Source organism: Sphaerodactylus townsendi, linkage group LG06 (assembly GCF_021028975.2).
Source record: "Sphaerodactylus townsendi isolate TG3544 linkage group LG06, MPM_Stown_v2.3, whole genome shotgun sequence".
Lineage (NCBI taxonomy): Eukaryota > Metazoa > Chordata > Lepidosauria > Squamata > Sphaerodactylidae > Sphaerodactylus > Sphaerodactylus townsendi.
The window spans coordinates 127,110,514-127,181,088 of record NC_059430.1 but is presented as its reverse complement, the minus strand read 5'-3'; the positions used below and the strand labels follow the sequence as shown (position 1 = coordinate 127,181,088).

At 50.2% G+C, this 70,575-nt stretch overlaps 2 protein-coding genes across 3 annotated transcripts; both read left to right on the top strand.

Annotated features, from left to right (window-relative positions):
* The first annotated feature begins 18,590 nt into the window (after positions 1-18,590).
* On the top strand, positions 18,591-27,324 carry B9D2 (B9 domain containing 2). 2 transcript variants are annotated; one of them, XM_048499263.1, is made up of 4 exons: positions 18,591-18,825; positions 22,256-22,347; positions 23,795-23,920; positions 26,466-27,324. In XM_048499263.1, the coding sequence occupies exons 2-4, from the start codon at positions 22,260-22,262 to the stop codon at positions 26,777-26,779; spliced, it is 528 nt and encodes a 175-aa protein (XP_048355220.1). In that variant the 5' UTR covers positions 18,591-18,825; positions 22,256-22,259; the 3' UTR covers positions 26,780-27,324. The 2 variants fall into 2 exon arrangements, with proteins under 2 accessions (XP_048355220.1, XP_048355221.1); XM_048499264.1 differs by having other exon boundaries at positions 22,251-22,347.
* An 11,668-nt stretch (positions 27,325-38,992) lies between these two features.
* On the top strand, positions 38,993-68,989 carry TGFB1 (transforming growth factor beta 1). The gene is given in 8 exon segments (XM_048499172.1): positions 38,993-39,814; positions 55,034-55,209; positions 56,440-56,621; positions 62,401-62,421; positions 62,904-62,917; positions 62,952-63,102; positions 64,239-64,392; positions 67,635-68,989. Coding segments are annotated over 8 exon segments (1,263 nt in total). The 5' UTR covers positions 38,993-39,408; the 3' UTR covers positions 67,794-68,989.
* Positions 68,990-70,575: the final 1,586 nt, after the last annotated feature.

The window sequence follows — 70,575 nt, the reverse complement described above, 5'->3', positions numbered from 1 at the left end:
GTCCAGATGGCTTCATCCTCAGCCCTCAGTACCGCACCCCTTAACATTACGATGGCTCATGGCGACCATTGTTTTGGTGCTGGTCTCCGCTGGGAAATTTCAGCCCACGGAACGCCACCGAAGAGCTTAGCTGCAGCCTGTAATTGGCAGAGAAACAGAGAGAGCGAGGCGCATCCAAGTGCAGTGACACAGAAAGCTCTGAGCCCAAATAGGGGAACTTGCTTTGGCAATCAGAGTGGGGCTTTCTGCACGTGCCCAGAGGCATTTCCCCTGCAAACCTAGAGGGGGGGGGAATGCCCCTGCAAAGGAATGGAAGGGTGGGTGGGTGAAATGCCAATTATATGGGCTCAGAAACAGTGGCTTTTCTAGTTCTGTGGCCAAGGACAGGGTTATTCCCCTGACACACACTCCTGTAACTCAATAGCGTTGCCAACTGTGGTTGGGACATTTCTGGAGATTTGGCGGTAGAGCCTGAGGGAGGGGAGGAACCCCCTATAGAAGCCGTTTTCTCCTAGGGCTACGGTGGCGAATCTATGGCACTCCAGATGTTAATGGACTACAATTCCCATCAGCCCCTGCCAGCATGGCCAATTGGCAGGGGCTGATGGGAACTGTAGTCCACGAACATCTGGAGTGCCATAGGTTCGCCACCACGGTCCTAGGGAACGGATCTCTGTCATTTGCAGATCCGTTGCAATTCCAGCTGCTCACCGGGTCCCACCTTGAAATTGGCAACCCCCTCCTGACGGTTGGCCGCTTTCAACAAATGGCTGTTCACACAGGGCCTGCCATTTAGCTATTGTTCTTGAGGGTGCGGCGGGAAAAGGAAAGGTCTTTCCAGGCCTCCGTGTCAAACAATGCGACCGCGAAAGTAAAATGGACTCTCCGACGTTGCCGTCTTTCCTCCTTCCCTGACAAACACCGCTGCGAAGTGGCTTGAGGTACTCTGAGGGCGGGAAAGCAGCCAAAAGTGATGTTCTGTCCTTGACACACACACCCCACACACACAAAAAACCCCTTCCAAGATTTCCAATATTTCAGAAATGCCAACATACTTCCCCCCCGGTGGCAGCCACGTGTAAGAGCAGGCCGTTCCCACAAGCAGTCAAAAAAGTGGCATTTAGAAATGTGATTTTATTTGTTTGTTTTTTTAAACGGAGCCGGTCTGAATGTGCTGGCGCAGCGATCTGGCTTCTGCAGCTGCGGCAGCCGGGCCAGCAAAGTCCGCATTTGGGGAGTTTGTCATCCAGAAAACTGTGGAGTCATCACAACTCCGGGGCAGTTAATGATTTTTAGTAACTGTAAAGAGACACGGGGATAGTGGTGTTATAGTAGCCCTGAAGAATTAAGAGGCGCTGAGCAAATCAAAGAATCCCTCAGCTGGAGTGAGAGTGTTTTGAATGCTCCAAGCAAGCTTTTGGGTCACAAGGGATTTGGGGTTGCCAACTCCAGCGGGGGAAATTCCTGGAGATGTGGGGGAGGAGCATGCGGAGGGGAGGGAATAATATCATGTAGTTCATCCTCCAAAGCAGCCATTTTCTCCAGGGAAATTGATCTCTGTTGTCGGGAAATCAGCTGTAATTCCCAGATACGTATGTCTGAACATGTCCAGGGCATATGCGTCCACACCCTCAATTACTCTAAGCCAACCTCCAGGTGACGGCTGGAGATCTCCCGGAATTACAACGGATCTCCAAACTACAGAGATTAGTTCCCCTGGAAACAGGGGTGTGCAGCCTGCGGCTCTCCAGATGTTCATGGACTACAATTCCCATCAGGCCCTGCCACTGATGGGAATTGTAGTCCGTGAACATCTGGAGAGCCGCTGATGGGGGCTTGATAGTAGCTGGGAGGGGGGACCTTTGTGGAAGAGGGGAAGACATGGACCCCTGGAAAGGTTGTTAATGGAACCAAGCATGGGAAAAGGTCCAATTAGAAATTACATATCCACTGTATTGTCGAAGGCTTTCATGGCCGGGTTCAACTGGTTGTTGTGGGTTTTCCAGGCTGTGTGGCTGTGGTCTGGTAGATCTTGTTCCTAACGTTTCGCCTGCCATCTGTGGCTGCCATCTTCAGAGGTATATCACAGAGAAAAGTCTGTGGGTTTTCCAGGCTGTGTGGCCCTGGTCTGGTAGATCTTGTTCCTAACGTTTTGCCTGCATCTGTGGCTGGCATCGTCAGAGGTGTATCACAGAGGGAAGTCTGTTACACACTGTGTCCAGTGAGAAGGGAAGGTTTTAGTGGGGTATATATTGTCCATGTCCCAGGGTGGGAAACCAATCAGTAAGTGTCCTAGGAAACGGATCTATGCAAAGGTGTGATTCACATTTGAATTCCCTGCAGCAGCAACGGTCTTAGTGAATGCAAACCTTGTGTCTGGGTGGAGTCCATTGTCCATGAACTTAGCATGCCCTTGGCCTTTGATTCTGGTGTTTGTAATTACTGGTAGCCAAGTTTTGTTAATTTTGAAAGCTACAACAGCAGCTGTCTAATGAGCTGATAAGGCATAGCCTGAGAAGCAGAGTGGAAAAACACAAGCCCTGCAGGGAGGGGGAATGAGATGAGACAGGTTCCCACATCCCGGGCAGGAAACAGGAGACATGTCTGAATCAAACAGGGGCTCATCATGGCAGTGGGACAGTCAGAAGGGCCTCTTCCTGCGACCTCAGTTCCTTGGCAGGAACGTGTGGGAAACAGTGGTTGTACAGATAACCCGGCCCAAGCCATGCAGGGCTTTAAAGGCCAATAACAACACAGTGAACTGGGCTCAGGAGTGATTCAGTAGCCAGGATATTATTTGAGAACAAGATACCTTTGGTGCGAGTCAACTTGGATTTGTGTGGACATAGAAACAGAGGAGAGGGGTTTCAGGAGAAACCCACCTACTCAAGTGCTGCTGGTCAGCACTAAGGTCAGTGGTTCTCAACCTGGGGGTTGGGACCAGAGGTGGGATCCAGCAGGTTCTCACAGGTTCCCGAGAGTAGGTTACTAATAATTTGTGTGTGTCGAGAGGGGGTTACTAATTGGTGATTTTGCCACGTGATTTTTGCCTTAGTTACGCCCCTCCTCTCAGCAGTAGCACGCAGAACTTGAAGCAGTCTAGCAGGAGGTGCACCGGCGTGCGTGGCAGCCTGCGCCTGCGTGCATTCGTTTCCCGCCCAAGGACCGGCGCAGCGGCTGCGTCCTTGCCACAGCCCTGCCCAGGAATGCCCCGCCCCAGGAATGCCCGGCCACGCCCCCGTCGTGCCCCGCCCAGCCCCATTGGCGCTACGCCACAGTTTGAATCCCACCACCATGGGAACCTGTTACTAAAATGTTTGGATCCCACCACTGGTTGGGACCCCTTTGGGGGTCGGACGACCCTTTCACAGGGGTCGCCTAAGACTCTCTGCATCAGTGTTCTCCATCTGTAAAATGGATAAATGTTACGGTTGGGGGTCACCACAACATGAGGAACTACAGTTAAAGGGTCGTGACATTAGGATGGTTGAGAACCACTGACTTAGGTGCTTTGGACAGTGTTTACCCTAGATCGGGGTGGCCACCCTATGGTGCTCCAGATGTTCATGGAAGAAGAAGAAGAAGAAGAAGAAGAAGAAGAAGAAGAAGAAGAAGAAGAAGAAGGAGGAGGAGGAGGAGGAGGAGGAGGAGGAGGAGGAGGAGGAGGAAGGTGGGGCTGAGAGAGCTCTGAGAAGCTGTGACTAGCCCAAGGTCACCCAGTTGGCATGTGTGGGAGTGTACAGGCTAATCTGAATTCCCCAGATAAGCCTCCACAGCTCAGGTGGCAGAGCTGGGAATCAAACCCGGTTCCTCCAGATTAGATATATGAGCTCTTAACCTCCTACGCCACTGCTGCTCCTGGAGTGCGAATTGGGATTGGCCATCCTGGCAGGGGTTGATGGGAATTGTAGTCCATGAACATCTGGAGCACCATAGGGTGGCCACCCCTACTCTAGATAGTATTATAGGCCTGCTTTGGGGATCATCCAAGTCAGCCAAGGAGCAAAACCCCCATTGGTCCAGTCAGGGTTTGCCTGAGATATTGTAATGCTCCAGGGCTCTTCTGATGATAAAACCCCCTGGTACCCTCTGCTCCGAAACAACCTCTCCCACTGACGGTCTCTCTTGGCAGAATTATTCCATCCTTACCAAATGTTTCCACAGAAACAGGGGGAAGAAAAGCCCCCCTCCCGGCCGCTGCTCCCCCTCCTTTTGTCCTGGCTGTTATGACGGCCTCTGCGGGAAAGCGCCCCAGGCAACATTTTAGCAGGAGACGAGGATGACTCTTAAAAAGCCATTTATCAAAGCTCCCAGCAGCCCACGGCTTCCAGACAGGTGGGGAGAGCTGGAAATCTACAGCAGGAGAGAAAGTTTAATCAACACCAGGGGGCTTTTAATGCAGACGACAATGAGGCCTGTTTGCCTTTCTTCCTCTCCATTATTACCCGTTTAAGTCGACGCCACTCTTCCCAAAATGGTCAGAGCTGGAAAAGAGGGTTGCATGTAAGGTTAGCTGGCACCTTCCACAATGGGCGACAGAGAAACCGAACAGTAGGTATGACGATTCTCCTCTAAATGTGCTTTTAGACTGCGCTGCTTTGGGGAAGCAGTGTTGTTGTTTTTTAAATCGGAACGACCAGGTGCATTAGAGTTTTGCAAAAGCAAGGCTAGTAGGTTGTAGGGACACAGAACCACTTTGTTGCCAGAGCAGGAAAGGATTGATAGGCACAGGGCAAGGAAGGCCACTGTCCCACCAGAACAAAGCTCCTGACGGTTTACAAAATAATATGCATCCAAAAGCTTCTTCGAGGTGTTCCAGAGAAGTTTATTGTTTTTCTTTCAATTGTCGCCCAGAAGGGGGAACTCTCCTCTATTGCTTAGCAACAGGGAGAGAGAGTTCAAGAAGGGGCTGTTGCTTGCGTAAACATAATTTACTTATACCCTCTTACAAACATCCCTCCTTGTCTTCCACGGCCATTGGTTTGGAGTCAAGAAGACGTACAGACCTGGTCATCTCATCCCACCTTTTACCACACCTTGCCCATTCCCATATTTGGGTGAAACTTAGAAGTCCAAAAACACCTTGCGTAAAAGGTTTCTATAACAACTACTGGTTTCTATTTTACCTTTATCTGTATTTGTGAGCTTCTGCTCATTCCCTATCTCCTTGGTGGGGCCCTGTTTCCCCAAACCACCTGAAAAACTCAGTGTCAGGCTGCCCCATGAGTTTCGTTTCTTCCAACTAAAGTAAACTTCTGAAGTGCTTGGTGCCCAGTGAATTACACTCATATAACTTGTATGATTAAATACAACGGCTTAAAACATCATAAACTATATGTCCATATCAGGATCTTTAGTGACCACATAACTTTGGACTCCCTGAACCAAACCTCACCAAACTTGGTGGGGTAGCATAAGGACAGTCTCCTGATGATACGCTGAAATTTTGGCGCCGCTAGCCTAAAACCTGCGTCCCCTACAGGCCAAAAGTGGAAAACCACTAAAAATACCCAAAAACGAACCCAGCATTTTGATGCCCCCCACAAGGTGATGCCCTGGGCAGCTGCCCACCTTGCCCAATGGGCATTACGCCAGTGACTGCAGGCCGACACTACCACTGGTGTCCAGTACACTTCCCTGCAGATTGTAAACAAGAACATTTATCCTTTATCATCCAGCAATACCCGAAGGACTGCTATTTCTTTACCCTGCCCAACCACTCCAGTCATCTTTGCACTGCTGCCACTTTCTGAATCCAGCAGAGGGGCTTCTCAGTAGTGGCCCCAAAATTCTGGCTTTTCGCTAGTGGCCCCAAAACTCCGGCACTCTCTCCCCAGAGAGATTTTTTGTTCTTCTTCTGTTGCCACCTTCTGCCGGCAGGCCAAGACTTTCCCCGTTTTGCCTGACGTTTCCTCGGTGATCTGTCCTTCCTGCCCAACGCGTTGACTGTCGTTCGCATGTTTTTCTAGGTATTTTAGCTCTGGTTTTTAGTGATGGGTTGAGTTTGGATTCCCCCCCCCCCCCAGTCGGTTTTAAAATGTGATTTTATTAGGTGTGTTTTAATTGGTTAGTCCCTTCAGTGGCACTTTTGAAGGCAGAAAGGTGTCGTCGAAATGTTGTACAATAAATTATAAAAATTGCATCCAGACAAATAACGGCTGCATGGACTTCCTTGAAATCACCACTTGGGTCAGACGAGGCTGCATTCTGTCTCCACTTCTCTTCCTGGACGCCCTTGACTACAGCCGAATTCCCACTGAAAATTTAATTTCGACACAACCAAGTTTCAAAAGTATCGGCACCTTTTCAACCAGGTTCCAATATCCTCACTGCAGCATGTTTCTAGTGAAGACGTCTAGGCCTGCCCCTTGGGGGCTGGGGGGGGGCCCTGCTGTCAGGGGTGCAATTGTTTAAAAAAGTTATGAGTTGAATCAGTGCTTCAGTGTTTCAAAGCTTCGGGCTGAGATTCTCATAGTTATCATAGCTCATATACTTGATGCTTCAAAGCTAGAATGCATTATCCTAGGGAGGGAGCCAGAGGCCAGGCAGAAGCTTGATCCAGGCACCTTGCGTTAAGCCTGGGAGTCACATGGAGAGGTGCATGAATGCGCTTAGCCCATGGAGATACCAGCCCACTGCAGCTGTGGCCCTGGAGTGAGGTATTATGTGGACAAGTTAAGCTTAGGAACACAGTTGAGAGCTGTCCCAGGGAAGTGCTGCCGGGGCTAGGAGGGGAAGGGGGCACCGCCCTCTGGCAGGACTGCAAGACGGAATGTGGACAAAGTTGTGGGGGGGGGATGCAGTGTCCTGGGTGAGCCCCAGGTGCTGTTTTAGGGCACTATGTCACTGCTTCAAAGCTTTACCCCCCTCCCTATTAAAAAAGCACACAGGAATGATTAAACAGGTGAGGGGAAATGGAGTGAGCTCAGAAAATGGCACCAAGGAGGACAGCAGAGAGGTGTGGAAAATGGCTTAAAGAGATCGCACAGCAAGCGAATCTGTTTTGAAAATGTTTCAGCTTAAAGAATCATCTTTAAAGGGGATTCACTGAAAATGTTTTGAGGCCGGAAATACGTTTTCAGAACTAAAGTGGGGGGGAGGGGGAAACAATTTGAAACTCCACGGAGGAAACATTTTATTTCCCAACCCAAAGTGTTTTAAAAGGTTTGTGTGGAAAGGGTCCAACATTGGGGCAGCAGGAGGCACTGCAAATTATACCAGCTACATCGGGAAGAAAATGATCTCGCCTTCCGGGGTCCAGATTCATCAGCTGTGCTATTTTAATCACTCCCGGGATTGGCTTCTTTCAGGCCACTTCCTGAATCCTCTGGCCACCCCTCAACCTGAACCTCTGCATTTGATACTTCCGGGTCCTGGCCCATCAGAAGTTGCTGTTGGTCAGGATAAGAGGTTACCAGTCAGAAGTTTCAGTTTCAGACAGGATCTGGGTTAGATCCCAAATAAGTTCACTCCCTCTCTCAACCTTCCTGCAAAGGCAGTAGCTCCTAGTGGGATGTTCTAATCCATTTATTTCAGGAATTTGGCTTTGTTGCTCTCAAAGACCTGACCCAGCCATTCAGGTGATAGCAACGCCAAGTTGTAGCCTCTGAACCAGAACTCCAAACACAAAATACCCTGTTTCCCCGAATATAAGACATCCCCAGAAAATAAGACGTAATAGAGGTTTTGCTGAAGTGCGAAATATAAGGCATCCCCCGAAAGTAACAAAGGCCCCTTCCGCACACGCAAAATAATGCATTTTCAAACCACTTTCACAACTGTTTGCAAAGTTGAAGATTTTGCTATTCGCACTTTTGGCAGCTTCAAAGCAGCAATTTGAAAGCAGTTTGAGAGAAGGTGCATTATTGTCTGCGTAATGTCTTGGAATGAGCCAAAGGTTTTTTGTTTGGAAGCATGCTTGACATTGAACAAGAACCACAGAGAAAAATAAAGACATGTCCCTATGAAAGAAAATATAAGACATAAGCGTAGCATCTTTGGGAGCAAAATGAGATATAAGACACTGTCTCTATTTATTTTTTAGGGAGAAAACCTTTCTGATTATATATATTTTATAATTTTGTTAAAGAATGTAAAACATAGGTTTAAAAACAGAACAGTGAACACAAAATCAAGGTGCAATTCAGTTACACAAATAAAACAACACAAGGTAAAGTCTACAAACCAGAAGGAAATACTTGCATGCAAAAGGTACTAGATATCTTCAGTACATGTGCAATATTCCAACAATTTTTCAGGCAGAGTGGACGGCACAGCATAGAACAAAGAAAGGGAAAGTAACTGGTAACACTGATAGAACTAATTTATGGTTTGGGCGACCAAGGCAAGTGATCATCGATTAACCAATCAGAATGTTTCCGGATGATGAGTAGATCTATCTTTCCCTTCTAAAGGGAAACCTTTCCAATTAGTCTCTAACTGACTGATTCCGGCTGGTTAGAATGAATGAAGATGATCTCATACCTCTTAAGAAGCACTACAACCTTCGAAAGAGAGTGCACTCATTCCCAATTAAAGAGATCTATCTTCTGAACCCACTGAGCTCATGAGGAAGGCAAAACGGATTTTACCAGGTGTCAAGGAAGACTCCACAGTCCCCTTCTACTTGAATTGCTTATTGATTCAATACACTCATAGAAACTTCTTCTTTTTTGTAGTTTATTACATATAACAGGCAAGCTTACAAGTTGCTCCTAGCAGTGTTAACCTAAAGAAACACAGGAAAAAAAAAAAGCGAACTGGGCGCTTCAGCCTTCAGTTAAACCCTCACTCCCTATGCTGCCCTTCCTGTGGGTACCTGAGCCACATCCTCCAACTGACACTTTCAGAATGTTCCTAGACTCTTCACATTACCCCTTTTCAGCTGAAATTTAGGGCTAAATGTCATTTCAGTTGGTCCAATCTATCCTTACAGACAATTATATAATTGTATTACCCTGGCTGACTTGGTGCATCGGCAATAATATTGTCGCACTTACCAGCATGTGAATCTCAAATTCATAATCTTGTAGAGACTGGGGGGGACCATCTCAAAATCTGAGCATTGCTTGTTTCATCTTGCTTATCAAAAGGCCAAAGGATTATGGTCAGAGATCTTACAATAAACTTAGACCCTATTAGAGTAAGGATAGCCAATTTTTTTTGATTGCCCTACAAAATGGGCGAGCATTCCTTCGATCGTTAGTGCACATTCTCTCTGGTAACAGCTTTCTACTAAAGGAAAACTATTGGATGCATCAATTGGTCGCCGTAACTTTCTGAACTAATGTAGCACCTAAGCCGTTCGAAGCATCAGTATACACTTCAAATGGTTTGTTAAAATCCAGAGACAACTAATACTGGAGCATTTACAGCGCTTTTACCCACGTCAAAGCAGTTTGACATCTACTCGCTCCAAACAGCTTTTAAATGGGCTAAAACACATAAGTCTGATAATGGTGTAGCTAGTTCACTTAGTTGAGGTGCGAACTTTCTATAAAACCCAACTAATCCTAAAAGGACTGAATATCCTTTGCCTTTTTTATTGGTTGGAATAGGCCAATTCTTAATACTGGCAACCTTAGCTTCAGAGGCTTAAATTTGACGTTGCCGACACAGTGACCAAGGTATATCACCTCCTTCCATCAAATTGACACTTATCAGGTCTCAAAGTTAACCCAGCTTCCTGAACCTTCTGCAAAACCATTCGTATATGTTTCAAATGGGTCTCCCAGGAAGCAGACATGATGGCTATATCATCCTGATAACCAAAGGCATAATCTAATAGCCAGTAGAACCTTATCAATCAACCTCTGGAAGGTTTGGGTATCCGTTCCCAACCCAAAAGGCATTCTCTTAAATTGAAAATGCCAGGCCCGCTATACAAAAGGCTGTTTTCTCAGAGGCTTCTTTAGTTAGAATTTGCCCGTACCCTTACAGAACAGTCCAAAGGTGTATAAACTTAGCACTAAGCTAATCTTTTCCACCAATTCCTCAAGCGAGAGGGTGTGGGATAAGGATCAAGAGTTGTCATTAGATTAGCCTTTTTAGAAGTCACACAGTCTGAATTCAGGAGGTCACTCTCAGACACTTGCTTTTCTTCACACTAAGTATATAGGTGCTCCCCATGCACTGACACCAAGAAGCTCAATAATATCCACTTCAACATTTGTTTAACCTCCTTCTCCCACAACTTCTTTCATCACGATTGTTAATAGGGTATGGTGTAGCGGTTTTAATAGGTAGAAACGCTTCCAGTGTCAATGTGGTGAAATCGGGTGGTCGAAACAGGGCTGTTCGGTAACCAACGAAATTCAAAGTCCTTTAACAAATGTCTAACTTGCTTACATTGCCTTCCTGATAAACCTCTGAAATTGAACTTCTCATCAGAACTGCTCCTCAAAATTCCATTCCACAGGCACCATCTCGTTAGTGTCAGCAGCACTGGAAAAGTCATTACCCGATCTCCTCACAATACGGTTCAACCTATTAAATGCACAGTTCTCACTTATTCATCTTCTTGAATTACACCAATTGTCATTGGGTAAAACCTGTATCACGCAAGGTCCGCTTCAAGCCACATCCAGCTTAACAGGCTTATCCACTGTGATATCAAACTTTGTACCCGCAAAGCTGCGTGGTCTAGCCTTAACATCAAAGTAGGTCTTTGCTTTCGCGCAGAGCCTGCTTCAAATTCTCTGCTGCAGCTGTCATACCTTCCTGCAGAGTTCTTTGCAGCTCACAGAATATGCATTTACATCCCTTGGGACAAGAGTTGTCAGTAAAGAAAGCCTTTAATTTTGCTCAGCTAAGCCCAAAGGACCCTCTGATATCTCTGCCGGCAATAACTTCAGTTGGACTTCAAATCTGGAAGCTTTCTTGGATGAATCACGCGGAGGCAAGCATTCAAATATGGTACCCGCTTGATCCCATGAATTCCAGATGTTTTGGGTACATAGACTTTAACTTAATTGTCCGTAGTTCAGATAGCGGCCTCTCCACTAAACCGAACGACTTTAGGAGGGTTATCGCCACTGGGGGCATGCTGGACATAAACCAACTCGCAATTTTCATCACCTGTGACATGGAATTAGGATGATCAGTCATTGAACTCATACCACTTCGTGAGCCACAAATTTCCATTAAGGCCTTAATACACTGACACAGATGTAATGTTTCTCCCTTTACAAAAGGCCACAAAGAAATCACGGTTTGCATGGTCAGCTATAACTACAATATACTGTTTTCCCGAACTACTTTTTTGGTAAGGACCTAAAATGTCCAAACTGACCCTTACCAAGGGTTCATCAATTACTAGGTAGGTCGTGAAAACCACTGGATTTCTATCAATGCGTGCCCAGCCGTTGACATACATCACATGTCTTGCAAAATCGCCGCTGCTTTTCGGTCTGCGGCCTAGCCGAAAACGCATTTGAATTCTTTCCGCGTTAACCCTGGAGTCATGCAGCCAATAGGACACTATAGACCAGTTCTAAAATTTCTTCCCTGGCGCTTTCTTGATTACCAGCTTCTTGGGTTACTTTTCCCCTTCTCAGAAAAAACCCTGCCTTGACAATAAGCCAGATTGCCATGCTCAAATCTCTGAGTTTTCTTTGGTCTCCGAAGCAACTCTGCCTTTTCACATAACTCTTTTTTAAAGTATTACATGATCTTTGTTTTAGTTTTATTTGCCAGACCTTCCATGACATACATTTCCACTGTCTTTCTCAAAATGGAAAGTTTCAACTTCCATAGCTGGACTAAGGTGCTTAATGACTCATCTTTCTTTCCCTCAATTGTAACAGATTAGCTCAGCTTTGCTGTCAACTCCACTTCCACCGCTTTTTCTTTTTTTTTATACCTATAATTTTGACTTAAGTTTTTTCCAGCTTTGGAATCCCTGGTTGGAAACTTTTCATGTATCTTCTAATTCCCCCTTTGGTGACTTCTGTTTCTCCTCTTTTCTGTTGTATTTTAGCCTTTGACCTAGTAATACTGCGTTCATTTATTCTAGATTGGTACAACGCATCTGCTCCAGTAAAAGAGCATATCAGAAACATCGCCTTGCAATGGCATATATGTCCTTTTCAATTCCGGGAGTCTGGATATGAATCAATTGTTACTAAATCTAAGTACATAGAGTTGCTTCGATGGGAATTGCCTGCATCCTTCCCATGACTGATGACTTGACACAGCTTTTAACAAGCTTTCTGTTGATAGAACTTACTCCATCTACGCCCCTATTGTCATAGGGCAGCCCTTTACAACTTCCCCAAGTAACACTTTAAGCCCCTGAGATCTCAACCACTGTCTCTGTTCCTCCAGTTATCCTCTTTACATCAACCAGCTGTAACTCCTCCCATTCTCCTCTTGGTTCTTGTTCCAGTGGATTTAACAAGTTCCTCATCACCAACATATCTCTTAGTTGTCAGCATGAGTTTCTCCGAGACTCTGCAGAGTTCTTCATCACCGGTGACTAGCTCTTCTCCTTCACTGGAACAACAGAGACCTACCTGGTGAATCGTTAATCTCCTCCCAATCTTCAGAACTTTGCACAAAACTGATTAGTACCAACATGTTGCACTCTTGTTTCTCTCTATTTCTTTTGTGATTTGAGTGACCTCTCCACACAAAAAGCAGATTATATTCTTGGTGTATAGATCTCCAAGCCGGTTTACTAGACCTTGGAAAGAGATCCTTTCTCTGAAGCCGAAACTTTTTTCTCCATCTTTACCACATGAAACTCAATATTTCGGGGTTGGTTTTTTAAACAATTCTCTTCTCTGATACAAAGCGTGCTGGTTTTTCTTTTCCTTGCTTTTGTGACCATCTGGTCTCTTGAAAGCAGCTAAGTCAGATAAATCTAAGTTCTCTTTAGCAGACAAGGCTGAGATTTCTTAGGGAGATGTGTGAAAAAATTGCTCTCTTGCTATCAGTTGCCAAAAGTCTTCTATGGACTGAACCTTTGCAGCTCTATACCATTGCTGAACTATAAGTTTCAATGAGCCATAAAAGCAACATGGCTCTGTCCTTCCTCTTAAGGAAAGCTCCCCTCAGTTCTTCTCTCAACTGGATCTCGGATTTTCCAAATCTGGCTGCAGGGGCCTGCCTTTTAAAATTCTCATAGGTGGCTTCTTCCCAGTATGCAAAGTTCACCTAATAACTGAGCCTAAATCTCCAGCAAGCGCGGGCCATGGCCTCACTTCTCTCTTCACAGGAACTTCATTTTTCTCTCAAGGCAGCTTCAAACAAGCTAAACTTTCCCGCCAGCTCACCTGGAAGTACCTGGGGGAGCTGTCTCTTCTGCCGACTGCAGTGCGACTCCCTCTGTCTATCCTGCATCAGCAAGTTCATGGTGGTTTCTTGTCGTGCATAAGCGTTTGCAGCATCCCTCATCCATCCCTCAGTGCTACCGGGTACTGAGGAGTCGTCTCTATTATCTATATCCCGTCTGGTTGCATTAACTCTGGGGTAGTCCTCTGGGGTGTACTACAGACCTTTCTTCATTCTATCCATGTCTCTCAACTCCGCATTCCAACTGACTGTCACGTGGCTCCCAGCTCTTGAGCTACCACTTCTGCCAGCGATTCTGGCTCAAGCTGAAGAAAAAAAATGGTGAAATTGCATAATCCTGGAGCTCTTTGGTGTGACCTGCACTTCATTCACCTTTTTAGATCGAGGAGTTTCACTGCGTTCGTCCATCTGCACATTCAACTGAAATCTGTGGTTTGTACTAGAGCAAATTTACACTCTTTGCTTGCCAACAAAATGCTCTCACTGAGTGTATTTCAAAATCCCTCAGCACCCACCATGTCAAGGAGAACTCCCCAGTCCCCTTCCTGCTTGAATTGCGTGATTCAATGCCTCCATAGAAACTTCTTCTTTTGTAGTTTATTACATATAACAGGCAGCTTTACAAGTTGCTCTAACAGAATTAACCTAAACTTCAGGAAAAAAAAAAACAGACGCTGGAGAAAGCACCATCTTCGGTTAGGCCTCACTCACTAACTGCCCTTCCTGTGTTCTGAGCCACATCCTCCAACTGACACTTTCAGAATGTTCCTGAACTCTTCACACCAGGCCTTCTAGCAAATAAAAGGGATTTTTCCTTGACAGTTGGCCTCTCCCCAAAAAGTGTAGATAAAGAATTCTTTCCCCTGACAAGAGACCCTTTGCAGAAATGAAGGTAGACATAAACTAGACCAGTGGTTCTCAACCTTCCTAATGCCGCGACCCTTTAATACAGTTCCTCATGTTGTGGTGACCCCCAACCCTAACATTTATCCAGTTTACAGATGGAGAACACTGATGCAGAGAGTCTTAGGCAGCCCCTGTGAAATTTCTTGAGAAGTTACCCCAAAGGGGTTGCGACCCACAGGTTGAGAACCGCTGAACTAGACTCTTGAACAATTTAGTAAAGACTGTAGTGTACTTACTTCGGGTGGTGCAGCCACCGGCAAGGGGGGGGGGGCTGGGGGAGGTAGGGTTGCCAGATCTAGGTTGGGAAATTCCTGGAGATTTGGGGTTGGAACTTGGGGAGAACAGAAACCTCAGCAGAGTACAAAGTCCACCCTCCTAAGCACCCATTTTCTGCACGGGAACTGAGATTTGTAATCCGGGATGAGCTGCAATTCTAAGGGATTCCCCAGGTCCCACCTGGAGACTGGCATTCATAAAATCACCACCCCTGTCTCCCAATACTTCCTCAACCTGTAGATCTCTTGCTGTTACAACTGGTCTCCAGCTGTAGATCTCTTGCTGTTACAGCTTCTTGGAAAGCGTCTATTACAGGGGTAGGGAACCTGCGGCTCTCCAGATGTTCAGGAACTACAATTCCCATCAGCCTCTGTCAGCATGGCCAATTGGCCATGCACTGGTGAGCCACTGTCTGCTCTATAGAACACCTCAGGAGCAGCAGTGGCATTAGGAGTTAAAGAGTTGATGTGTAGCTAATCTGGAGGAACGGTTGAGTCCCAGCTCCTGGGCTGTGGGGGGGGGGGGCTATCTGGGGAATTCAGATTAGCCCTATACACTACTCCCACAAGGCCAACTGGGTGACCTTATGGGCTAGTCTGGCTTCTCAGACTCTCTTAGCCCTCACCTCACAGGGTGTTTGTTGTGAGGGAAGAACAAGGTGTAGCCCCAGGTCTCCTGCAGGAGAGGGGATATAAATCCAAACTCTCTTCTTCTTCTTCTTCTTCTTCTTCTTCTTCTTCTTCTTCTTCTTCTTCTTCTTCTTCTTCTTCTTCTTCTTCTTCTTCTTCTTCTTCTTCTTCTTCTTCTTCTTCTTCTTCTTCTTCTTCATATGCAAATATGAATGATTGGCCTGAAATTGGTACTGATAGAGAGCATTTGCGAAGGCATGAATTTACGTTCACATGTCGATGCACGTTCATGCAATGAATTGAAGACTGCAATATGTTATGGAATAGAACTTTTGTGCATCAACTGCAAGAACCTGGAATTTGAATAGATATGTGGAAACACCTTTGAAGGGACTGTTTACGTTTAGATTATTGTATAGAAAAAGAGAAAAATAATTCATGTGATGATACAACAGTGAATGAGGAAATTTGTTGATATGAGATAGATATATGATTACAATTGTATGTGATGAGCATTGTTCCTTAATATATAAGAAATACCAAACCTAAATTGGCTGCCTAGTGGGCGACGTGTTTAATGTGTTAGTGCTTATTTAGACGTTACCTACATCTTTGTTACCTTTACAGCTGGTCTCCAGCCAACGCCCCTGGAGAAAAGGGCTGCTTCGGAAGGTGGATGATATGGGATTATACCCCATCAAAGTCCCTCCCCTCCCTCAAACCCACCTCCCTCGGTCTTGTTGAGTCTTCTTCTTCTTGGGCTGTATTCCCCTTGAGGGGGTTAGCACTGACATTTTCTTTGCCATGTGGGGCCAGGACCGCGTCTCTGGTCCTACACAGCTGAATTAGTTTAAGACTAAGTTAGAAAACACCCAAGAAGCAGGTTTGAAGCAGAAGATATAGAGGATTTACTGGACAGAGCATAGAGTGTATCTGACCAGGGTGTCCCCGTAAGTAAGAGAGCACACCCACCATAGGAAAGACCTGTAGTCTTTATATATAGATACAAAAGAAATACATCACGTCATTACAATCGTATCCCCTTATTCACGTGCTATAGATAAGCACATGAACCTTAGAAATCCCATTTGGATGAGTTCTAGTCTCCTTGTCACATTAGGAATGAAAAGCCTCTATTTCCTACGATGTCACATTCGTTCTGTTATTCAAACGCTGCATGCTGTTTCTCACGTCCCTCTGCCCATATGCAAACGGCTGCAATAAAACTAACCTGTTGTCTTTCTTGTTTCCAAGAAAAACCTGTTTTCTAAGTTTGCTCCTTCAGAGAGATATTTCCTCAGGGTATGCAGGTTTGAATCTACATTCTTTGAGATCATAAAACTTCCCTTTTCCCAGTTTGAAATGATTTTAACTTTAAAAGATTATTCAAAAATTGATTCTAACAATTATTCCCTCGATTCCAATACAGTAGAATTATAGTGAAATACCAGTAAATATGAATCTCTCATTATCATTTCTGTGTTCATTTAACAATATATAGAAAAACACTTTTTCCATTTAACTAATCACCTTCATGTCTAACCCAAAAACAAAGTTATAAAGTATATGTGTTCTGTTATGTATCAACCTTTAGTGACAAGATCTTAAAGATGTTTATCTTTGCTTGCCTGCAGAATCACTGACAAGCTTCTAACATGCCTTTTGACCTGCTGCTTACATGCAGACCTGCTAGTCACTATATACAGAAACCCCATTTTGATTCTTAGAAATCTTTGGTTCATACAACATCCATATTTCTTAATCAAATAGAATTTGTAGACATTCTGGTCCATCTCCACAGCCAAATAGCTCCATTTTGGGCACTGTATATATTAGCAGAGTAGAACAGAAGAGACAGATTCTCAGTTGCTTTTTACAAATGAGTTTGCTAACCATAAGGGAGGGTCACAGGGAGATAAAATAAGAAGTCCTTTCTTTCCTGTTACACATCTACACTACTGGTTACATCTTGCTACCTATCTGCTGTCTCACGTGATGTTGTCGACTCGTGCCTCCTCTCTGGTGTCGTGTCTGCTCAAACAAAGAAACAAGAGTTAACATTAGAAGTGCAGATATACATGCTCGCTAACGTGTAAGCAATGACTATCTGACTGACCAATAGCTAAACAACGGATCAGGTCATAAACAGCGACTTCAGCAACTTGTTTACATACAAACAGTTCACCCTTTTATAACTGAGTTGTGACAGACACTTCCAAAATCCCAACAAGTCTCCATCCCTCCCCAAAATCTCCAGGTCGTGAGCGGGAGGAACAGGCAGGTGAGAGGGATCGCTGGGTCCCACCTGCAGGCTGGCATTGCTATGCTGGGAGAGGGTAAAATAGAGCCTACTCCCTGCCATTTCCCCCTGGCACAGGGGTCTGCAACCTGCGGCTCTCTCAATTGGCCATTGTGGCAGGGGCTGATCGGAATTGTAGTCCATGAACATCTGGAGAGCTGCAGGTTGCAGACCCCTGCCCCAGGGGAACTGATTCCTGCAGGCTGGACATTCGTTGTCAGCGCAATCCGAGGAGAACTCCAGGTTCCATCTGGGGGTTGCCAACTCTGGGTGATATGCACTGTAGAGCATAGGTGTCAAACCCGCGGCCCTCCAGATGTTATGGACTACAGTTCCCATCATCCCCTGCCAGCATGATGATGGCAGGGGGTGATGGGAAGTGTAGTCCATAACATCTGGAGGGCCGCGAGTTTGACACCTAGAGCAATGGGAAGCTTCCAGCTTTTGCTGCTGGGAAGAGAAGGAGGAATGGAGGGTTTAAGGCAGCATCAGGAAGAGAAGCTCTCCCAAGCAACATGCACCAAAAGCTGCAAGTTGCAACCCTTGCATTTGCCGCTCCTGGTGGTAGTGCAACAGGCCACAAGCTTTCCTGCGCCGGTTTTGCAAAAGGCAGTCGGGGCCTGACGGGCTGCAAACTTGCATTGGACCCCAGGGCTGGCTCGGTTGCCTTGGCAACACCCTGCGGCGGCGCCTCACAAAGCGGCCGCTCAGGAAGGTCAGAGACCTCACCAAGATGGCGGTCGGAGTGTGGCGCGTGGGTCCGTCACGTTTGCCACATTCAATATGGTCTCTCTCTCTCTCTCTCTCTCTCTCTCTCTCTCTCACACACACACACACACACACATATAGAGATGAAAAACTTCCGGTAAAAATCGGAAAACTGTAGTTTAAAAAACAACAACCAAAAAGAACAAAAGATTACTACAAAGAGAACAAGCTTTCTAATCCAAATCTGCATCACTATTTAACCCAAATATGAAGATTTGGATTAGAGCGTTTGTTCTCTTTGTAGTTAGCTTCTTTTCCAACCCCAGAATTGCTTTTTTGCCTCACCCAACATGGCGGCCTTAGCGTTCCTCTGTTTCCCAGACGCCTTTTCGCGAGCGGGAGGAACGGGGGGAGGGCTCTCCCTCGGCCCAACCAATCGGCTTCTCGCGCTGGGCGCGGCTTTCCGGTTACCGCGGCAACTGGGCCTGGGAAGCGCGCGGGGACAGCGAAGAGAGGGTTCGGAAGGTTCCATGTCGCGAGGCCGGGGCGGGGGGGAGTTGAAGGAATACTAGCGGGACCCCTGGTGCGCGTGTGCGGCAGCAGGTCGCCGTGCCCGGGTTGCACGTGTGAACGGAGCGCTTCCTTCTCCTCCGAATTCTTGCAAAGCCACCCGTGAGGGAGGTTGAGGACGCATGGAATAAGCCTGCAGCGAGGGTGAGTTTTTTGCATTCCTAGGACAACGAAATGGAGCCTCCACGTCCACGAGCAGCCTACCTGTGGGTTTGAACACCTTTTCTTTGGCTGGCCACTGCTAGAAACAGAATGGTGGGGGGGCTCCCAGTCTTGACGTTTTATACAGCCAGGACCTGCCTTCAGTGTGGATCTCGCAGCCAGACCTCAAACAGGCCATGCATGGTTCCCCTTCTTGGCTTTGCATGGATGCATGGGGCAGGAGAGCTGAGTTCTGGTGCCCTCCACGGTAGGAAAGCAAGAGACTGGAATCAGCAGCTGAGAGGGATCCGCACCCAAGTCGACTGCAACAGGACACTCGGCTCTTCTTGGCCTTCTGCCTTCCCTTTATAGGGTTGCCCCTCCGTACATATGTCCCTGCTCCACTGTCTAGCCTGCCTCTGCAGTTCTGGGCGATGCAGCGAGAAAAGCAAACATTTGCCACGGCAGAGCAGGAGAGAATTCGGACAGATGCAGCGAGAAAAGCTGCATCTGTCTGAATTCTCTCCTGCTCTGCCGTGGCAAACATTTGCGGGCAGGCCTGCCTACCTCTGCGTTTGGCTATCGGATCAAACCGTTGGTTTGCCAAGGTCAGTATTGCCTGCTGAGACTGGCAGCAGCTCTCAGACAGAGGTCTTTCTCACATCACCTGCATCCTGGTCCTTTTAAATGGGGATGCCGGGGTTGGAACCTGGGACCTTTTGAGTTCCAAGCCAAGATTCTGTCTGAGCCGCAGCCCCTCCCACGCTTTTTGATTCCTTCATTTATAACCCACCTGCCTCAATGAGACGCCAGGCAGAGGACAAGTATAAAAACCCCATCGTGATGCAAGATGTTCTTGAAAGCTCTGCGCTGTGAGGATGTGATGCTGGAAATCATGTGGTGGGCTGAGAGAGCTCCGAAAAGCTGTGACTAGCCCAAGGTCACCCAGCTGGTGTGTGTGGGAGTGTACAGGCTAATCTGAATTCCCCAGATAAGCCTCCACAGCTCAAGTGGCAGAGCTGGGAATCAAACCTGGTTCCTCCAGATCAGAGTGCACCTGCTCTTAGCCACTACGCCACTGCTGCTCCTCTGAATGCCCTCAGTTGTAAATTCATCAACTCTGCCTAAAACCGACTCTCCCTGGCTCTAACTCATTCAAACCATTTTCCACTGTATTGTTCTCTCTTGAGAATGGAACTCTGTTTTGTCCGAAGATCGCCTCTTTTAACATGTCTGTCCCTCCCATTGGCAGGGCAATAAACTAAATTCCGTCTTTTTGGTTTTCAATCCAGATAACCAGTTCCCTTTCACAGGGTGAAAGATTTCACATACATTTATTTGTATAGAGGCCAAAATAACATCTTTAGATCTCTCCTTAGAAACCTTTTTTATGCAATCTGCAAACTAAATTTGGCTGTCCCTAAAAAGAAGGCTACTGGACCAGGAGTACCAGTTGCTGTTGAGTGCAGCCAGGACATCTTGCTCTCCCTTGCACTTTGGAATCTATCCTGAAATTAGCTTCACAGCTAAATATCTATCCCAACTGTCAGAGCCCAGGCAGAGATGGATCATCACTCGAGCTAGATGTGACGCAGTCCCCTCTGCCATTCTTAAGGGCCGACAGTTGAATATTCCGCTTCAAGATAGAACATGTGCAGATTGTCAGGATACTGTGGAGACCCTCGAGCATATTATGTTTTCTTGCCCGAGGTATGCGTTACTAGACTCTCCCTACTTGTGCCGGCTCTAGACAATAAAAAAAAGTTGTTTGGAGCATACGAAGACTAATCACCTGCTGAATAATAGCAACGGCAGGATAACTAGAAAAACCGCTGAATTTTTATTAGAAGTGCTCAAGTCAAAGACATAATGGAAGCTTGATCACTTCTTCTGTACCAACCTTACGTGCTTTGTCCTATTTTAACACTTACTCTGTCCTCTATTCTGTTTTATTGATATGCCTAATAAAGATCAGTTGAAGCTGACATATATTTATTTACTTTAAAAGATTAAAAATGATTTTGACAAATATACCATGTGATTCTAGTAGAATAGACTTATAGTAGAATACAAGTAGGTATAAATCTCTCATTATCATGTCAGTGTTCATTAAAATAAAGAAAAACACATTTTCAGTTCTCTAATCAAATTCTGTTCTATTCTAACATTTGATTTCTTTATTGCTATGTTTATTTCACGTAGGCATCCCATATAGCTAGTTTTGACAAACAAGTCTTCTGTCACGTCTTGGCCAGTAGTGATATCTTTCTTATAGATATAATATTTTTTGTCTGCATTACTGCTACCCTGTTTCCCCGAATATAAGACATCCTCTGAAAATAAGCCGTAGTAGAGGTTTTGCTGAAGTGCGAAATATAAGTCATCCCCCGAAAGTAAGACGTAGCAAAGTTTTTGTTTGGAAGCATGCCTGACGAACAGAACACAGAAAAATGAGACATCCCCTGAAAATAAGACATAGCACATCTTTGGGAGCAAAAATTAATATAAGACACTGTCTTATTTTCGGGGAAACATGGTACATGACTGCTGACAAGCTTGGCCTAGAGTGAAAACCCTTTTTGAATCCTTTGGTTCTTTTAATCCATCTTTCTTTAATATCAAATACAATTTTTAGGCCTATGGCCCATCCTCACACTACAATTGAAGAATGGTGGGTCTTGGGGCTGGTGGAGAAGGCCAAACTTACGTTGTTTCTTAAAGAAAAGAACTTAGCTAAATTTTTGGACAATTGGAAACGCTTGATGAATTATTTTGATAAAACAGAAAAAATTAATTGATGGTTAGTGGTTTTGAAGTTTAGGGATTGTTAAAATGAGATCTGAAAGAGAAAAATGTGACTTTTATTAGTAGTATCTTATTTTACCTCTGTTTTTGAAGAAGAAGAAGAAGAGGAGGAGGAGGAGGAGGAAGAGGAGGAGGAGGAGTTGGATTTATATCCCCCCTTTCTCTCCTGCAGGAGACTCAAAGGGGCTGACAATCTCCTTGCCCTTCCCCCCTCACAACAAACACCCTGTGAGGTGGGTGGGGCTGAGAGAGCTCCGAGAAGCTGTGACTAGCCCAAGGTCACCCAGCTGGCGTGTGTGGGAGTTCACAGGCTAATCTGAATTCCCCAGATAAGCCTCCACAACTCAAGCGGCAGAGCTGGAAATCAAACCCGGTTCCTCCAGATCAGAGTGCACCTGCTCTTAGCCACTACGCCACTGCTGCAGTGTTAATGGTTTATTTTAGTTTTAATACTCGTCACAGACAAAACTGGGAGTCCTTATGGAAAATATCCTTTTTTTGCGTGATTCTTTGTGTGTGTGTGTGTGTGTGTGTGTGTGTGTGTGTGTGTCCCCTTTGTGATATAAAGCTGTTTAAGTATCAATAAAATATTTAACTAACAGGAAAAAACATTCCTGTCCCACTACAGGTCAATGGCTGAAGTGCATGTGATTGGTCAGATCGTGGGAGCCAGTGGATTCCCTGGCAGCAGCCTCTTTTGCAAGTGGGGGATCCACACAGGTTGGTGCAGCTTTACACTTTTGTAACTTAGACTCCCTTTCCTCTTGGGCAATTCTGATAATGAAACTTGTGAATTGGTAGCATGTTTATTATTGGAGGTGATGCATAACCAATAGTTTATATTTTATCTCACGCTTTTGTACCTGTATACTCCTTTAACACAGTTTTTGTATTGTCATGATTTTATTGTATTATGCCAAATAAAGGCTTATTAATTATAATTAATTACTTTTGGAACTGCTGTATGGAAAAAGGGTTGCGTTCCGTCCTGGTGCCAGAAGGGGGAGTTTGATTTCTTGGATTCAGCCCGGACCAGTCAGCCAAATCCCAAGAGATCCCAGAATGGACCCCTAGTGCAGGGGTCTGCAACCTGCTGCTCTCTAGATGTCCATGGACTACAATTCCCATCAGCCCCTGCCAGCATGGCCAATTGCCCATGCTGGCAAGGGCTGATGGGATTTGTAGTCCATGGAGAGCCGCAGGTTGCAGACCCCTGCCCTAGTGAAAAGGATCTTGGCCAGGAAGGCTGAGAACTTCCGTGCCTGGAGACAATAATGTGATCACAGCAAGTCCGTTAAAGGCTGGATGGAATCCAGTGTTTGAGCAGGCAGTTAAATCTGCATGCAGTTAAATCTTCCAGTTCTTAGGGAGCGGGGCTGTGAGTACTATCCAATCTGAGACAGATCCTGCATATCTGAATGGTTCCGCAGGGCCTGCAAGACGGAGTTCTTCCGCCGGGCTTTTGGGGAGGTCGGCTGTTGAAGGGGCCGTCCCCCCCCACCCCATAGTCCACCTTGGGGGCTCGCCCACATTATGCTGCCTGCCCGATGAGTCCATTGGTTATGTTGTCATTATCTGATTTTAGGATGGCGGTTGGAGCTGGTTGTTATTTACGTTTTAACTGGCATTTTAAAATGTTTGTTTTACTGATCATGATTTAATGTGATTGTTTTATTGGTTGTACACTGCCCAGAGCCCTTTGGGGATTAAATCTTTATCTGTCTGTCATCTATCTCCCGTCTGTCTGTCATCTGTCTGTCTGTCTGTCTGTCATCTATCTCCTGTCTGTCTGTCATCTATCTCCCGTCTGTCTGTCTCCTGTCTGTCTGTCTGTCTGTCTGTCTGTCTGTCTGTCTGTCTGTCTGTCTGTCTGTCTGTCATCTATCTATCTCCCGTCTGTCTGTCTGTCTGTCTGTCTGTCTGTCTGTCTGTCTGTCTGTCTGTCTGTCTGTCTGTCTGTCTGTCTGTCTGTCATCTATCTATCTATCTCCCGTCTCTTTGTCTGTCTGTCTGTCTGTCATCTATCTATCTCCCGTCTGTCTGTCTGTCTGTCTGTCTGTCTGTCTATCATCTGTCTGTCTGTCTGTCTGTCTGTTTGCTCCCCAATACCCCTTCCTTGTTCTTTCCTCCTTCTAAATCCATCGCCCTTTCCTTCCCCCTTTTCCAGGGGGTGCCTGGAAACTCCTGTCAGGGCTCCGGGAGGGGCAGACTCAAGTCGACCACCCGCAGTTTGATGACGTGGCCTATTGGTCCCACCCCATCGACGTCCACTTTGCCACCAAAGGCTTACAAGGTAAGGTTTGGTCCCTTGGCAAAACTGGCCCATCTCTGCTTCCTCTGCCCTTCCTGCCTTTCCAGTGTGTTATAATCTTGAGGTTCTTCTGGTGGTCACTTTTATAGCCATGCACAGTGTGGCCGGAGTTTCTGTGCCTGCCTGGTCCAGTTTCCAGCAGTTGTGGGCCAGAGGACCTTGACCCCCAGAGTGCTGGGAGCCAGTGATGTCTCCTGGAGTCAAGAGACGGTCTTGCCCAGTGGTGGGATTCAAACATTTCAACAACAGGTTCCGATGGCAGTGGGATTCAAATAATGGCTGTTAAAAAGTATTTAAAATATTTTTAGTAGCACTTTTTTATTTTAAGTATTAAAAATATTAATACTTAATAAAAAAATATTTTAAGTATTTAAAAAGTGATATTTTAAATTTTAACAACAGGTTCTACAGAACCTTCGGAACCTCCTGAATCCCACCTCTGGTCTTGCCCTTTTTTATTAATTAATTAATTAAACTAACTTATAGGTCGCCTCATCCCTGAAGGGCTCGAGGCGGCTCACAGTACGGCTGTTCTAACGAACAGCAAATCAACAACATAAAAACTTAAACCCCTTAAAACCTATGCATCAATAAATTAAAACAACAAAAGTTTTTAGAACAAAAGTTGTTTAAAACAGGCGCCCAAACTAAGGCCAAAAGGAGGGAGGGAGTAGGCAGGGCCCGCGATGGCATCAGTAGATCAGGCCCAGCCAGAATAGAAAGATGAACACAGGCAGCCTCAGATTCGGTGGGGGGCAGTAGGGCCACAGCTGGCCCCTCCAAAAGCCCGATGGAATAGCTCCGTCTTACAGGCCCTGCGGAACTCACTAAGGTCCTGCAGGGCCCGGACAGCTGGAGGTAGAGCATTCCACCAGGCAGGGGCCAGAGCCTAGTTCTGGAGTCCCAGCCGCGGAGAAATAATGCATTTGGGATTCTGTTTCCTCATCCCAACCCTGTGTAATTGGCTGTCTGAGACGGAATGAATCCATATTTGCTGCACACTCCATCAGACAAAGAGCTTCAAGGAGGATTAATTGCCAGACGCGGCTCTCTTTTGTGCGTGGCTAAGTGCCCGCTACTTCTCAGAGCTTTGCTTCAGCTAAGCTGAGCTGGAGTAAAGCTGTGGGGCAAAGGAGGGGGCAGACTGATATGGGACGAAGGCTGCTGCTGGCCTCCCGCTGCCTCTCGTTCTTCCTTCCTTCCCGGCAGATGAGGGTCAACATAATTAATAAATTCTGTTTTCCCGGTCCTCTTTTTCGTGGGGATGAAAGCACTCAGGCGAGAGAGGGGAAGCAAGAATGAAATAGCAGCTTCTGAATTGGAGGGGGAGCGGGTGGCGGGAGTAGACCTGGGTCGACAGGGTGAGATATCTGAGGGAGGAAGACGGGGAAGGGTTTGGAGATCAGGAGCAGGACAAGTGTTAGTAGAGCAGCAGTGGCGTAGGAGGTTAAGAGCTCGTGTATCTAATCTGGAGGATCCGGGCTTGATTCCCAGCTCTGCCGCCTGAGCTGTGGAGGCTTATCTGGGGAATTCAGATTAGCCTGGGCACTCCCACACACGCCAGCTGGGTGACCTTGGGCTAGTCACAGCTTCTCGGAGCTCTCTCAGCCCCACCTACCTCACAGGGTGCTTGTTGTGAGCAGAGGGGGGAAGGGGCAAAGAGGATTGTAAGCCTTTGCACAGGTCTCTCCTAAAGGAGAGAAAGGGGGGATATAAATCCAAACTCTTCTTCTTCTTCTAGTAAATACATTGTGCATTTTGACAGTAACTGCATCGTGTGTTTGATTGTTTTGAGCACTGGGCTGGACTTCCTGTTCCGTTCGTGCTTACAATAACCCCGCAGAGTAGTCTGCTGCTGTCCCCGCTCGTATCTGTCGAGGCTGACGGCAGCAGAACCTGGGACTTCTCTGGCTGTCACCTTAAGCAGTGGCGTAGTGGGAGCAGCAGTGGCGTAGTGGTTAAGAGCAGGTGTACTGTAATCTGGAGGAACTGGGTTTTGATTCCCCGCTCTTCCGCTTGAGCAGTGGAGGCTTATCTGGGGAATTCAGATTAGGCTGTGCACTCCCACACACAACAGCTGGGTGACCTTGGGCTAGTTACAGCATCTCGGAGCTCTCTCAGCCCCACCTACCTCACAGGGTGTTTGTTGTGAGTGGGGAAGGGCAAGGAGATTGTGAGCCCCTTTGAGTCTCCTGCAGGAGAGAAAGGGGGGGATATAAATCCAAACTCTTCTTCTTCTAGGCTGTATACTCCAACACATGCCAGCTGGGTGGCCTTGGGCTAGTCACAGTTCTTCGGAGCTCTCTCAGCCCAACCTACCTCAGGGTGTTTGTTGTGAGGGGGGAAGGGCAAGGAGATTGTCAGCCCCTTTGAGTCTCCTTACAGGAGAGAAAGGGAGGATATAAATCCAACTCTTCTTCTCCTTCTTCTTCTTGGTCTGTCTTCTAAATTGCAAGGTCAGAATTGTGTCAAGTGCTTCAGAAGGCCCACGAATCACTCTGTGCTGCTCTCTCTTTTCCCGTGGCAGGCTGGCCCAAGCTCCACGTCCAGGTGTGGCACCAAGACTCCTTCGGGCGCTGCGAGCTGTACGGCTACGGCTTCTGCCACGTGCCCTCAAGTCCCGGCTTCCACCAGCTGGACTGTGTGACGTGGCGCCCCCTGGGCTCGTGGCAGGAGCAGCTTTCCCAGCGCTTCGTGGGCGGGGGGCCCCAGCTGCTCAACAGTGACTTGATCTACACGGGGGCCGACCGCTACCGGCTGCAGACTTGCGCTATGGGCACTGTCCACTTGCAGCTGGCTGTCCTCCTGCGGAACTTTGACCGCTATGGCGTTGAGGCCTGAGCCTCGTTGGGGGCAGGACTTTGGCTCCCCGCTTTCTCCCAAAGGTCATCGGCGCACCTTCGTTGTCATTTTGGGAAAGGAAGACTTGTTGTGCCAGAGCACCTGGACAAAGATGGGTTGATTGGCAGGCCTACGGGCCAATTGCTTCCGCCCCAGGATACGGGAACTTCCTTCTGTTAGCTGTTAAGTTTCAGAAATTCTGGGTTCTGCTCCGTACGACGAGGCAGAAAATGGGTGTCTAATGCATGGCTCTGGATCAGGGAGGGCTAGGGTTCCTGGCTTCTCTTCTTGACCGCATAAGCAGCGTTCATCCTTCAGACATCCATCTTTTTGTGCCTTTTTGGGGCCCAAAGGAATTCGTTCCAGGTGAGCTTATAGTTTCACAGAACAAAGTTTGATTGGATGTTCAGCTCCAAGGAACGGAGAGAAAATCTGCAGTCTTTTGATGTGGTTCTGTCTGCCCCAAGTTTGTTACTCCTGTTCCTTCAAAGTTGTCCCTAAATCATTATTTTCTGTATTGTGAATTAAATGGGTTTTCTCCAAAAGGCTCTCTGTGGTGCTTGTGGGGAGAGGGAATCCCCCCTCCCGAACACTCTAGGCCCAGAAAACAGCGGGAGGCCATTAGTTTAATCCAGTCCATCCCGTAGTTGCCAGTGGCAAGTGAAGATCACCTGGTGGCAACTAAACAGAGAAGCTGGAAAAAGCTGGCAGTCCCAGAGCAATTAAACCAGGCAGGTGGGCTTGTAACAACGTTCTGGGGGCTAGTGATGGTTGCGGAACTTTGCGGGGGTGGCTGCCTGTAAAAATGCCCGCCTGCGGTGAAATGGGATGTTTTGCCTGCCGCTTTTATTCCGGGCCTCTGCTGGAGATCTGGCTGCAGACGGCCCCTGAAAACCCCAGCCAAACAGGAAGGATTAATTCCACCTGCACACGAGCAGCTGGGATTGGTTGTTTTCCCTCTGCCAGACTGTGGGTCGTTTCCCCGCTTACCGGTGGAGCTGTCTGCTCCACCTTGCCTGATGGTGGGCGGGGGAATAGAAGTTGGCAATGTGATTTCCTCTATGACTGTGGTGGCGAACCTTTGGCACTCCAGATGTTATGGACTACAATTCCCATCAGCCCCTGCCAGCATGACCAATTGGCAGGGGCTGATGGGAATTGTAGTCCATAATCTAGGAATAAAAGAACTCAACCTACTCTCAAACAAAACCCCTCCAGCTTCTCCTTTTGCTTGAAGTCATAGGCTTCCAAGCCACGTTTCCTGCCAGGGGGGATCCTATCTCTCGTGGGAAGGGAAAACGGTCTCTCTCTCTCTCCTCTTTCACCTGTGCTTGTCGCCAGCTTTTATCAATCTGCTTGCTTATTTATTTCCTCTATTTATAGGCCTCCTTTTTCAGTGACACTCCAAAATTAGAAAACAGTACACACAAAAAAAAGAACTGAAATACATGCATAAGAATACTGTGAAGTGAAAACAAGATAATACAAACAACACCATCAATGACAGCTTTCTTTTTATCCCGTGACCTGGATGGCCCAGGCTAGCCTGATCTTGTCTGTTCTCAGAAGCTAAGCAGGATTGACTATGGTGGGAGTTTGGATGGGAGACCAGCAAGGAAGTTCCGGGTGGCTACGCAGTTCTGTTTCTCTTGAGCCTTGGCTACACCACAGAGGTTGCCATACAGTTGCGACAAATTTTCCACCACCATTCTCTATAAAAATGCCATCTTTGTGTGTGCCCCCCCCCCAACAGCCTTTTCCTCACAGCAAAGGAGCTCCAAACCTCTCTCTACCTATTCCAGTTTGTTTCCCTTGGCTTGGCTAATGGCTGTTCCCTGTAAAAAAAAAACAAGCCGTTTGTTCAGGGAAATGTCCACGTTTTTTAATTTTTTTAAATAAAGTTTTTATTAATTATTAATGTAAAAAGGTAAACTTACAAAACAAATGATACAGGTGCTCAGAATCATACATAAAATCAACATAGTATTGACATTCCCTACATACATATATAGATCCATAAATCCATATAATACCCTCTACCACCCCTCACCCCTTAGTGCCCCTCACCCATGCTTTACAAGATAGTCGTGCTGAGAATGTTACTTCGGATTTACTTTCTACGAGATATGTATTATAACACCACAATCGCGCTTTTCTTAATTTTTAAGTTCCAACCAGCCCTGTTGTCCCATCCAGAAAAAGAGACCAAACCCTGGTCGCTCCTTTTTTTATTTGGGCCACCGCAAAGAATTGTGCGAGTCGGACCCTTCCTCACCAGACGGCATTTAAAAAATGGAAATAAGAAAAAGGGCAGATTTGCGTGTGCTGGTTTGGGTGGTGTTCATTTGCTGCAAAGTTCAATTTTGGAACATCCATCGTGGGAAGAAGTAAACAGAGGCACATCTCCCTTGAAACAGTGGGGTGTCCGTCCTGATCCACATGTCACTCTCAAGATACCGCTTGAGATCCACAGTTCTATTCAGCGGCTTACCGAGCGTATTATTAACGGTTCACTTCCACCTTTACTGGTTATCACAACCCGATGTAGCTGTGAACTGTGGAGAAAGCGTATCACACTGAAATATCAGGGCCTTGAGGAATAGGGTTGAACAACTTACACATTTCTACCGGAGTGGGGACTCCCTTCTTATAAGGTATTGCTTTCCAAAGATGTCCCCAGCACAAGCGTCCATCACGTGGTGGTGAAAAAGGCATCAAGTGACAGCCAAACTGGTGGTGACCAAGTAGGGTTTTCAAGGCAAGAGATGACAGACATGGTTTGCCATGGCCTGTCTCAGCATAGAGACCCTGGATCTCGTTTGTGGTCTCCCTTCCAAATACTCACCAGGCCTGGCCCTGCTTACCTTCTGAGATCCCATAGAGCAGTGATGGCGAACCTATGGCATGGGTGCCAGAGGTGGCACTCAGAGCCCTCTCTGTGGGCACGCGCAGAGTCACCCCCCCACACACACACATCTAGGCTGGCCTGGGCCACTGAGCTCGATTATTAGCATTAAACCTAAGACCTAGTTTTGGGGAAGCAGTGTAGGTAACCCTGTTAAGTGCTGTTAAACCCCACTGATTCTCATGCAAAGAACTAAAGCACAATCCTTTACCTGGGAGTAAGCTTGGTTGCTGGCAATGGGGCTTGCTTCTGAGTCAACCCTCCTAGGGTTGTGATTCACCAGTTGGAAGAGTTGCACGGATGCTTCAAAGCAAAGCCACCGACTACCACCAAGCTTACTCCTGAGTTTTTCTAAACTGAAAGCTCAGTATTCAGGTTAAATTGCCGTGTTGGCACTTTGCAATACATAAATGGGTTTTGGGTTGCAATTTCGGCACTTGGTCTCAAAAAGGTTTGCCATTGCTGCCATAGAGATTGGGCTTTAGCACCTGGAGCCCATCCTATCGCCTTTAAAGAGTTGGAGGCTCTTTCGGTTAAGATGCACCTACTAGGTTTTTTTGTCCATGGTTCCACCCCACAGAGAATCCCTGGAGTTGCTAGAAAGACCTTTCTCTTGCAGGCAGAGGAATCTGTGTGTTAATGAGAGTGTTTTTGCAATACCTCCCTACGTTGAAGAAGTTCCTGTACGTTAAAAAAAAAAAAATCCTAACGATGTTAGGGGTCCACCTCAATCTGTACTCTGTTCCCATATCCAGATTTCACCTGACCACGAATTGCTTTATGTGCCCACATCAAAATCGGAGTCCCTTCAACCCGGCAGTCCAAAAGGTGCTCAATCCCCTAAGAAATCTGTTGCCTCAATCCTGCCGTGCAGTCAAGGGTCGAATCCCCACTTGAAATTTGCACGCAGATCCAAACTTGTTCGTTGTGAAACCGTGTCCCCTTCGCCGAGGAGTTTCTCCTCCCACATGGCCGGCGAGCACACAGCAGACACACGCGCCCCGGTTGCAGAACTCTTAGCTTAATCCCCACCAGGCTGAAATTTCGCTTAGGCGGTCTCTCCCCAGAATTGGCTGGCGTGCCTTGATGGAAGGACCTTCTCCCACTCTTGGAAGCGTGCAGCATGCGTAGGGGTGTGATCAAAAAAACCAGCGTGTATATAAAAAGTTTTAGCAGGTTTAACTTTGTTTTAACTGTGCTGAAGAGCCAGTTAATTGTTACCTGTGTAAACCATGGAGCGATTCAAAGTTACGCGAATTTTGACTGTTGTTTTAAGCGTTTTGCGTCCCCTTCTGCTGGCCGATCGCGCCAAAGCGGAAATAGGAATACTTAAAGAAGGAAAGGCTGCGTGTTGTGCATCCTTGCATGAAATGCTGATTGGTTGCCCCAAAATTCTCACGTCACACTCCAGAGCGGGGAAAGCGACTTGAGTCAGGGTTTCAACCTCTCGATAATCCCTCCCACCTCGGGTCAGCTCTGAACTAGCCGATGTTAATGGGAGTCTATACCGCCACCTTGCACAACCAGGATTCGATTCCTGCTGGAGCCTTAGCGGATTAGCAGCGGGAAGAAACGAAGCCAGAAACAGAATCTGCCACGCAAGCAATGGGGAGGTTGTCCCTCAAACCTGGTTAGTTTGTGTTCTGAAACCTGGCTAAGACGGTAGCGGGGATTCAACCAATGACACGTCTTGATCAGGCCTTGGACTTGTTCTTGGCATTTCAATCCCTTCCGGGATCGTACCGCCTCCCCAAAGGGATTCTGCGAGAGGGAATGCTCTGCCATTTGTGTGTCTGGGTGTGAGATACCTGCAAACAGATAGCATCTCAAGGAAAAGGGCTAAGCTTCTTGATATGGTAACTTTCCAGGGGCGGGGAACTGTTGAAGCAAAGCATCGTTCCAGTGCTGGGTTCCTGCAGAACAAGCTCTAACCTTTTTGAACCCGTGGACACGTTTGAAATTTTTAGAGGAGGTGTGCCTCACCCCAAACGTCTTCCAAGAAGTCGAAGCAGAAGGTGAAACTTGCCTCTTTTTATTTTCTGACTGTCCCAGACGTGTACCTCTTTTTCCCAGGATGGAAAAGCAGTAACTGGGAAATCTGAACCGCTAGAATCTCTGTCTGTCGCATAGCTTTAACAGTTTGAAAGCCTTTCGGAGGAAAAAGAGACTTCCATTGAGTTATCAAACCCGTGGCGTAAATAAATTACTTCTGTGGCCCTTGCTGGCAGGCAAACCTCCATTGTATGGATGTGTGTACATATATCTATATTCTAACAGCCTAGCTGGGCAAATCTTAATATACTTGAATCCAGAGATTGTACCCAAGAATGGACAACCCGGTTCTTTGTGCACACTTGAAAAGTGCTCCAAGTTTGCAGAAAAATCTGAATCTTAAAAAAAAGGAGATAAAAAAAACACCCAGGCATATGATAAAAGGAGTTCCTGTAGCATAAAGAAACAGATGTCCTCAGTGACTGTTGCTAGTACATACATTGAAATATCTTGTCCTAGAGGAGCAGCAGTGGCGTAGGAGGTTAAGAGCTCATGTATCTAATCTGGAGGAACCGGGTTTGATTCCCAGCTCTGCCACCTGAGCTGTGGAGGCTTATCTGGGGAATTCAGATTAGCCTGGGCACTCCCACACAGGCCAGCTGGGTGACCTTGGGCTAGTCACAGCTTCTCAGAGCTCTCTCAGCCCCACCTATCTCACAGGGTGTTTGTTGCGAGGGGGGAAGGACAAGGAGATTGTGAGCCCCTTTGAGTCTCCTGCAGGAGAGAAAGGGGGGGGGGGATATAAATCCAAACTCTTCTTCTTATTATTATTATCTAACAAAAAAAAAACCCCCAGGATTGATAAAAGTAGGGGTTACTCAGTTAATCCATTGGTGAGGTTGATGGAGTCATGTAAAAATCAAGTTTGTTTTTTCGTGTAACATCTATTTCCGGAACGCGACAGCAACACAATTGTATTCAGTTTGGTAATAAAATTAAGAGCCTCTAGACAATGTAGCAGCATAATCCAAAACTTCTGGTTTTCCGAACTGGTACAACTGCCTTACCAGCAGTGTAGATGGATTTAAGGAGAACCCGGAGGAACAGGGAAAAGAGCGAGTTTAAATGAGATCAACTTTTGTATTTTGGAATTCATGTACTCCCTGCACAAGCACGCCTGCCAACTGGCCACTGTACCAATTAAAACACATTGACTTGCAACTAAATTGAGCTTTTATCTAAACTTAGAAGCTTAACCTACATATAGCCTGCGTCATGTTGCATTTGAAAAGACAGATTTCTGTTTGGCTTTGTGCGCGGGTGCAAAGATCCACAAGAAATGCGCTTCTTTGAAAGCTATACAGCATCTCTGGAACTTCTGGAGAGGAAATAACAGTTACTTGCAGAGCAATGTAACGAGGTATTTTTTCAAACTTGAGACTATATGGGGCAGTAACTATTCATAATGTTTTGACGAGTGGTAGAGCCATAAATATTGGGTACTGTATGCATCATTGAGCACAGCCTAACTGGCAGGTTAATAAGATGAAGAGCACAGAACCGTAAAAAATGGATTATCCTAGATGTTTTGAGTGTTTTATGTATGTTGTGAGTCGCCCCAAGTCTGGAAGGGGAGGGCGGCATATTAAATCCAATACATGGAATAAAAATTCAGAATGGCTATTCTAAGATTCTGGTGTCTCTGATAACTTCTAGTTCTTGGGCTCCGTGGGAATAAAGAAGCATCTTTTGTAATGCCCGACCTGCTAAAACCAGAACGTTCCCTGTTCCCATTTCCCTGTACCCAAATATAAAAGCTGCTTTTATCTGCTTAGCAGATTTTCTTGATTCTGATGGCAAGGGCAAACCATGGCAGCAAATTTTTTGGATTCCGTGTTTCAATCGGGTCACCCGCATGCTTGCCACAAAGTCACCTGACAATCTTGTGTCCAGCCACACTCAGGTTCGGCATGATATGCAGCGCACGGATAAATAATAGTAGCCGATCGTAAAGATAAAAGACAGGGGGACTTTGTTTACAAAGATGGTTTGCAGTGGTGGGATCCAAAGATTTTAGTAACAGGTTCCCATGGTGGTGGGATTCAAACAGTGGCGTAGCGCCAATGGGGCTGGGCGGGGCATGATGGGGGCGTGGCCGGGCATTCCGGGGGCGGGGCATTAATAATTTCTCTGGTACTGTAAAAAACTCTTACTGTAAAAAAAAAGTTCCTAATTTCCAGCTGGTATCTTTCTGTCCATAATTTAAACTCATTATAGCAAGTCCTATCGTCTACTGCCAACAGAAACAACTACTTCTCCTCTAATTGACTGCCTGTCAAATACTTAATACTTTCAAATAATTTTGTTTCTAGAAATCAAAAGAAGGAGACTTTCCTTAAACAAGGAACTTTACCATATTTCTAAAACATGTTTTTAAAACAGCCCAACAGGGAGAATGATCCCGTTTTCTACCTTCGCTAACCAGTCTCATAGGAAACCACAGGACTTTATGATTTTTGGACCTAATGGAATTTCTAACGGAAAAGCAGACCCAATTAGTAACCCTCTCTCGGCACACACAAATAATTAGTAACCCACTCTCGGGAACTGGTGAGAACCTGCTGGATCCCACCTCTGGTGGTTTGCCATTGTCTCACCCCAGTTATCTACACTTCACCCCAAACAAGCTGGGTACTCATTTTACCGACCTCAAGGTGGAAGGGCTGAGTCAACCTTGAGTTAGTGGACTACCTAAAATGGACTTCCATTAGGATCAAACTCAAGCGGACCGACAATTTTAAATACTCGAAATCCTTTATGAGCGCTAGGTATCATTTTGTATAATCTGCCTTGAGGCCCCAGGAGACAGGCAGGCTATAAGTAAAGAAAATAAAAGCATTTTAAAAATAGATATTAAATCCCAAAATTCTTCGGGGGAATGTTGGGGTTTTTGTCAAAATGTTGCAGTTCTGGGACCCTCCAGTAGGAGGCGCCAAAGCTGCAGGTTTGGAAGCAGGTCAGGCAGAAGGAACGTAATTCTTGCCCGCCCACGCTAACCACTAGACTCCCCCACCCACTCTTGTGCGTGGGTGCAGGGCACTCTGACTCCCACTCACCCTGGTCTAGACGGCACTCCTTTGCTCTCTCGCAGGAATCCTGGCTGCCAGCTCCATTCGGCCTTCCCAGAGCCGGGAATAGAACCCAAGAGTCTGACATTCACCCTCATTATAACTACCTCTTAAGTAAGGTTGAAACGTTCTATTTTTTAACTAGCCTTCTTTATGCACCTACAACAGCTGCCCTGCAGTAAATATATACACAGTGTCTGGTTCTCTCCACCCCCATGTCATAAAAAGCCTTCAGCATCTATACTGGGATACTGCCATTAAGTCTAAGAGCTGTGCCCTGTCTAACTTGGGGTCTGGTCCCCATAAAATCTTCCCACCAAGTTGTCTTTTGACCCACTTTCCGGGAGGCTTAACTCCCACACCATGACTTCTCCACGTCTCCTTGAAATCCCCGTGTTCTCATGGAGCCAAATTAGTCCGCCTTCACAGGGTTCTCTTCAAAAATCGAGGGGGATTGTTGCATCTGCTCGGAAGGGCGGCCAAACAGGCGTGTTAAGAGCTCACGGACCCCTTCATTTTAGAAAGGCTCTGCTGACAACTCTACCACAAATGTAGTGAAGTGTGCATTTCTCCAGCAGCTCCTCACCACGGCCCAGTTGGATGGTGGGAAGTCAAGCAGGATTCATGAAGGGAGAAACAAGTACAGTGGAACCTCGGTTTTCATTGCCTTCGGTTTTCATCGGTTTCGGTTTTCATCAATTTTTTCAGTGAAAAATTTGTCTCGGTTTTCATCGATTTGCCTCGGTTTTCATCGATTTGCAGTAAGGCGCAGGGGTTTGTGGAGAAAAATCACCCAGACAAAGCTGTGGCAGGCCGTGTCTGCAACTTGTTTAATGACAATGTCTTGCCCCATTTCAGACAAACCTTAAAGAGGCGTCAGAAACAGACCTCTTGGGACAGCTTTCTGGTGCGACGTTGGTCCACTGGCTCTCAAGCTGGTCCTCATGTTATTGTTTGTGACTGTTTTCAGCATTAAACACTATGTTTATTCACCAAAAAATGTGTTTTTGGTATGTTTTTTGGGGTGCCTAGAACGGATTAATTGGATTTACATGGTTTCTTATGGAAAAGTTTGCCTCGGTTTTCATCGGTTTCGGTTTTCATCGATTCTTTTCGGACGGATTACCGACGAAAACCGAGGTTCCACCGTATTCAATGTACTACGTATGTGTACTAGGGAATTGTACTAGGCCTGTGGTGGCGAACCTTTGGCACTCCAGATGTTATGGACTACAATTCCCATCAGCCACTGCCAGCACAGGGGCTGATGGGAATTGTAGTCCATAACATCTGGAGTGCCAAAGGTTCGCCACCACTGTACTAGGCAATTAAAATAACATGCCAATGAAAGTAACATGCCAATTCAAAATATGATGTAAATCCTTGTATGAGTTTATATATAGTCATGAACCATATTATATTAATGTCAACACGTACGTGTGGGGGGGACACTAAAAAAATATTTTCTGAGCTTGTCTCCCGTGCTCCGGGAGGATGGCCAGGGATATTTCTTCAGCCTCTGGAGCAGCAGTGGCGTAGGAGGTTAAGAGCTTGTGTATCTAATCTGGAGGAACCGGGTTTGATTCCCTGCTCTGCCACCTGAGCTGTGGAGGCGTATCTGGGGAATTCAGATTAGCCTGTACCCTCCCACACACGCCAGCTGGGTGACCTTGGGCTAGTCACAGCTTCTCGGAGCTCTCTCAGCCCCACCTACCTCACAGGGTGTTTGTTGTGAGGGGGGAAGGCCAAGGAGATTGTAAGCCCCTTTGAGTCTCCTGCAGGAGAGAAAGGGGGGATATAAATCCAAACTCCTCCTCCTCCTCCTCTGAAGCAAAGAGGAGAAAGCACCCGGAATGAAAAGCAGCTAGTCTGGAAATAGGCCATAGGGCACCAAAAGGTGGGGCGGGAAGAGCTACCCTTTTATAGTTGGGTGCCCCACAGAAAAGGTCACGACTCTGTGACTCCAAATTGGCTGTTGCCTCATATAATGGGGCCAGATTCATTTTGGGCGTAACACAATGCCCCCACGCTTTTGCCCGAGGCAGCTGCTCCGAAATAGCTCAAATGCTGCCCTGGCTGGAATTGCCCACTTGCTTGGCATGTGGAGGGGAGTCATGCAGGCGGGCCGGGGGAGGGGTCAGATGTCAGACCTTCCCACCCCCCAGGAGGGCTCGGCGGAGGAGCCGACCCTCTGGGATCCAATTTCATGAGGGCTGCAGGCAAAAATGAAGACGCCCGAGTCACAGGCAAGGTACAGGAGGAGCCGTGTTTATTGGGCCCCTGAACTTATTCCTTGACAACATGTGCTGGTGTCATGCACACAAGAGGCCCCTGCTGCACATTTTGCTTCTGCCACAAATTAGCTTTTCGCTTTCGCCTGCCCCTCCATATAGGACATGGTGCTATCAGCCTACCCTACAGGGCTGTTCTGTTGAGACAACGTAAATGGCGTGTTGAATATTAAACAGCGCTATTAGAACATAAGAACATAAGAACTAGCCTGCTGGATCAGACCAGAGTCCATCTAGTCCAGCACTCTGCTACTCGCAGTGGCCCACCAGGTGCCTTTGGGACCTCACGTGCAGGAGGTGAAAGCAATGGCCTTCTGCTGCTGCTGCTGCTGCTCCCGAGCACCTGGTCTGCTAAGGCATTTGCAACCTCAGATCAAGGAGGATCAGGATTGGTAGCCATAGATCGACTTCTCCTCCATAAATCTGTCCAAGCCCTTTTTAAAGCTATCCAGGTGAGTGGCCATCACCACCTCCTGTGGCAGCATATTCCAAACACCAATCACACGTTGCGTGAAGAAGTGTTTCCTTTTATTAGTCCTAATTCTTCCCCCCAGCATTTTCAGTGAATGCCCCCTGGTTCTATTGATGAACATGTAATGTTATGAGTGTATTCTACACATTTTGCAGGGCTCCTCACAACGTTCCTGCAAGGTAGGCTATTGGTCATCCCACTTCGGGGCAGAGGCAAGTCAAGGCTGACATGCTGACATTAATATAACACTGTTCATGACTATGTATAAACTCATATAAGGATTTACATCGTATTTTGAATTGGCATGTGACTTTAATGGCTGGAGCCTGGGTGCGCCGCGTTGAATTTCAGCAGATTCCGTAGCCATCTCCCAAATAACCTGGGGCCAGTGTTGTTTTGACGCCGGAATAGATGTTCTGCCTAGTCTCCAGACCCAGCCGTGAAGCAGAACTTGAACCCAGGTCTCCAAGTTCTCTTGCCAACTGACTAATGAAGGTTCACTGTCAAGAGTGCCCGTGAGCATGCGCAGAAGTGTGTGTGTCCCCCTATAGCAGAGAGGGGCTCATGTCCCAAGTTGGGTGATGTCGATCCCAGGACGTTTTGTGACCTGCTGCCTTTGACGTGGGCCAGGGTAAGAACTAAGAGGTCACAAAAGTCATATTTTCAATGAAAAAGAAGAAATGCTCCAGAAATGACCTGTAGGGTCGCCAGCCCCAGAGACTGGGGAGGGGAGATCATCTGTAATTCCAGGAGTTCTCCCAGCCCCAGCTAGCGGGCGGCACCCCCATGAAATCTGTGTGTGGAGGGGATGAATTGTTGCTGGAACTAAAGGCCGACTTTTGAACGCTATTCCAGGCAGGCGACTGGTTCAGCTGCAAGAACAGGAAGGATGAAGAGAACCTGCAGAGAGGAGAAAGAGAAAAGGAAAAACCGGGAGGCCCAGAGAGAGATGGAGCAAGAATCCAAAGAGGAGCCAAAAAGGCCAGCCTGTCCCGGCCGGAGAGCTGTCCAGCGGCCTGTCCTGTCCTGTCCCGTCCCGCTAGCCAGCGAAGGAGTTATATAGAGCAGCTCTCTGCTCCCCCCCTCCTTCCCTTCCTGGGTGGAGCTGGCGCTGGGGAGAGGCATTAAGTAAAAAAAAAAACCCCGCTTTAAAAACCTCACAGCCTGCAGTCAGCAAGTCCCAACAGGAGTGGTGAAATTACAACCTTCCTTTGCCGAGGAAGAAAGCACAGCCAGCTGGCTCCGGGGGAAAGAACCAGCCGTCCATCTGAGTGCCACAGCAGCCGTGGCGGGATGGCCCAGCCCTGATGCCAAGATCTGGCCCGCGCCTCCGCACTGTGCCGCTTTCTGGGGAGGCCCGGGTGCCTCTCGCCTTTGGCAGCTGCCGAGCCCCTTCGCCGTGCCAAGAAGAGATCTGTGAAATCCAGCTGGGGACGGCGTTGCCAGCATCCCCGGGCAAATGGCTGTTTGGGCTTCCGGGGCCCGGTGCCAAGGCTGAAGTTGGCACCCCGGAATCTTGGGCTCTTCGGACGCATGGGCACCAAACTTGTCATGCCAGGCGGTCCCTCTGAAGCCTAAGGTGGGTCTCAGTGGCCTTTGAGCGCCGGCAGAGCCGCTCCTGACGGCCGTGTCCAGGAAAGCTGCTGTTTCAGGGTTTCCAGACTCAGCAGGCAGCGGCTGTAGGACTCCTGTCGGAAACAGGCCCGCTTTGCCAGATGCGGGAGGCAGCTTGAGAGAGATCTGAGAAAAGAGCATCGAGAAACTCCGGCCTGGGTTTTTTTTTTTCCACCCCTGTTTTGGAGCTGAGCGCAAAGCCAGAAGCCAGGAGGCGGGTGGCGGTCATGTTGCCAGTTTCGAAAAGCTGTGCCAGGCGGGGCGGTGGCAACTCCCCGTGTGTGGCCCGGAGCCTTGGCATGCGGCGAGCCACGGGCTGGCTCTTCCTCCTCCTCCTGGCTCTGGAGTGCCTCTGTTCCGCCTTTGCCCTCTCCACTTGCAAGACGGTGGACATGGAGCTGATGAAGCGCAAGCGCATCGAGGCCATCCGGGGCCAGATCCTCAGCAAGCTCAAACTCTCCAGCCCGCCTGAGGTCGAAGGGAGCGTGACTTTGCCCGAGGAGATACTGGCGCTTTACAACATCACCACGGACCTGATCAAGGAGAAGGTGACGGAAGAGCCCCGGGAAACGCCCCAGGAAGAGTATTACGCCAAAGAGGTCCACATGTTCAAGATGCTACCTTCCAACCATGGTGAGAGAACTAGCTCCCGGGGTGTTTGGTGGGGGTAGGGGACAACATCTCGCAGTTGGCGGAGCAATCGGGGACAGAACTTTGGGGTCACTCTTTGGGGAGGGGCGTTTTTAGGCTGTAGTTATGCTAACACCTGGTAGACCTCCCGAAATTAGTTTCTACAGCACAGATGTCAAACTCGTGGCCCTCCAGATGTTATGGACTAGAGTTCCCTGCCTGTATTCAGCCTGCTATCTGTAACCATGCTGTAAGGGGCCTTCTCTCCTTGACCTGCCCTGTACTCTAGTCCATAACATCAGGGGATGATGGGAACTGTAGTCCATAACATCTGGAGGGCCGTGAGTTTGACACCTATGTTCTACAGGCTTTATCTGCATGTTTTACAAGCACAGGAGCAGGGCCGGTTAAAAAGTTGGCGACCTCCTCCCAGTTCAGCTTCTGTGCGTGACCCAATCGATTTTGTGCATGGTGGCCCACTTGGTACAGGGGCCTGCAAACCATGGCTTCCCAGATGTTCATGGACTATGATTCACATCAGGCCGTGCTGGCAGGGGCTGATGGGAATCGTAGTCCATGAACATCTGAAGAGCCTGCAGACCCCTGGTTTGGTGCCTCCCTCCCACTCCCCACCAGGCCTGCCCAGGCTTGGGATATGTTGGCCAATCACCAGACGCAGCATTCCCATCTGTGAAATGGGCATCATTATCACCGCTCTTTCAAGGGTTGCTTAAAGGACGGGGGAAAGCGTCAAAGTGATAGAACGGGCTCCCTGTCTGCTATTTTAGTCCGTCTATTTCCGAACTTTCCTGCACGTACAGCGCAGAGAGCAACGAATTTAGCCAAGGGCGGTGAATTCAAGAAGGATTTAGTGTAAGGATGACGTCTAAGATGTTAATGCAAACGGGAAATTAGAGCGGCAGTCTTGCCCAGGCCTCTGCAGGATTCCTCCTGCCGCTAAAGCTTGGACGTTTCTTTCACACTTCTTGAACTAATTCTGGAATTTGCTCCCGTGGTTCCAAGCAAGGGGTCTCCAACTGGGGCTGCCAGCTTTTTCACCCATCCCTGCTCCTGCGCCTTTACCAGGACAACCGTGCGTGCTTAATTTCTGTATGCGGGGATGCCGTTTAAGGCACTGCCAGTTCATTGGGCTGGCCAGCCCCGATGACCTGACAGGCGCACCGTGCCACAGTGTTCTCCTATGAAATCCAGCGGATAAAAAGGGCAGACTGGTAACATTCGAACACAGTGCCTGGGTGAAGCTGCTAAGAGTCTCCTTCCCACAGGTTGGCTGCCCAGGCCCAACCAGAGCTTGGATCAAGATATTTGACCATGGCGTGAGCAAATAAATCATGCTCACCCCTCTCTGTCGGAATAACACCGGAACAGGGGCACATAGCCAAATATCTTGAACTATTAGCTGAACCCCAACAGAGATGGATTATTGCAAGGGCCAGATGCAATACTTTTCCATCGGCCATTACAAAGGGTCGCTACCTATCTATCCCTCTCCAGGATCGGGTTTGTCCACACTGTAAAAATCAAGTGGAGACTCTTGCTCACATTATTCTTGACTGTCCGAGATATGTGGGCATTAGGAATTTCTCTCCCAGGCTGGCCCTAGACCCCCTTTGGGGGTCAAACGACCCTTTCACAGGGGTCGCCTAAGACTCTCTGCATCAGTGTTCTCCATCTGTAAAATGGATAAATGTTAGGGTTGGGGGCCACCACAACATGAGGAACTGTATTAAAGGGTCGCGTTGGCATTGTAGAAGGTTGGACGAACCACTCGCCTAAGACTCCCCTTGCATCAAGTGTTTCTCCATCTGTAAAATGGATAAATGTTAGGGTTGGGGGCCACCACAACATGAGGAACTGTATTAAAGGGTCGCGGCATTAGGAAGGCTTGGAGAACCACTGCCCAAGACTCTCTTGCATCGAGTAAGTTCTCCATCTGTAAAATGGATAAATGTTAGGGTTGGGGGCCACCACAACGTGAGGAACTGTATTAAAGGGTCGCGGCATGAGGAAGGTTGAGAACCACTGCCTAAGACTCTCTGCATCAGTGTTCTCCAGCTGTAAAATGGATAAAATAAATTTAGGCTAAAATTTCACAACACACGAGGAACTGTATTAAAGGGTCGCTAAGTTAGGAAGCTGCTGGAGAACCACTGCCTTAAGACTCTCTGCATCAGTGTTCCTCCACATCTGTAAAATGGATAATGTCAGGGTTGGGGGGACCTTCACCAACAGCGTGAGGAACTGCTATTAAAGGCCTGCATGAGGAAGGTTGAGAACCACCGCCTTAAGACTCTGCATCAGTGTTCTCCATCTGTAAAATGGATAAATGTCAGGGTTGGGGGCCACCACAACATGAGGAACTGTATTAAAGGGTCGCATTAGGAAGGTTGAGAACCACTGCCTAAGACTCTCTGCATCAGTGTTCTCCATCTGTAAAATGGATAAATGTCAGGGTTGGGGGTCACCACAACGTGAGGAACTGTATTAAAGGGTCGCGGCATGAGGAAGGTTGAGAACCACTGCCCTAAACAAATCTGAAAGAGGCTGACTGTTCTGTTGTGGAGCTTCTGTTAAACAACACAGAGGTCATGCTCTTTGGAAAAAGTAGCAAAATTTCTTTTGCAAGGGACAGAACTTTCTAAGTAATGTATACTGCTATACAGTCTTCCTGTCTGCGCTTTGAATGTACTCTTGATATTCACTGTACCTGCTGCAGTGAGGCTGCTGTAAGAAAAGGGCCCTCACCGGGTGGCTGTGCGCTCCAAAAAAACACCCACCGGGGATCAGAACCGGTGGGGGGCAGGCAGAACTAGGGGGCAGGAGGCTGTAGGCCAGACTTGTCCAACCCAAAGCATTTGGCCCTGTCCTGCCCAGCCGTGGCCTGACATGACCAATTGCATGTGGGAAAATACTGCCAAACTGCAGCCAGCTTATAGCAACCCAGTCGGGTTTTCCAAGCACAAGACAGAAAGAATTGCCTGCCTCTGCGTAGCAACCGTGGACTCCCTCGGCGGCCCTCCATCCAAGTACTAACCAAGTGCCCACCACTGCTTAGTTTGTGATAGCTGATGAGACCAGCCGCAAAACACCAACTCTCAACTGCAGACATTCCAGGGAGGGAACGTGCCTGCAAAACAGCACTCTGCACTGGCTCAGAGGGCTCCAATCGATCTCAGCTTTGGGATTTTTAAAAAAACCCAGCAGCCAGCACCGATCTCCGGCTCCAGAGTTTTAAGAGCCACTGGTTGTTGTTGTTGTTGTGAGTTTTCCAGGCTGTTTGGCCGGGGTCTGGTAGTTTTAAGCTGCTCCAATGTTTCATCCGCATCTATGGCTGGCATCTTCGGAGGCATGGCATTGCAACATTTGAGGCCCCCTTATAGAAGAAGGAGGAGCGGCGTGGCATAGTGGTTAAGTGCTTGCGCTGCCACTCACACGGTCAGGAGTTCAAGCCCCCTGTGGGTCAGATATCCTGGCAGCTGGCTCATGGTCAACTCAGCCATCCATCCATTCCTTGGTCGGGAAATGAGTACCTAGCACATAGCTAGGGGGTAAAGAATAGCCGGGGAAAGCAATGGCAAACTGCCCCACAAAAGAGGCTTGCCTATGAAATCACTGCTTGCAGGGATACCCCAGGGTCGGACACGACTGAAGGGGAAACTTTACCTTTTAAAGAAGAAGAAGAAGAGGGGAGAGAGAGAGAGAGAGAGAGAGAGAGAGAGAGAGAGAGAGAGTTTGGATTTATATCCCGCCCTTTCTCTCCTGTAAGGAGACTCAAAAGGGCTTACAATTTATTTATTTATTTATTTATTTTATTATTTATACTTTTATACTGCCCCATCCCCAAGGGGCTCTGGGCGGTGTACAACATGAATCTCAGTACAAATAAATATGGTTAAAACCTTTAAAAACAGCAGTAGGGTAATAAGAGGCGTCCAAGTACCCTAATTTTAAATCCTCCCCTAAGAGGGAGGGAAGGGAAATTTCCTTTCCCTTCCCCCCTCACAACAGATACCCTGTGAGGCAGGTAGGGCTGAGAGGGCTCAGAAGAACTGTGACTAGCCCAAGGTCACCCAGCTGGCGTGTATTGGAGTGCACAGGCTAACCTAGTTCCCCAGATAAGTTTCCACAGCTCAAGTGGCAGAGCAGGGAATCAAACCTGGTTCTCCAGATTAGAGTGCACCTGCTCTTAACCACTACGCCACTGCTGCTCCTTATAGCAAATTCAGGAGATGCAGGTGAGGCCAAAAAAGGGGCACCTGATCGCAGATCTGCGTTTGCCTCAGCTGGGAGTACGAGAGAGACCTTCCTGGCTCCCCACTCTGCTTCTACTTCCTGTCCGTCTGCACGATACAGAAAGCAGGCTGCAGTATTTTGATTGTGCAACCTGTTGACCCGTCAAGCCAAGTTCCCAAAGGAAGGCCTCTTTTCTAATGGTTGCTGTAATTTATTTTATTTTATTGCAAATTTCAGTTCCCTACCACTCCCATCAGGGAAGCTGGGGCAGAGAGAAAGGAGATGCGTTGGTTGGTTTAGAGATCTTAGAGATCTTCCGGTTTCTGGGGAAATCGCTAGCCTCAGCAGGCCCAGTTCGTGGCTCGCCCACGTGGTTTGATTCGTCCGATCAACGTTCGGTTCCTCCTCGCTGTTCCCAGTTCAAACAAGTCATTTAAGGGAGCTAACCTTTTTTTTTTTTTTGGTTTCTATCGACCCAGCTTCTGGGTGCTGAGCACATGGAAACTGACACACACACACATTTAATTCAACAGTTCACTAAAGCAAGCCATGGTCAAATTGGGCCTAAAGCAGCTGTTGTTAAAAGCACAGGAGCAGGGCTGATCAAAACAACTTGGCAACCCCTACAGGTATTACCTATAAACTGAACTGAGCCCTCCGGGGGTAGGGTGATCTACTAAATCAAATAATACTAATAATACTAATACTAATAATTATTAGTATTATTAGCATTGTTGTTGGTGTTGTTAATAAGTTGGGGTTGTTAATAAGTTGGGGTTGTTAATAAGTTGGGGTTGCCAACTTACAAGCGGGCAGCAGAGTTTCTGAACGGGATGGGGGTGCAGAAAATGAGGGTCCCTGCCACCCCACCCCTGTGAAAAGATCCGTCTGTAAACCGTTGGATCTGAAGATCCCAACCAGACTGCAGCTGTCTTGAGCTAATCTGGGGTGTAATTACCTGGCTGGGTGGGGCTCACCTGGCACCCCGCCCAAGCAGAACTCAGCTGCAGGCAGGGGTGGGGGCTTGTACGGTTTGTGTAGTCTCTTGGAGATAAGATGGCACCTCAGATAGCTTCAGCAAGTGCCAGTCAGGTAGGCTGGGGAGAGATCTGTGCTTAGGAAGAAGAGGAGTTTGGATTTATATCCCCCCTCTCCTATAAAGAGACTCAAAGGGGCTCAAAATCTCCTTTCCCTTCCCCCCAGCCCCCACAACAAGCACCCTGGGAGGTGGGTGGGGCCAAGAGAGCTCCAAAGAACTGTGACTAGCCCAAGGTCACCCAGCTGGCATGTGTTGGAGTGCGCAAGCTAATCTGGTTCACCAGATAAGCCTCTACAGCTCAAGCGGCACAGCGGAATCAAACCCGGTTCCCCAGATTAGAGTGCACCTGCTCTTATCCACTACACCACGCTGGCTCAGTTAAGATCTGTGCACAAGATTTCTTCTACAGGTGGGCAAGGGGTGGGGGGGTATAAATGAATTACCTGCTGCTCCAACCTCACTCACCTCTTGGCCCCTCACCTGCCTGATCTGCCCTGAGGAGAGCCAGTGTGGTCTAGGGCAGGGGTGGCCAACCTATGGGGCTCCATATGTTCATGGACTACAATTCCCACCAGCCCCTGCCAGATGGGAATTGTAGTCCATGAACATCTGGAGCCCCATAGGTTGGCCACCCCTACTCTATGCCATTTCTACGCTGTCGGGATTCCTTTCAGGATATGGAGAAGTGATACTACTTTGGTTCAGCAGTGGCGTAGGAGGTTAAGAGCTCATGTATCTAATCTGGAGGAACCGGGTTGATTCTGCTTTCTGTAAGCCTGAAGGCTGTGGAGGCTTATCTGCGAGGGGGGGAATTCAGGATTAGCCTCAGGTGCCCTCCTTGACACTGCACGCCAGCTGGTGTTGATGCTTCGGGCTAGTGCACAGCTGCCCAGGAGCTTCCTCTCAGCCCCACCTACTTCACAGAGGTGTTTGTTTGTGAGGGGGGAAGGGAAAGGGAGATTGTAAGCCCTAGCCCAAGGCTCATTTTGTAGCTGGCGTGAAATGGCCAAGGGAGTGGCCCAGGCTAATCACCAGGGAATTACCTAGATAAGCCTGCCCCAGCAGCTCAAGGCGTGAAGAGCTGAGGAATCCAGAACCCAGTTCCTCCAGATTAGATACACAAGCTCTTAACCTCCTACGCCACTGAAGGAGTAGTGGGGAACCGAACCTGACCCTCTAGATTAGAGTCTGCTGCACTTAACCACAACACCCTGCCACCTCTCACGTACCACAGGAGTTTTTTTAGATCCTATTCAAAGACTATCCTGAGTCAGTCAGCGCTCAGAAATCCTCCAGGCGCCAGAACCTGTTTCCACAAACATAGCCAGCGGAGGAAAACCCGTGAGGTAGCCAGGCGCGCACCAAAACAAAAAGCAGATTTTTCCAGAAGGCCAGCTGCCCTCTCAGCTGCAAGTTATAATCGAAGGTAAACCTTGTCTCCTTCCTCCCAAAGCCCTTTTTACCAAGATGGCACCCTGTCCACTTTTTGTGCCTCAGCATGGCCACCACAGCGCCAAGCCAGTGCCCCTTAGTACCCCATAAGTGACTCAGCATCCTTTCTTTACTGCTGACCAGAGGTGTAGCTGAATAGAAGCGCGCCCGGGGCGCTCTCTGTGTCCCCACACACACAGCCCCTCCCCTTGTGCCCCCCCTCCACTTATGTTTTCCAGCTGGCAGAAAACAGCTTTCTTCCAGCTGAAAACGGGCCAGGCCTGGCAGGGCGAGGGGAGGAGGAGGAGGAGGAGGAGGAGGAGGAGGAGGAGGAGGAGGAGGAGGAGGAGGAGGAGGAGAAGAAGAAGAAGAGAGGAGGAGTTTGGATTTATATCCCCCCTTTCTCTCCTGCAGGAGACTCAAAGGGGCTTACAATCTCCTTGCCCTTCCTCCCTCACAACAAACACCCTGTGGGGTGCAATTTTCACGCCCCCCCAGGCATGCACCTGGTGCAACGCGCTCCCCCTGTCCCCTTGTAGCTACGCCACTGCTACTGACCCCAAACATAGGACTTGCCTGTTGTCCCCAGGGGCCAGGGCACACACACAACAGTCTTGCCTCTTGGCCTGCACAGAGCGCCTTTCCCAAGAGTACCTTCAGTCATCCAAACCATGAAACCAGTTAGTGATGGGGGGGCAGTGTGGGTGGTGGGGGGGCCCTGTGGGAACATGCGATGGCCCCAGACTGCTGAAATCTACCCTTGGCCACCCAGACACTTCCTTGTCTCGGCCACAGGAATTCTGTAGTGTTGCTCCAGTGTGGAGACTTTTGGTTCAATCCGTGAGAAACGGATGAAAGCACCCGTCTATGTGACCACACACCCCTGGCTGTGTTCTGTGAGTGGGGGGGAGGCGCTAACCCAACTTCTGCAAACATTGGTGATTGGAATCGCTCCGTTTTTTATCTCAAGCTGCGGGGCCCCTGACAGGCAGAGGGATGTCAAAAGAGAAGCTTTTCCCAGCAAGGTGGGCCAGGATGAAGTTAAAGACCTGTGATGTAAAGTTGATAGACCAATGCAAGGCAAAACTAACCTACCGGGAAGGAAGAAAAGGGTCAAGGATTTGGGGTGGGTGTATGGGGGGGGGGGACATGTTGCCTGGAGGCTTACAGCCCCCCCCCCCATGTCTTAATCCAGCAAAACCCATAAGGGTTATTGCCTGTGACAATACTAACAAGTTGGTTCCTGAGCATCTCAAGTTGGACAGACTTCGAAGTTTGGGGCCCCATGATATAATGTGAGCACCAGTATCGACATTAAGCTAGTTAGTTAGGGTTGGGCAGCAGTGGCGTAGGGAGGTTAGAGAGCTCAGTGTATCTAATCCTGGGAAGGGAACTGGGTTTGATTCCCCTCAGCTTCCTGTCAGCCTGAGCTGGTGGGAGGAGGCTTATCTGAGGAATTCAGATTAGCCTGTGCACTCCCACACACGCCAGCTGGGTGACCTGGGGCTAGTCACAGCTTCTCGGAGCTCTCTCAGCCCCACCTACCTCCCAGGGTGTTTGTTGTGAGGGGGGGAAGGGCAAGGAGATTGTAAGCCCCTTTGAGTCTCCTGCAGGAGAGAAGGGCAAGGAGATTGTAAGCCCCTTTGAGTCTCCTGCAGGAGAGAAAGGGGGGATAGAAATCCAAACTCTTCTTCTTCTTCTTCTTCTTCTTCTTCTTCTTCTTCTTCTTCTTCTTCTTCTTCTTCTTCTTCTTCTTCTTCTTCTTCTTCTTCTTCTTCTTTCGCCCTCCAAGCAAAGTTACGAGGCTCACTGGTCATTATTAGAACACACACACACACACACACACACATACACACAGCTGCAAAAGAGCCCAGAGAAGGAGGATGTGAGGAAACCGTTCCAGCTCTCCGTTTATCCCGTCTTACAGCCGAAGGAAACGGAAGCTGGAATCACAGATATCATGATGCATGTCCGAAGTTGCAAAGATAACCTTGTCCTGTTATCTTGAGGGGGGAGGGCATGGGAGCCTCGAAATAGCTTGGGAATTTCCTGGCGGTTTGGAGGAGAGTCTGTTTGAGGGAGACACTGTTATCACCGCCTCTGCAGCCGTAAAACCCAAACCCTCGTTTGTGAAGATATCATGACGGGTTTCTTCCCCCGCCTACCCACCCACCCACCCACAAGTCAAGTGGAAACCAAACAGTTGACCTCACTGAGCCTAAATAAGGGAACTATGTGTGTGGGGGGTGGGGGGGGAGGAGGATTGGGGCCAGAGTTATGCAGTTCTTTTCCTAGCCCTGATAGGGAAAGCGGCCCTTAGTGGGTACATATGGAGGTGGTGATAAAGAGTGCGGAGGGTCGCCGCTGTGGGTTAGCGCTTGAGAAAGCATTCCTGAGCCACTTTCGAAAGGTTGCCGCTTGTCACATGTGCGCCCCCCCCTTCCTTTGGCTCTCTGTCTGAACTCCATGTGTCTAAAAATGGCTGCACCCCGGCCGGGCTTCCTGCATTTAGCAGGATAGCAAACCCACCCACCCCAGAAAAACACCCGAAACCGTTCCATGAACACTGCAGGGAAGAACAAGCAGGGGCGTTGATCTGAGGCAAGATGGGATGAAAAACTGCCCCCCCCCCCCGCGCTCCCCGAGACCCTTTGAAGTTGCAAGTTGCTCAAAAATAGACTCTTCCTGTAGTATAAATAGACGGCGGGACTGCGTCATATGGGTAAAAAGAGGGTGGTCAGTGAGGGGATTTACTTCAGGCAGCTCTTGAAAAGAGGGTGAAGGATAGTGGTTGGATGCTCAGGTTTGGTCAAGAATGTATCTGAGTTCAAAATCAGCTGTCTCAAATACAAGCTAAACTCTGCTGTGGGCTCAGCGTAGGGCTGCGGACCTCTAGGTGGGGCCTGCAGAATGCCTCCCCCCCACCCCCGTGCATCTGATCTCTGGAGTTCCCCTGGAAAAAATGACTGCTTTGGAAAGCGGACTGCAGATTTCCACTCTGAAATCTACAGGAATTTTGAAGCCCTGAGCTGCTATGTATCTTCGTACCACTGCCGTGGGGTTCAACTTAGGCCAGTGATGGCGAACCTATGGCACGGGTGCCAGAGGTGGCACTCAGAGCCCTCTCTGTGGGCACGCGTGCACAGAGTTCGTCATATGGGGGGGGGCAAAAATCCCCCCCCCACATCTATGCTGGCCTGGGCCATTGGGCATGACATGTAGGTAACCCTGTTAAGTGCTGTTAAACCCCACTGATTTTCATGGGAAGAACTAAAGCACAGTCCTTTACCTGGGAGTAAGCTCCGAGTTTATACTGGCAATGGGGCTTGCTTCTAAACCCTCCTAGGGTTGTGATTCACCCATTCGAAGCGTTGCACGATTGCTTCAAAGCAAAGCCACCAACTACCACCAAACTTACTCCCAAGTAATGCACGCCTTAGAGCCAACTGTTTTTCTAAACTAAAACCTCGGTATTCAGGTTAAATTGCCGTGTTGGCACTTTGTGATAAATAAGTGGGTTTTGGGCTGCAGTTTGGGCACTCGGTCTCAAAAAGGTTCACCATCACTGACTTAGGCCTTGGCTTCTATCTGGCCTAACTTGCAGGGTTGATGCGCTAGGTTAGAGAAACAGAAAAAAACCCTTTGCATGCCGGCCCTGCTTTCTGGAGGCTGTGGTCTTGTCCCACTGACTTTGAGCGTCACTTTTGAGGTGAAACTGGAAGCCCACGCTGCTCCCTCAGTTTCTTCTCCATCTGGAAAATGGGTATAAGAACTAATTCAGGATTTTTGTGAATTGCGTCCCCCCAGGGAAATAGTAGGAAGATGGATCCAAGATGTCTCTCTGATCAGGCTTCCAGCGCTCTCGGGTGCAGCTGGGTTCTGTTATCAATTCCGGCTTCACAGTTCAGCTCCTTCTGCCGACCCGCTGAGATCTGCTCACAGAAATCTGGGAAGGATCCAAGCCTTCTTGGCAGATCTGAAACTCCTGCCTCTGGGATGACCAGCCACTATTAATTGACTTAAGACAGACTTCCGGAATGTTACCCGGCAGCTGTAGCCTTCACCCAGGACAGCCAGGGCAGAGGTGGGCATAGCGGGAGAGCAGAGGAGAGGGCTGCCAAGATTTTTCCCTGGCTCCTGTCCCCTCTGCCTTTGACAGCAGCTTGCAAATTAGGCAGGTGGTGAACCTTTTCTTTACGGAATCAAGAAAACATGCTGTATAGGGACCAGCAGTGGCGTAGTGGCTAAGAGCAGGTGCACTCTGATCTGGAGGAACCGGGTTTGATTCCCCGCTCTGCCACTTGAGTTGTGGAGGCTTATCTGGGGAATTCAGATTAGCCTGTGCACTCCCACACACGCCAGCTGGGTGACCTTGGGCTAGTCACAGCTTCTTGGCGCTCTCTCAGCCCCACCCACCTCACAGGGTGTTTGTTGTGAGGGGGGAAGGGCAAGGAGATTGTAAGCCCGTTTGAGTCTCCTTACAGGAGAGAAAGGGGGGATATAAATCCAAACTCTTCTTCTATATATATCTGCAAGGCGTATATTGTATTGTGCTAATATTGTATAATAAAGAGGTGATAATCACATTTATATATCAACACTAATAATGTAACATATAAGAAAATATTGATGCACTATATATAAAGGCAGTGAATAAGATAATAAAAGAGACAATTCAACAAGGTTGTGGTGTAGCCAGTGTCCAACGTCTAAAACCCAAGAGGTTTATTCAACTTGGATGAATACACGAGAATACACGACAATATCAAGCTATGGACTGTTTCAACATATATATATAAACCTTTAATGGCATAATTAAAACAGCAGCAATATACCAGAAAAATGGCGACCTCAGTGTAATGATACAATCTCCAGTACAGTTATAACCGTTTGCTGATGACAGAGCACAAAAAGTTAGCCAGCGCTTCCAATACACTTGCAGAACCACAATCCAACATCGTTACCACAATTGATAGATTAATATTATCAATGGGGGGTTTTAACCACGGGTTTAGATATTTATTCCTGGCTAAACTGTGTAACGGGCAGTGTAATATCACGAAATGTTGGATTGATTCTTCGTAAGCTGAACTGCAGGGACAAAAATCTTTCATTAAAGAGGCACTTTCCTGTATTCTGCCCTGAGTGGGCGAAGCTGGAAGGGGAGAATATTGCACCTGGCAAAGGGTCAGGGCTAAAATGCACCGCAATTTGGGTTCTAAGACCGAAAATGGAAGCCATGCTTGGCCATGCAGTATGAGGGTTTCCGAATGGTACACCTAGCGCAAGGGAGAGCAGCGTTTCAACATACTACCTAAGAATCTTGATTATATTGATACACAGATGAAGAATCCAGGGCCGATCATGCATGGCGAGCTCGCCGCGGTCCCAAACAGAATTTGCTGCGCAGTCGGGGGGGGGGGGGATATTGGTTATTATTACCGATTGCCAGGGGCAGAGCAAGGGGAAACTGCTCTCGGGGCATGCTGCAGCCCCATGCGCTGCTGCTGGTGCAGCTAGCCACCCACTCCCTTGCCCCGCCACTCGGAGATGCCGGGAACGCATATGGAATGCCCCGGCCATGCTCCCGTTGCAGTGCATGCCTGGGGCATCGCGCCCCCTGGCCACGTTGGTGCTACGCCACTGCCAACTACAATAACTATTTTAGACAATAAGACTGTCTTAGTTTGGGATTTAGTTGTACATAGTTTGTTTTTTTGCACACGGGTCTATTGACTAATGAATTTAACAGAATTGAAATCGTTACCCACTGGCCCTTTTCCCTGGTGGTTTCTCACCCTCTTTGCCGCAGGGCAGGCTGGTGGGCTTAAGAGGGTGAGGGAGATCCGCCATTTTGACATGTCACTAATGGGGGGGGGGGGAAGCACCAGAAAGCTCCGCCCCTTCACAAAAAGAAACGTAATTTTTCCATTGGCGAGTCATGTTTACATTGATATATATCAATGTAAACATGACTCGCCAATGGAAAGATTACGATAAATCGATATTGATATATTGATATACAAATGTATGAGCCAGGGATCACTGGGGTGTTGTGGGGTTTCCGGGCCGCATGGTCGTGTTCCAGTAGCATTTTCTCCTGACGTTTCGCCTGCATCTGTGGCTGGCATCTTCAGAGGATCTGATGGTAGTAAAGCAAGTGGAGTATATACACCTGTGGAATGTCCAGGGTGGGGGAAAGTACCTGTTAAGGGATCACTGTTCAGCCCGAACTATGCCATTAAAGGTTATGTGTTATCTGTTGTTCAACACAGGTCACGGATTCTCTTCTATAGTGGGGAGGGAGCGGGAAGTAATGGTGCCAACAGCAAAGGGACAATGCGAGCCACCTTTTCCCAATCCCCAGATTCCCGATCTTCCCTCCGCTGATGTGCCAGAGAAGCCGTGGGGTTTAATGTCATCAAAAAAAGGTGTCGGCACCAAGGAGGGAGACAAGGGGGAAGGTGTGGCAGGACAGCGTGAGGGAGTGGGAAGGGTGGAGTTAGGTTGGCTGGCCGTGGGCAGAGGAAAGATGTGTGGGGCAAAGCTGAGCTCACAGGCAAATCTGCCCTGCTCTGGCTTCAAAGAAGAAGAAGAGTTGGATTTATATCCCCCCTTTCTCTCCTGCAAGGAAACTCAAAGGGGCTTATAAACTCCTTGCCCTTCCCCCCTCACACAAACACCCTGTGAGGTAGGTGGGGCTGAGAGAGCTCAGAAGAACTGTGACTAGCCCAAGGTGTGTGTTGGAGTGCACAGGCTAATCTGAATTCCCCAGATAAGCCTCCACAGCTCAGGAGGCAAAGCAGGGAATCTAACCCGGTTCCTCCAGATTAGAATGCACCTACTCTTAACCACTACGCCACTGCTGCTTCAAAGGACATTAAAGCCACGCTCCAAGTTCTTTTCTTGCCTCAGGGGGAATGAACAGTGAACGTGAGGCTCAGGGAATTACATCCATACAAGAAATCTTGCCATGATGGACATTTGCTCCTGGCGTGTGGCAGTGACCTTGCGAGTAATCGGCCCATGAAAAGCTTTGCCAGCCGATTTCTGCACAAAGGCAAGAGAGCAAGCTGCGTTCTCCCTGCCACTCTGAGCTTTTGCCTAGCCCTGCCTCAAGAAATGCAGCCAGCTGGGCTGGATCTGAGATGCATCAGTGAAATGGATGCGGAGGAGGTGAAAGGCCCACGGGGAGGATGCTAAAAACACACTGGAGCGGCAGCTGAGCCAACAAAAGCCGACTCCACGCAGCAGAAGGGGATGGGAACAAAGTGGTAGAGCTCCTTGGGAAGGACTATACCACTTCAAGCTACAGGTTCTGGGGAGGAGGTGCCACATTTTTAAAAAAAATATCTGTTCATTAAAAAATAAAACTTCCCACAAGTAGAAAACTAGCACTGAGGTCAAGAACAGAAGACTCTCCCTGATTTATTTGTTTTTTTAAAAATAACATGCAAGGTGTGTTTTACATAGAAGGATGTTTAAGGATGGCTTCCTTCCAACCAGATTCTAATTTATTGTTTTGATAACCTCGAAGCAACACCAACGTTTCCATCCTAACACATGAGGTAGTTCCAAGCCCAATCAATTGCTGAAAAAAAAATGTCTTCCTATAACTGGCTTGTGTTGTTTTCTGCTATGCCTGGATATTTCTAATCTTAAATAACTCTGCAGAGGAGCAGAAGTATTTCTGAGTCTGCCCAACCATTTAGAGCACTGCAAGGAAGAAATAAGACACCTGGCCGAGAGAAAGCCCCCAAACGTACTGTGACTCATACCACATCTTGTTGGGCCAAGCAAATAAATCATGCTCACCCCTTTCTGTCGAAATAGTACCAGAACAGGGGCGCGTAGTCAAATATCTTGAACTATTAGCTGAACCCCAACAGAGATGGATTATTGCAAGGGCCAGATGCAATACTTTTCCATCGGCCATTACAAAGGGTCGCTACCTATCTATCCCTCTCCAGGATCGGGTCTGTCCACGCTGTAAAAACCAAGTGGAGACTCTTGCTCACATTATACTTGACTGTCCGAGATATGTGGGTATTAGGAATTTCTCTCCTGGGTGGGTCTTAGACAAATCTGAAAGAGACTCTTGACAACTCTGTTGTGAAGCTTTTGTTAAATAACACAGAGGCTCTTGGAAAAAGTAGCAAAATTTCTTTTACAAGTGACAGAATTTTCTAAGTAATGTCCAATGCTAGATACAGTCTCTATGTCTGTGTTTTGAATGCATTTTTGATTTGTACTTCAGAAATGTCTGTAATGCTCTGGAGCCTCTTTTAATATGCCTAATAAAGGTTGTTGTATTGTATTACATACTGTGACTCCAGTGGTGGGATTCAGCCGGTTCGCACCGCTTCGGCAGAACCGGTTGTTAAAATGGAGCTTGTTAAACAAACCGGTTGTTAAATTATTTGAATCCCAGCACCGGAACCGGTTGTTAAATTATTTGAATCTCACCACTGTGTGACTCCCTTTCTCTCTGCACGCAGACAGCTACGGGACGCGGTACAAGAGGAACAGCCACAGCATCTACTTCGGATTTGACCTGAGAAAGATCCGGGAGACGCTTCAGGATCCCGACCTGCTGCACCGCGCCGAGCTGAGGATGCTGCGTGCTTCCGGATCAGGACAAGTGATCCCGCAGCAGCGGGTTGAGCTATATGAGGTGCGAAGGGGGAGGGCAGGGAAAGTGGATAGTGTGGGGCTTAATTCCTAAATCCCTTCTGGGACTCAAGCACTCTTGGGGGTGTCCCTCTCTGATCTGAAAGCTTTGAAATGTCATATTAGGTGAGCCAGTCCTGGTGGCAATAATTAATTGGTAAGAGGGGGGAAAGTACTCTGTGTATGCTCTGAGATACCATCTTTTTTGAAAAAAATCCAGAGCTCATTTCTTGCATGATGTACGGTTCCCACATCCCCTGCCCGCATCATGCCGGCAGGGGATGATGGGAACTGTAGTCCATAACATCTGGAGGGTCACGAGCTCAACACCTTGTAGGGCATAGGTGTTGAGCTTCTGACCCTCCAGATGTTATGGACTACAGTTCCCAGCATGATGCTGGCAGGGGATGATGGGAACTGTAGTCCATAACATCTGGAGGGTCACGAGCTCAACACCTTGTAGGGCATAGGTGTTGAGCTTCTGACCCTCCAGATGTTATGGACTACAGTTCCCAGCATGATGCTGGCAGGGGATGGTGGGAACTGTAGTCCATAACATCTGGAGGGTCACGAGCTCAACACCTTGTAGGGCATAGGTGTTGAGCTTCTGACCCTCCAGATGTTATGGACTACAGTTCCCAGCATGATGCGGGCAGGGGATGATGGGAACTGTAGTCCACAACATCTGGAGGGCTGTAAGTTTGACACCTGTGATGTAGGGCTTTTATCAAATGATATTGGCTCAAATTTGGCTCCCAGAGACAGTTCGCCCAGCTTTCATTCTACCCTAAGGAAAGGGGCGAGGAGGTTAAAAATTAGTTTCCTGGTTTTTTTGACCCAAAAGATTCCCAATTGAGATTTTTTTTAAAAATCCCAGTAGGTCCTCAGTCTCTGCTGCGCCCAGATAATCTATGCAAATCGTCATCCTTTCCAAGAATGTTTGCGTGCGTTATAGGGCTGGACTTAAAACGTTTTTGCAGAACTTGGGAAACAAAAGGTCATAGTACCATGAGGAACGGGGCAGGTGATGTAAGCAACCGAAGGTCGGCTGTGGACCTGGAATTCTGCAAGCTTTCAGCTCTGAGAACTTAACATTAAATGCAGAGTTTTTCAGGGACGAAATAATGCAGTAGATTCTCTCTGGAATCACAAGAGAAGAACCGTTCCAGGCATATATGTTAGGTTGGGAACACGGGCCAGCCCCTTGCCCTAATTTCTTTCCTTCTCTTTTTAGGAACACTACCTGTCTAGCAACGGCAGCGACTCCTTCTGGGAATACCTGGATGGGCGCACAGTCAGGGTGACGGCTGAGAAGGAATGGCTTTCTTTCGACGTTACCTCTGTCCTGCGGATGTGGCTCGGGAGTACCAGTGAGTTCAAGAAGCATGAAATGTGTGTGTGAGTGTGTGTGTGTGTGTGTGTGAGAGAGAGAGGGGGGGGGGCGAAGGAGAAGAGTTTGAATTTATATTCCATCTTTCTCTCCTGTAAGGAGACTCAAGGTGGCTTACAAACTTTTTCCAGGCATATGGCCTTGTAAGCCAAGGTGGCTTACAAACTCCTTGCCTTCCTCTCCCCCCACAAACAGACGTTTTGTGGGTTAGATGGGGCTGAGAGAGTTCTGAGAGAACTGGGACTAGCCCCAGGTCACCCAGCGGGCTTCATGTGTAGGAGCGGGAGGGAATCCAGTTTACCAAATAAGAGTCCACTGCTCATGCAGATGAGTGGGGAATCAGCCCCGGTTCTCCAGATTGCTACACCGCACTGGCTCTATAGTACACACTGCTCCTAGCCACTATGCTACACTGCGTGAGGGATACCCCCTAGCACAAGTCTTCTAGGAACAGAGATTACGGTACTTCTGAGACTTGTGAAACCTAAATTCTCCATACAGAATGGGCTTGCTGGAGTAATTCCAGAGCAGGCCTATTTGTTTGTTTGTTTGTTTATTCAATTTCTACCCTGTCCTTTCCCAACACACTGAACTTCAGGTGGCTTCCAACAATTTTCTCAACAATAAATGGAAATAAACTGATTAAATACTGGACAGCCTAGTCCCAGAAGGAGCATTCATGAACCACAGCTGGAGAGCTATAGCGGTTAGCTTGTTGGACTCAAAACCCGCAAGACATGGGGCAACCATTCTCTCTTTCTTGCCCTCCCTTAGCTGCACCTACTTCACAGGGTCGTGGCGCAGGCATTACTGGCATGAGGTGGAACAGGCACGCCACTCTGAGCTTCCTGGTGGAAAGGCAGGATTCAAAAATGGATAGATAGGTGCCCCACTTCATCAGATGTGTGAAATGCATTTTCGTTGGTCAGAAACATGTTTGCAAGAGCACAGGCAGAAAACTGAGGGGGGAGGATGGCGGTAGGGGGGCGCCTGTGATAGTTTTCTGCCACCTAAGGGCAACGCCACGTGTTTGAGGAAGTGGGACGTGACTCATGAAAGCCCGTGCCACGGTGAATCCAGCTCCATGATAAGAGGACTTGAACATCTCAACCCCAGCCCCTGACCTCTTTAGTAAAAAGGACCAGGAAGTAAGCAACAGGAGAATCCTTTCCTGAGACCATAATGAGCAATCGTCTGGCAGAATAAACAAGGCTGACCTCATTCTAACTCTGGCTAAGGCCGTGTCACGTTTCATCTTGGTGCTGAGACAGCCTGCCAAACCCAGCCGGGAGCAGGCAGAATTAGAATTTTTCTCCCTGCAGATCTAGCTTTCTGATTGTGGGGAGTTTTTGTGTGTGAGAGAGTGTGTGTGAGTGTGTATATATGATTCTGGAAAAAAAGAGATCTTCCTTGCTGCTGATGGAAGTGACCGTCTTCCATTTTGCCACCTCATTCAGCTCCATGCATCACTCCCAATAGTGCCACGTGTGGCAGGTTTCCTCCAAAGAAATGCCGCAACCCTTATCGCTTCGGGCCCAGAAATGTAGGGCAACCCCTCCCTGGTTTTGCTTTTCCCCGAGGTGACGGATAAAGGCGGAAAACACAACGCCGCGATCTGCTGAGTCGGCAGGCCGCGCCCTGGGCGCGCTGCCACTTTGGGTTGTGGAAGAGGTGAATCAAACGGAGTCCCGTTCGGATACGTCGGGCGCATGCCACGCCTTTCTTTTTTGCAGAGTTTACTGGGATTGGGATGGGGGCGATGGAGGTAAAAGAGAAAAAGGCAAGGATCAAATGAATGAGCGTGCAATTTCCAAGGCACAAGAAGGATCTAGAGACAGCCTGGCACTTTAATGCCAAAGGGTAGGGCAGGTTGTGACAATTAATAGAACAGTCAGGGAAGGAAAAAGTTGAGCAACTAGAGCTTCAGGGCAAAGGAAGACTTTCCTATGAAGAGAATTCACACTCGCAACCTACCCCCTGTGTTGACTACAGTTTCCGCCCTCCTTTGTGGTTTATATGACTGACACGCTGACGGATGGGGCCAAACAGTGGTCCTTTTCCCTTAAGGCACAGGTGTCAAACTCACGGCCCTCCAGATGTTATGGACTACAGTTCCCATCATCCCCTGCCAGCATGCTGGCAGGGGATGATGGGAACTGCAGTCCATTGGGGGGGGGGGGGGTGGGGGGGGGGGGGGGTGGGGGGGGGGGGGGGTGGGGGGGGGGGGGGGTGGGGGGGGGGGGGGGTGGGGGGGGGGGGGGGTGGGGGGGGGGGGGGGTGGGGGGGGGGGGGGGTGGGGGGGGGGGGGGGTGGGGGGGGGGGGGGGTGGGGGGGGGGGGGGGTGGGGGGGGGGGGGGGTGGGGGGGGGGGGGGGTGGGGGGGGGGGGGGGTGGGGGGGGGGGGGGGTGGGGGGGGGGGGGGGTGGGGGGGGGGGGGGGTGGGGGGGGGGGGGGGTGGGGGGGGGGGGGGGTGGGGGGGGGGGGGGGTGGGGGGGGGGGGGGGTGGGGGGGGGGGGGGGTGGGGGGGGGGGGGGGTGGGGGGGGGGGGGGGTGGGGGGGGGGGGGGGTGGGGGGGGGGGGGGGTGGGGGGGGGGGGGGGTGGGGGGGGGGGGGGGTGGGGGGGGGGGGGGGTGGGGGGGGGGGGGGGTGGGGGGGGGGGGGGGTGGGGGGGGGGGGGGGTGGGGGGGGGGGGGGGTGGGGGGGGGGGGGGGTGGGGGGGGGGGGGGGTGGGGGGGGGGGGGGGTGGGGGGGGGGGGGGGTGGGGGGGGGGGGGGGTGGGGGGGGGGGGGGGTGGGGGGGGGGGGGGGTGGGGGGGGGGGGGGGTGGGGGGGGGGGGGGGTGGGGGGGGGGGGGGGTGGGGGGGGGGGGGGGTGGGGGGGGGGGGGGGTGGGGGGGGGGGGGGGTGGGGGGGGGGGGGGGTGGGGGGGGGGGGGGGTGGGGGGGGGGGGGGGTGGGGGGGGGGGGGGGTGGGGGGGGGGGGGGGTGGGGGGGGGGGGGGGTGGGGGGGGGGGGGGGTGGGGGGGGGGGGGGGTGGGGGGGGGGGGGGGTGGGGGGGGGGGGGGGTGGGGGGGGGGGGGGGTGGGGGGGGGGGGGGGTGGGGGGGGGGGGGGGTGGGGGGGGGGGGGGGTGGGGGGGGGGGGGGGTGGGGGGGGGGGGGGGTGGGGGGGGGGGGGGGTGGGGGGGGGGGGGGGTGGGGGGGGGGGGGGGTGGGGGGGGGGGGGGGTGGGGGGGGGGGGGGGTGGGGGGGGGGGGGGGTGGGGGGGGGGGGGGGTGGGGGGGGGGGGGGGTGGGGGGGGGGGGGGGTGGGGGGGGGGGGGGGTGGGGGGGGGGGGGGGTGGGGGGGGGGGGGGGTGGGGGGGGGGGGGGGTGGGGGGGGGGGGGGGTGGGGGGGGGGGGGGGTGGGGGGGGGGGGGGGTGGGGGGGGGGGGGGGTGGGGGGGGGGGGGGGTGGGGGGGGGGGGGGGTGGGGGGGGGGGGGGGTGGGGGGGGGGGGGGGTGGGGGGGGGGGGGGGTGGGGGGGGGGGGGGGTGGGGGGGGGGGGGGGTGGGGGGGGGGGGGGGTGGGGGGGGGGGGGGGTGGGGGGGGGGGGGGGTGGGGGGGGGGGGGGGTGGGGGGGGGGGGGGGTGGGGGGGGGGGGGGGTGGGGGGGGGGGGGGGTGGGGGGGGGGGGGGGTGGGGGGGGGGGGGGGTGGGGGGGGGGGGGGGTGGGGGGGGGGGGGGGTGGGGGGGGGGGGGGGTGGGGGGGGGGGGGGGTGGGGGGGGGGGGGGGTGGGGGGGGGGGGGGGTGGGGGGGGGGGGGGGTGGGGGGGGGGGGGGGTGGGGGGGGGGGGGGGTGGGGGGGGGGGGGGGTGGGGGGGGGGGGGGGTGGGGGGGGGGGGGGGTGGGGGGGGGGGGGGGTGGGGGGGGGGGGGGGTGGGGGGGGGGGGGGGTGGGGGGGGGGGGGGGTGGGGGGGGGGGGGGGTGGGGGGGGGGGGGGGTGGGGGGGGGGGGGGGTGGGGGGGGGGGGGGGTGGGGGGGGGGGGGGGTGGGGGGGGGGGGGGGTGGGGGGGGGGGGGGGTGGGGGGGGGGGGGGGTGGGGGGGGGGGGGGGTGGGGGGGGGGGGGGGTGGGGGGGGGGGGGGGTGGGGGGGGGGGGGGGTGGGGGGGGGGGGGGGTGGGGGGGGGGGGGGGTGGGGGGGGGGGGGGGTGGGGGGGGGGGGGGGTGGGGGGGGGGGGGGGTGGGGGGGGGGGGGGGTGGGGGGGGGGGGGGGTGGGGGGGGGGGGGGGTGGGGGGGGGGGGGGGTGGGGGGGGGGGGGGGTGGGGGGGGGGGGGGGTGGGGGGGGGGGGGGGTGGGGGGGGGGGGGGGTGGGGGGGGGGGGGGGTGGGGGGGGGGGGGGGTGGGGGGGGGGGGGGGTGGGGGGGGGGGGGGGTGGGGGGGGGGGGGGGTGGGGGGGGGGGGGGGTGGGGGGGGGGGGGGGTGGGGGGGGGGGGGGGTGGGGGGGGGGGGGGGTGGGGGGGGGGGGGGGTGGGGGGGGGGGGGGGTGGGGGGGGGGGGGGGTGGGGGGGGGGGGGGGTGGGGGGGGGGGGGGGTGGGGGGGGGGGGGGGTGGGGGGGGGGGGGGGTGGGGGGGGGGGGGGGTGGGGGGGGGGGGGGGTGGGGGGGGGGGGGGGTGGGGGGGGGGGGGGGTGGGGGGGGGGGGGGGTGGGGGGGGGGGGGGGTGGGGGGGGGGGGGGGTGGGGGGGGGGGGGGGTGGGGGGGGGGGGGGGTGGGGGGGGGGGGGGGTGGGGGGGGGGGGGGGTGGGGGGGGGGGGGGGTGGGGGGGGGGGGGGGTGGGGGGGGGGGGGGGTGGGGGGGGGGGGGGGTGGGGGGGGGGGGGGGTGGGGGGGGGGGGGGGTGGGGGGGGGGGGGGGTGGGGGGGGGGGGGGGTGGGGGGGGGGGGGGGTGGGGGGGGGGGGGGGTGGGGGGGGGGGGGGGTGGGGGGGGGGGGGGGTGGGGGGGGGGGGGGGTGGGGGGGGGGGGGGGTGGGGGGGGGGGGGGGTGGGGGGGGGGGGGGGTGGGGGGGGGGGGGGGTGGGGGGGGGGGGGGGTGGGGGGGGGGGGGGGTGGGGGGGGGGGGGGGTGGGGGGGGGGGGGGGTGGGGGGGGGGGGGGGTGGGGGGGGGGGGGGGTGGGGGGGGGGGGGGGTGAGGGGGGATTATGCATGGGGTAGAAAATGTTGACAGAGAGAAATTTTTCTCTCTTTCTCACAATACTAGAACCAGGGGGCATCCATTGAAAATGCTGGGGGGAAGAATTAGGACTAATAAAAGGAAACACTTCTTCACGCAACGTGTGATTGGTGTTTGGAATATGCTGCCACAGGAGGTGGTGATGGCCACTAACCTGGATAGCTTTAAAAAGGGCTTGGACAGATTTATGGAGGAGAAGTCGATCTCTGGCTACCAATCTTGATCCTCTTTGATCTGAGATTGCAAATGCCTTAACAGACCAGGTGCTCGGGAGAAACAGCCGCAGAAGGCCATTGCTTTCACATCCTGCACGTGAGCTCCCAAAGGCACCTGGTGGGCCACTGCGAGTAGCAGAGAGCAGGACTAGATGGACTCTGGTCTGATCCATCTGGCTTGTTCTTATGTTCTTAAGCACTCCCCCAGTGGTTTCTGATCAAGGGGTGAAATGATTCTTACTGCTCAGCAAGTGACTACAAACAGTCAGATCACCTACTGGGTTGTGCTTGACAAAGTCGCCTTTGGCTCTGTGAAGAAGGGGGTTATTGATCACTTGAGGAAGTCTTTCGTCCTCGCCAAACTACAAACCCCAGAGTCCTTTGGGAGGGGAAAACCACCTCTGTTAAAGTGATACATAAATCTGCAATGTAGATGGCCCCCCCCCCCCCCCCCCCGCAGAACACAGCTAAATGCATTATTAGACCCATTAGTTTCATTAGCTTCAGGGCACAGCAAATGCATCTAAATCTGTATCACAATATTGGAAGGGGAAGAAGAAGGAAAGTTTGGATTTATACCCCCTCCACTTTCTGTCCTGTAAGGAATCTCAAAGTGGATTACAAACTCCTTTTCCTTCCTCTCCCCACAACAGACCACTTGTGAGGCAGGTGGGGCTGAGAGAGTTCAGGGAGAACTGTGACTAGCCCAAGGTCACCCAGCAGGCTTCATGTGTAAGAGCGGGGCGATAAATCCAGTTCATCTGCTAAGAGCCCAGGTGGAGGAGTGGGGAATCAAACCCAGATTAGAATGAGCCTGCTTTTAACCACACTGGAATCCCTTCACCAACGCTGCAATGCATCCCACCAACAGCAAACATCGACTGGCGATAGGGTGAGGGTTTCAGGTTCTAATCCCCCCCAATGCTTGTTGCTTTACAGGCACAAAAGCCAAGCGGGGAGACCAACTGAGCCTGAGCCTCACGCAGAAGGTCCCCTACCTGCTGGTGATGGCCATGCCCCCCGAGCGGGCTGGTCAACTGCAAAGCCACCGGCGTAAGCGAGCCACGACTGGCATCCAGTACTGCAGCGAGTAAGTACCAAGGCACAGGGGCGTATGTGCCTGGGGACACGGGGGAACCCACATCCCCAGGCGCAACTAATCTGGTCGTGTGGGAGGTGCAAAGTCGGCCCCTCCCACGTAACCAGATGCCTTCCCCTCGTCTGACTTGGGCCTCCCTCAGCCCCGCCCACATCATTGCAATGTGGGTGGGGCCGAAGGAGGCACAAGTCAGACCGGGAGGCATGCCTGGGCTGACTTGGGCCTCCCTCGGCCCCACCCATGTCACAATGGTGGGGGCGGGGCTATACTAAGTGTAGGGGCGGGGCTCCGTGTCCCACAGCGGGGGGGCACCCGGAGGAGGCTTTGTCCCGGGGCACAATTTCCCTCCCATATGCCTCTGCCAAGGCAGGACAGAGGGGGTCTGGGTCACTGTCAAGTAAAGAACTGATGATTGAGGGACTGGAGCACCTTCCTTATGAGGAGAGGCTGCAGCGTCTGGGTCTCTTTAGTTTGGCGAGGAGACGTCTGAGTGGGGATATGATTGAAGTCTATACAATTATGCATGGGGTTGAAAATGTTGACAGAGAGACATTTTTCTCTCTTTCTCACAACACTAGAACCAGGGGGCATTAATTGAAAATGCTGGGGGGAAGAATTAGGACTAATAAAAGGAAACACTTCTTCACGCAACGTGTGATTGGTGTTTGGAATATGCTGCCACAGGAGGTGGTGATGGCCACTAACCTGGATAGCTTTAAAAAGGGCTTGGACAGATTTATGGAGGAGAAGTCGATCTATGGCTACCAATCTTGATCCTCCTTGATCTCAGATTGCAAATGCCTTAGCAGACCAGGTGCTCAGGAGCAGCAGCAGCAGCAGCAGGCCATTGCTTTCACATCCTGCACGTGATCTCCCAAAGGCACCTGGTGGGCCACTGCGAGTAGCAGAGTGCTGGACTAGATGGACTTTGGTCTGATCCAGCAGGCTAGTTCTTATGTTCTTATGCTGTTAGAGAGAGGGTAGTCTCTTTGGAGCATGGTCTTGGCAAGTTATGAGTACAGGGAGGCTACCTCTCCCCCAGAACTTCCCCCAGGAATTGGGGAATGGTTGCCAGGAGGTGAAAAAAAAACAGGATGATTCACTCCTCTGGGGTTTTCCTTTCCAAGTTTGGCCGAGAAGAACTGCTGTGTGCAGCCTCTGTACATCGACTTCCGCAAGGATTTGAACTGGAAGTGGATCCACAAGCCCAGTGGCTACTACGCCAACTTCTGCATGGGGCCGTGCCCCTACCTCTGGAGTTCAGACACGCAGTACAGCAAGGTGGGTATAAACCAGTGGTGGAATCCAAAAATTTTAGTAACTGGTTCCCATGGCGGTGGGATTCAAACAGTGGCGTAGCGCCAATGGGGCTGGGCGGGGCACGATGGGGGCGTGATTGGGCATTCTGGGGGCGGGGCATTAATAATTTCTCTGTTACTGTAAAAAACTCTTACTGTTAAAAAAAGTTCCTAATTTCCAGCTGGTATCTTTCTGTCCATAATTTAAACTCATTATAGCAAGTCCTATCGTCTACTGCCAACAGAAACAACGACTTCTCCTCTAACTGACTGCCTGTCAAATACTTAATACTTTCAAATACTTAATTTTGTTTCTGGAAATCAAAAGAAGGAGACTTTCCTTAAACAAGGAACTTTACCATATTTCTAAAACATGTTTTTAAAACAGCCCAACAGGGAGAATGATCCCGTTTTCTACCTTCGCTAACCAGCCACATAGGAAACAACAGGACTTTATGATTTTTTGGACCTAATGGAATGTCTAACGGAAAAGCAGACCCAATTAGTAACCCCCTCTCGGCCACACAAATAATTAGTAACCCACTCTCGGGAACTGGTGAGAACCTGCTGGATCCCACCTCTGGTATAAACACACGCCCCTCCATCTCGCCTGCCCCTCGTTCCGTTGTCTTCATTTTTGGTAACTACTATAGAGTATATAGCCAGTTACGCCCCTGCCATTGGGCTTTAGGATTTATCTGCATCTCGCAAAGCACTGGAAGGAGTCCTGTGGCCCCATAAAGATGAACGGAATGCAAGGGACCATAAGCTGTCAAGAGTCAGAGCTTGCATTATCCCTCCAGCGGAAGATCCCGCAAAGTGAGCTCTGCCTCAGGAAAGCTTATGCAGAAGGAGAAACATTGGTGCTATCAGGCTTCCATTCAACTTGGCTGTGATGGACGAACATAGTGGCCCTTCTGGCATTATTCTCGGCATCCAGAGGTGGGATCCAGCAGGTTCTCACCAGTTCCCGAGAGTGGGTTGCTAATTATTTGTGTGTGCCGAGAGGGGGTCACTAATGGGGTCCGCTTTTCCATCTCCACGCCCTCGCCTCCCCGAGAGGCCTACTGCCTTTGAACGTGAAGGTTCCATATAGCAATTGCGACTAATAATGTAACTCCCTGAACTGGGTTAATCCCTTCCAGGTACTGCAATTCATTGATTCTCAGCCTTTTGTACCTTTTATCTCACCAGTCTCTATCAAAGAACCATTACTGTGTTCAGATTTGTGAGTTGGAGCATTTTCTATAATGTGATGATGATTTAGAAATGACCTGGTGCAAAAAATTATTGGGGGGTTGTGGTGGGGTGGCTGCCCATGGGGTTTTGCCAACTCAGGTTTTGCCCAGGGCTCAGGTTTGCCTAGGTACTCCTCTGCCCCCTTTGCTGAGGGGGGGCTGGTGAGGGAACCTGTTACTAAAATTTTTGGATCCCACCACACTCTGCATCTCACTAAGTGGTATCATCCCATTCTGCAGCCTGTTGATGCCCAACCTGTGAATACAACCAGCACAAACTTGGGCAGGTCTGTACAGTGAAGACCACTGCCCAAGCAATACAGGCAATTTCCCCACGGCCAAAATATCCTGGGATAAGGAAGTGAATTCCGCGTGGCTTCCGGACCTAACTCGGGCCCGCCCCGTGAGATTTCCCTTATCGTGCGCCTTTAAAAAAATGATTAAATTGGTGGTTCTTTTTTAAAAAACTGCACCGCTCCCATGCAAACACCGAGGGAGACGGGCCGGATTATTTTTCCCGCCTTGCTGGCTGCAGCCAATCAGAATGGCGGGAAAATGTGATAGTTCGCGCATGCGCGGCATCGTCGGCGAGGAAAATGAAAGTAAACCGGGGGCCGTGCATAATCATCTGGAGTTCTTCCTCCCGGCCTGAACACTCCGATGGGCTGCTGTGTCGAGGGGGGAACCGAGATGGAAACATCCCAGTATGTTTGATCCTGGTTTTCCCCTGGGATGTTTTGGCCGTGGGGAAAACGCCACAGTCAGCTTAAGAAGTGGAAGAGTTTGAATTTATACTCCACCTTTCTCTCCTGTAAGGAGACTCAAAGGGACTTACAAACGCCTTCCCCTTCCTCTCCCCACAACAGACACTTTGTGAGGTAGTGGGGCTGAGAGAGTTCTGAGAGAACTGTGACTGGCCCAAAGGCACCCAGCAGGCTTCACGTGGAGGAGTGGGGAAACAAATCCAGTTCACCAGATAAGAGTCTGCCGCTCATGTGGAGGAGTGGGAAATTGAACCTGGTCCTCTGTGTTAAGAGTCCATCTCTCTTAACGATACCATGCTTGCTGTCTGCCCCCACAATCTGAGATTAGGCACATGGCAACCGGCAAGCAGGGTCTTCTCAGTTGTAGCCTCCAAATTCTGGAACTCTCTCCCCAGGGAGATTGATCTGTCTCCTGTTGATGTCTTCCACCAGCGGGTGAAGACTTGTCTGTTTTGGCATTCCCTCCGGCCCCTTCCGCATACGCAAAATAATGCATTTTCAAACCACTTTCACAACTGTTTGCAAGTGGATTTTGCCATTCCGCACAGCTTCAAAGAGCACTGAAAGCAGTTTGAAAGTGCATTATTCTGCATGTGCGGAATGAGCCTCTGTTTGGCATTCCTTCCTGCTTTAATTTAATTGTTGCATGTCTTTTAGCTCTGTTTTCATTGGTTGTGGTGGGTTTTCCGGGCTGTGTGGCCGTGGTTTGGTAGATCTTGTTCCTAACGTTTCACCTGCATCTGTGACTGGCATCTTCAGAGGTGTTATCACAGAGAGAAGTCTGTTACACACTGTGTCCAGTTTAAAAACAGCATGTAACAGACTTCTCTCTGTGATACACCTCTGAAGATGCCAGCCACAGATGCAGGCGAAACATGAGGAACAAGATCCACCAGACCACGGCCACACAGCCCGGAAGACCCACCACAACCAGTTGAATCCGGCCGCGAAAGCCTTTGACAAAACTCTGCTTTCATTGTTTTAATGATGGGTTTATTTCAGTGGGGGAGCAGTTGGTTTTAAATGGTTTTAAAATGCCATGTGATTGTGTAGAGTTTAAATTCGTGGGCTGCGTGGGCAGCTCTTCGGGGGCACGAATGCGGGATATTCATTTTGTAAATACAGGCATCTCTGGTGCTGCCCAAAGGCTGCATGTCGGAGAGACCAATTCCAAAACGTCTCACCTTTCAACAGACTGTTTCCTTCCTCCCACTCCTCTTTAGGTTCTCTCTCTCTACACCCAGCACAATCCATCCGCCTCTGCCTCACCTTGCTGTGTCCCGGATCAACTGGAGCCGTTAGGGATCGTGTACTATGTCGGCCGCGGCGCCAAACTGGAGCAGCTCTCAAACATGGTTGTCAAATCCTGCCGATGCAGCTGAGAACAAGGACTCATGGACCCAGCAAATCCCCTCTGGGCTGGCTGGAATCTTTTCCGAAACTAGGCAGAGGGGGGGCCAGGACTGAAGGCATTTCAGGGCGCCCATCTGCAACTCCTGATTTTTTTTAAAAAAATCCCAAACCTCATGCCTTAAAAAAGAAAAAAAAAGCTTTTTTTTTAAACAAAGAAAATGCCCTTCTGGGAATTTTATTATTATAATATTATTATTATTTTGATTTTTTAAATTTTTTGGGGGGTTATGACCGGGGAAGATGCATTGCACATATTGATTTCTTTTTAATTATTTCGCTTCAGATTTTGAAAGAGTTATTTAAAGAGTTTATCTTCCTTCTCCCCCTCCCCCAAGAATGATAGTTATTTTCTATTTTTCAAAAAAATAAAAAATAAATAAAGGAAAGGGAAAAACCCCTTAACTGCTTTTCTGCCACCAATCCAAAGAATAAGCTGGCGCTGGAATTTTTAACATGGCCCCATGGTGAGATCAGCAGTGATGAGACACCAAATCCCATTAATGCATCTCTGGTGCAAAATGGCAGGAAAATCTGATTTTTATGGCCAAAAAACCTCAAAGGAACAGAGGTCTGGGCGGGTGTCAACGTATTGGATGGGTGTTTTGCGCAACAAGGTTAAGATTTCAGGTGGTCAAAACTGCTGCCCTCTTAGATGGTACGAAACTTTGGCTGGGGCCGAGCATACGACCCCAAAGCACACGGCGTTCCCCTGTCTGCACACGCATAAGAACTGGGGACTCCACCTCACTTGGCTTGATTAACCCCACCTCCTCAGTGACTACCTGCACCGCAGATACTGCGGTCTGACTCTGCACACTGTGCGAAGACACCCACGGCCTCTTGCAGCCTGCACAGCAGCCGGGACGGCCATGTGAAAGAGGCGGAAGATTAGTCCCACCGTTGGTTTCGGCTTGCTAGCCATTTCGCCTCGTCTTCTGGACTGCAGACTCTGCCTACCATTAGCCTTCCAGAAAACTCTGGGAAGAAAAAAGGATGTTAACAGAAGAGGGTAGGAGATGGTTGGGGGTGGAAGGGTTGCATTCATCCAATGCTGGTCAATGCAGGGATAAGGAACTGCGTCGAGGCCGGGTCAGGGGTATACAACATCATGGCCATTTTGGTGTGTAACATTAAAGAAATTTTTTTCCTGCCCCCAATTGCAAAACCCTGTAAGTACTGTTTGTTTCTTCTTGGAACTGAGGACAACGGTCAGTGGCGTATCTGCCTAGGGACAAGGGGTACCCCTTGTCCCCGGGCGCCACTCTTCTGGTCACGTGACCAGGAAGTCCTGCTGTTTCGTCGTTTTCGCATGCCTCGACCCCATCCGTGCCTCGACTTCCTGCTGCCTCCAAGCGCCCTCAACCCCACTCTGGACTCCCCCTCTCTTCCTTCCCCCCCTGCCGGCTGGGCTCCCAGCCAGCAACCTGCAGTCTCGGCCTCAGAGACCTTCTTTTATGAGCACTGAGACCGGGGGTGGAGCTTGGGGAGCAGGAAGTCTCACCCCTTCCTAGTCCCCAAGCCCCGCCCCCTGGCCTCAGTGCTTATAAAAGAAGGTCTCTGAGGCCAGGACTTCCAGTCCCAGCTATGTCCGGAGGAGAGATTCCAGAAGAGGCTAAACTACCGGCTAAGAACCCAACCAGCAGGGGAATCCTAGGTAGGAAGTTAGGCACCCTCGACCTTACCCATATCCATGAGTGACATAGGCGGGGTAAAGAACGATGGAGAGAATGGAGACCTGGGGGCATCAGAAGTGGAAGACTTCAGGATGGTGGGGGGCAGAGCCTGGACGGTCAAATTTGTCTCCAGGCGCCATTTGCCCTAGGTACGCTTCTGACAAGGGTTGTCCTTTGCTCTTGAACGCACTAGATTCCTTCTGATAACAGAGGTCCCTTCCGCACATGCAGAACAATGCACTTTCAATCCGCTTTCAGTGCACTTTGCAGCTGGATTTCACCGTGCGAAATAGCAAAATCCGCTTGCAAACGATTGTGGAAGTGGGTTGAAAGTGCGTTATTCTACATGCGTGGAAGGGGCCTCAGAATTACCAAGAGAGGTGGTGGAAATGGTGGGGAAACGTTTCTGCCTCTTATGCAATCCTGGGGCTTTAAAGAATTCTTAAAATTAGAATTTTAAAGCATTTAAGCTCCCCCGCCCCCCGCCCCCAATTGCAAAAACCTGGAAGAACTGACTGTTTCTTCCCGGAGCTGACAACAAGAGTTCACCTTTGCTCTCCTCCTTGCTGGATTCCGCCTGATAATTCCGAACTACAAAGAGGGCCAGGCAGTGGTTGGCGGAGGTGGAGAAATGTTTCTGCCTCTTTTGTAATCCTGGCGCTTGGCTGGGGTGCTGCTTGATGAAGCCGCTTGGCAGTGAGCTTAGGAAATGTCAGCTTAACTCTGCACGGCTGTTTAAACGGAGGGAATTCACCGCCCCAAGATCGGAATGGCCACTGGCCAAATCGCTAACGTGGAATGGAACCCTGGGTCCAAAGGCAGCATACCCCCACCGTCCCCCAAAGCAGACCCTGCAGACAGAAATCATGGAGAAGTTTGACCGTCCTGCCATGCTCGTGGGCTTCCTGAATGCCCCAGGGTGCCTGCTTTTGGAAGCAGGTGCGAGATATGCCCTCCTCCCACCCCGCATGAAGCCCAGCTGGTTCGCAGCAGTGGCGTAGGAGGTTAAGAGCTCGTGTATCTAATCTGGAGGAACCAGGTTTGATTCCCAGCTCTGCCGCCTGAGCTGTGGAGGAGG

Coding starts and splice junctions, on each gene's coding strand:
- B9D2 (XM_048499263.1), top strand. CDS start 22,260: ATGGCTGAAGTGCATGTGATTGGTCAGATCGTGGGAGCCAGTGGATTC. Junction 22,348..23,794: donor CAAGTGGGGGATCCACACAG/GTTGGTGCAGCT, acceptor CCCCTTTTCCAG/GGGGTGCCTGGAAACTCCTG. Junction 23,921..26,465: donor TGCCACCAAAGGCTTACAAG/GTAAGGTTTGGT, acceptor TTCCCGTGGCAG/GCTGGCCCAAGCTCCACGTC.